This window comes from Ctenopharyngodon idella, chromosome 5 (genome assembly GCF_019924925.1).
Source record: "Ctenopharyngodon idella isolate HZGC_01 chromosome 5, HZGC01, whole genome shotgun sequence".
Taxonomy (NCBI): Eukaryota; Metazoa; Chordata; class Actinopteri; order Cypriniformes; family Xenocyprididae; genus Ctenopharyngodon; species Ctenopharyngodon idella.
Genome location: NC_067224.1, coordinates 4,607,174 through 4,679,262, shown reverse-complemented (window position 1 = coordinate 4,679,262; position 72,089 = coordinate 4,607,174). Strand labels below are relative to the sequence as shown.

Below are 72,089 nucleotides of genomic sequence, written 5' to 3'. Positions count from 1 at the left end.
ATATTAAAGAATATTGTTAGGTCTTCCTTTTAAGTAGCTAGGGTATTAGATGATCTAACATAAAAATAAAAAGGTTGTAATAAAATAATTAAAACAAAAAATGGGTTCAGTTACCAAAAACTTGTGTTGAAATGAATTAAGCAGAGGCAACTATGGGTTTTTGCTTTCTTGTAATAAATCTTAAAGATTCAAGATATATGCCTTAAAGCTGCAGTCCGTAACTTTTTTTGGTTAAGAACTATCCAAAATCAATTATTGATCAAGTACATAACCAGCCAGTGTTCAAAAGTATCTCCTTACCTTAGCCCGATTCACAATGGTAAGATTGTAATAATGTTTTTTAATTTGAGTGGTACTGGTAGGTTTCCACGGGAAATACGAGTTTGCCTTTGCATCATTACATCACGTCTGTATACATAAAGAAGGAGACCTACAACGGTAGACACGGTAAGGGCGACCATCATCATTGACAACTGGTGAATCACCAGTAGTAATAAAGACTTTGGACTGCGGAGTGGCTAACAGCAAAAAAAGGGGAATGTGACAAGGCCTGTGTGAAAACAAGAATAAAAAATATCGGCAGGGGTTTTGAAAGGTGGCGTGAACTCTTTGTTTTGAACTGGTTTAAAACGGACGCAGAGATTGTTTTTTTCTGTTGGACAGGTAATACATTTTAATGGTTTATTGGGTAGATAATGCTAATTAGATAATGCTCATACACAATAAATACACGTAGTCATGCAATGTTGATGTTGTTAACGTTAACAATTTGAGAACAAAGTATAACATTGATGAGCTAACTTTGTGATCGTTAGATTTAATCACCATTAGATTTATTGTAGAACTCTTTTTTTCAGTTGATCAGAACAAAAGTGGCAGATATGTTACTTGTTCAGATGACATTTTCCAGTGAAACTTATTTTGGTCGTAGTTCCAATACGTGGTATCTGTAATTCTGAAGTACAGTATCCACACCAGTGCAGTAACTGACAGCCTACACATACACCTTCGCGCTGAGGAGCAATGCCGATGCAAAACCCACGTAAAATGATAATTCCGCAACTAACTGCAATTGCAGGTTTCAAACAGAGATGGCGACAAAGAGGCAAAACTTATGTACTGCAGCTTTAAAACGTCTTGATTTTTAATGCAAATGATCTTATATGGGTTTTTCAATATTTTTACTGCAAAACAAAACAAAAATAATTAGCAGTATAAACTACTGTAGATAGCCATTTAAACAAACTAGGTTTGTTAGGGTTTGTCATACTCAAACGATCTCTTCCCTTCTTGACCGGACTAAGCTGCAAAGTGGACCAGTCTTTATGAAACTAGATATTGAAACTAGTAATATTGTTGAGACTATATAAGCTATATGAGACTATAGCTTTACCAGTATCAATCCTGCACTATTTAGTATAATCAACCCAGGCACAAAGGAAAAACATGCCTTCTTGCACATTTCGCAACACTTTCAACATGAAGTCAGGGTGTAGAGCTAAAATGCGTGTTTAGTTTTATCCAAACTAGATGAAAGTGACAATGAAAGTGAAATGCAGTTGTGCTCTGCAATTCACCCATTCAAGTGCACACACAAAGTAGTGAACACACAGCCAGAGAACTGGGAAGCCTTTTTTTTTTTTTTTTTCTTGCTGCGGCGCCCGGGGAGTGATTGGGGGTTAGGTGCCTTGCTCAAGGGCACCTCAGTTGTGGATTATGAGAGTGGATGAGAGCGCTGTTCATTCACTCCCCCCACCTACATTTCCTGCTGGTACTGAGACTCAAACCTACGACCTTCAGGTTACAAGTCTGGCCACAACTGCCCTATGAATGTGAATCTGGCAAGTTTTATTACATTGGTTGTTGTACATATCATGGGAATTCAGAAAAGAAATGTCTGGTGAGTGGCGCTAAATGGTTAATGCTTGAAAATAACGTACCACCTACACCAGGGGTGACCAATCCTGTTTCTGGAGATCTACCTACCAGCAGAGTTAAGATCCAACCCTGAACAAACACACCTGTCTGTAATTATCAAGTGCTCCTGGAGATCTTAATTAGCTAGTTCAGTTGTGTTTGATCAGAGTTGGAGCTGAAACTTTGCAGGATGGTCGATCTCCAGGAACAGGATTGGGGGCCCCTGACTTACTCTAAACCCTACCCTAAACCTAACAGATAGTGTTAACAAAAGCAAACATGAGATAAAAACTGAAGCAACCACAACATTTTAGTCTTTGTTTTTTTTTTTTTTTTTAATCACTTATTTCACGGTACTCGCACCTTAGCGCTCCCAAATGCAGTGCTGTACCAGGTAAGCTTCCAAGCTAGTTTACTATGTTAGAAAAGCCATACATATAGAGCTGGTTATGTGACACAAACATCAAAATGTTTATAATTCATGCACAATGGTCAAAGTGTTTTGAGATCATACAAAGTATTGTGCAAGCAACTGTGCGATTGTGTGAAAAGGAATAAAAGTTGTTGATGTTTTACTGACACTAGCATTCACCGGCATTCTGAAGTACAACCCGGAAGTACTGCACTGTGCTTACAACGTGAACAGCGTAGAAGACTGTTACGGAAGAGAAGAAATTGTTGCTATTTTTGCCTTGGTTTTGCGCACAAGTATTCTCGTCGCTTCATAACATTAAGGTTGAACCACTGCAGTAGGAAGTGGTGGTTAAATTGCTGTCTATGGGGGATAAAAAAAAACTCTCGGGTTTCATCAAAAATATCTTAATTTGTGTTCTGGAGATGAATGAAGGTCTTACGGGTTTGGAACAACATTAGGGTGAGTTTTTAATGACAAAAATTTCATTTTTGGGTGAACTAACCATTCAAGCTGGAAACTGCTGTGAATTGTACAAATAGGTATTTTTTTCAGGAGCTTTTTACGTTCATGATGCTGTCTTCCATTTATTCTTTCTCAACAGGTCTCTCATCTCCCTTATGACAACTGTCTTTGTTGCTGGGGGTGGAGAAACAGGCGTCGCACTGGGACAGGAGGGGACGATGATGAGTCACCACACACGTCCCACAAGGCTCAGGTTTAGAAGCACACACACAAAAGGACAGAATCACAGGAAGAAAAACAACCTCAATCAATTATCTTAATATCTCAACTGTTTCCACACAGGTCTGGTCAGAGAACATAGCTTTTGATGTTAGTTACCCAGCATTGATGCTTGTTGACCTGCTGGTTAATCTTGTTAAGAAGCCTAGTGGGGACACCAGCATCCCAGCAGGCAAAACACAACATATCCAGGTCTTTTCAAAGGATCCTCACATTTTCCGTTGGGGATGAACGTCAGCCAAGAGAAACAAGGATCGAGGAATGATTTTGATTCCTTGTATAGGCTGACTAAAGCTGAGCCTTAATCAGAAACTGAAGCTCCTGAAGCTGGTGTGAATTTCATCTTCTCCTTCAGGCTTCCAGAGGCCTGTGAAATTACCAATCACACAAACCTTCTTTAAGAATCCCAATCAGAAGGCTCATTTTCCACTCCGCTGGCTCGTGCTGCTGTCCTCCTCTCTTACTGCTGATCACAGAGCAGAGGTGGAGCGCAATGAAGGAGTTGCCATAGATACATATGGTTGCAGGTGCAGAGGATCTGTTGGCTAGAATACATTTGCTTCTCTCCATGTGTGTGTGAGACAATGTGAGAAAGCAGAGTGACTCATGTTTCCCTACTAAGACTGTGTTGACTACACAGTGTAAACACTACGACCTTGCATATTACTTCAGTAATTGCTTGAAAGCAGCTTGATATATTGAAAACAAATTATTCATTACATATCACTAACATACCTACATATTTTACACAATATAATGTAGATATATCTATCCAGTGGCTATTCAGCTGCAATAAAAGTTGTGTGCTGTATCCAAAGTCTTCTGAGGCCACATGATAACTTTGTGTTTGGTGTGGTAAATTTACATGGGCAAAATCCAATCATATCAATAGGAATCCACAAGATGGACAAAAGATTTCCCTAATGCAGATTTGACTAAGTGACTTAAAGGGATAGTTTGCCCAAAAATGAAAATTGTTCTAATACCATATGCTTTCTTTTTCGGACCACAAAAGGAGAAATAAAAAAAAAAAAAAAAAATGTCCTGCTTGTGCTCGTCCATAAGATGGCAACGAATAGCGACCAGCATCAAGCTTTAAAAAAAAGATGCAAAAGTGTCAGAATGGTCCCATACAACACATGTCATATGTTTCAAGTGTTCTGGGGGTGTACAATAAGGTTTAAGGTTTGGTTGAAAAACAAAGTAAAATTTAATGTTATTTAACGAAAATTCTGACCTTGGCCATTGATCTTCTTTGCATAACTGCTAGTTTCATGAGACTCTATTAGCGCCACAGTTCATTCTGACTTGACCCAGAAAAAGCACACAAGATTAATAAAAACATGACATTACAATGAAAGAACAACACCAGACACTGAACAAGAGAAACACTGGGGTATAAATACACAAGATAAGAGAGGCTAACAAGGAACAGGTGAGGGTAATCAATCACTATGGCAGCAAACAAGGGTAACTATATAGACACAAAGTAAAATGGGAACTAAACAAAGGATGTGAACACTGGAAACAACGGAAACAGAAAACACACTTCAAAATAAAAGTACAAATAGCAAAAACCAAGGAACATGTAACAAATACAATGAATAGGATATGAGCTTCTGCAAGGGAAGCAGGGAGAACCCATAGTAGATCTAGGCAGGTGGTGCTGGGGAATGGCACGCTGCAAATGTTTAATTTCATCAAGCTTTTAAGTTAAGCCGGGTCAGGATGGAAATAAACAGGTTACATTGATTGACTGGTATTTTCAAAGAAAATGTTATTACTTTTTAATTGATGGTTTTTAAATTGAAACTTTTTCTAAATAGCATCAAAGTTTTTCAAACCATTTGAAACCAACATGAACGCAATTATTTCATTTCTAAGAACTTGACTTGTTTTAAACTACATTTTTTTCTTAAGTCATTGACCTGTATAACAACCACAGTTGTGAGGCTGACACTTTATAAAGAGCTTCAAAATTATGAGATATGTTTATACAAATAGATCAACCACTTTCCCAAGAGCACCTGGCTCAGTTTGGCCTCCAACCACTATTATAAGTTAGTAAGTTTATTAATTAGTGGTTTTAAGAGAATATTTTTCTAAGCAGTCAGACCTAGTGTTTGCCTATTGAATGGGCAGATGATTTCACAGACTTACAGTATATTGAAGAGCCATATTTACAGGTTATCTGGGTCATACGTCAGCACCAGAACATCACAGATGAGGGTGTGCTCTTATGATGAAGGCCTATAAGCAACTACCCATACTGGGCTAGAAACTGCGTACCAACACTAGTCTCAACGTCTCATGAATAGATTTCTGTTCAGTGATAAAGCAGCAGATATTAATTGATGTGATTAATTGGATTAATCAGCATATTATCTGAAACTGTTACGGTGTTGGTGCAGTAGAGACGAAGCATATACGAACTTCCACAAAATAGGGTATTTAATATAATGAAGGAGAAGGAATACAACCATACACACATAAACTAACAATAAGAACAGACAGTGCAGGGAGTGAGTCCATTATAAAGGATGTGTAGATGATGAAGTCCAGGTGCAGGTGATGAGTGCTGATGGGGAGATGACGAGGAAGTGAGTGCAGGTGTGGAAACACGAAGGATTATGGGAAATGGAGTCCGGGAACAGAGGGAACTGTGACAGATACATTACAAAAAATGTAGTTTACAGTCAACAGGCCTGAACCTTATACAATGAATACATTTAAATCTCTCTCTCTCTCTCTCTCTCTCTCTCTCTCTCTCCCAGTCTGTGCTATTAAAAAGTATTTAATGAGAGTTTCAGTTTGGCTAATCTGTATTCTGCTCCGTTTATGCGTGTTGAAAGGCATTCAGCTCAATTTGCTGCAATGCCAGACACTTAGAGAGCTGCTGCGAGCTTTCACTAGATTGACCCATGCTAAATGATAGGCCTCCATTTACACACTCACTCTGACACTCTCTCACACTCTATTACACACTCTTACCCTCTGTCTATCGCTTTCTAACTCCATGATAGGGAAGCACACAGGTGCACTGCTCTTTGATGGACAGTTGTTATTTGAACACTCTTTATAGTTGAATTCCTGTTTATTCCTAACCACTGCTAGCAAAGTGTCTCTTTCTCTGACTATAATATTCTTAGTCTAGCTCTGCTATCCGTTGATAATGGCTGGAAAATCACATTTTCTGTTTATTTATTGATCAATGAATGAAACTAATAATCAGAATGATAATAATATTAATTGTGAAAGAGGAGATAATGAGATCTAATGATATATCTCTTCTAGATGTCAACATGACCAGCTGACCAAAACACTGAAACAAACTGCTACTGTTTAACAGCGCATCTAACAGCATTATTATGCCCTATGTTATGCTCCTATACAACCACGTAGGGTCAGGGTCACACACAAATGTTAGATATCACACTCTTCATATAAGATAAACTATATTGGGGAGTAGTACTATGTAGCTTTTCCAGCAACAAAATGTGTGGTAGAGAATGACAAAACATGCCTTACTGTATTTAAAGTCACATTATTGCACACACAACCAAGCAATCTGAGGTAATAATCAAAGTATTGCAAAGTGTGATTTCTATAAAGGGTTCTCAAATTCGAAAAGTTGCCATAGTTGGGTAAACTTCTATAATAAACTACAACAAATATCATTTTTGCATTCCCATTTGCTCCAATAGCAAAAGAAAAATGATAGCATTACTATGATATTCAAAAATACCACTGATTATGGTGAAGAGAAGAGAACGAGACGTCAAATTTGATGTCACTCCCTCATCCAGCCATTGTATTAGAAACACACATAAAGCAGCATTAAACTTGTTTTATGAAATTCAAAGGTAATAAAACACAAAGTATAGCGTTATAAATGTACATGACTTTTGTACATGATTTATGATGTTAATAACTGTGGAAACACGTCATCACAGTCTGTGAAAAGGGTCCATTGTGAAAAAGAAGCGCACTTAATTGTACTGAATGTGCCCCTGTAGTGTACTTTGAAAAACTGTACTTGGATATGTAATAATAATTAAGTAAAAGGCACTGAAGTGTACTTAAAAGAGTACACTTTTATGATCCTAACACGTATAGTAAGTATACTTACTTTTTTAAAAAATGCTCTTTGTAATAATGTATGTTTAAAACTTCATTTTAATTAATTTTTTATATATATTTTGTGCTTTAAGAAGTGCACTTATTTTGATGAGCTGACACTCTAGCCTATGTAAATTACTTGATTATAATTTTATCTAATATTCAACATTACATTTAGTTAAAGGTGTCATATAATGCCACTTTTACAAGATGTAAAATAAGTCCCTAATGTCTCCAGAGTGTGTACGTGAAGTTTTAGCTCAAAATACCCCACAGATCATATTTTATAGCATGTTAAATTTGTCACTTTTTGAGGGTGAGCAAAATGCTCTGTTTTAGTGTGTGTCCCTTTAAATGCAAATGCGCTGCTGATCCCAAGAAGAGGGCGGAGTTTCAAGAGCTCATGTTAGCAGCTCTGATTAGCTCACGCAGAATCACTGAAAATGTCAGAAACTGTTCAGTCTTTTATGTTCAAACAGGACATAAATCAAACAGATGGAAAGACTCAAGAAGAAGTGACAACATGTAGAATGCAACAGGACGTTTCTGAATGGTTAGTTGCTTAATTTATGTAGCAGATGTGGTGTTAACTATCTTAAAGTCATTGATTAGCATATTCTGTCATGATAATCTATAAATCGCTCGTGTGGGAACTGTTGTAAGATCCTACAGAGCCAGAGAATATATGCTGCATGAAGATAGAACAGGTATAGTTTAGTTTACAGTTATAATTTATGTTGTCATCTTGCTTTTATGACTTTATTGCATTTGTGTTACATACTGTATTGCAATAACATGGCCTCGCCCCTTTGTTGCGTGTTCTCGGGGGCAGGGTTTATGTACATTTTAGGGTTAGTGATGTCACTAACCCGGGAAGAAGCTCGTTGAAGTCCCTACCAGGCATTTGTTGTAGTCCTTAAAAAATGATTTCTTTAAAAGAAAATATCTCCCTTTGCATTGAACTTTGTATATTCTTTTAAAGTATAGTTTTCCACAACCACTCTTTTTAAAAGTATAATAAAGTGTACTTATATGTACTTATAGTCTTATATCATTCAGTATAAAACTGTGTGCATGTAAATGCACTCGCAATGTGTTTCGTAACACAGAAGGGCAACTTGAAATAGAAGCCATTGTCTTTGCTGTTGTGGCAGGAGCAAATTAAATTCTAATAAGCGCTCTCGCAAACGAGCAATGCGACGTGATCCGGAACAGCTGCCGATTTAACAGGACATCACTGCGCAGCATGTTGGGTGTTTTACAGATTCTGTTGCTGATAGCCACTAAATCTGAGGCAATGCTTGAGATGATGCACAGAGGAAATGTTAATTGGAAACGGGTGTTTGTTTGGTAAAACTGACAACCAGCACAAAAGTACTTTCCAGTTTATTACTGCTGACTCTAAAATAAATAAATAAATACATACAGTAGTGGCCAAAAATTGATGTCCGGCCTAGGAAAATCTTCATCCTGTATTCAAATATTATTAAAAATGTGTTAAATATTTTTAAAGCATATTGCGTATTTGTGCTTGAAGTCAGTTGTTTGATTTGTGAAAACTGTCACATGCACTCTCTGTTCTGTTTTCACGGACTTTCAGTTTGTTTTCATCAGTCACATGTGTTTCTTCGTCTTAGTTTCCCGCCAGTCATCAGTTGTCATGGACCCTAATCTAATCATCACACCTGTTCGTTATCATTTCATTATCTCTGTGTGTTTAGTTTCTCTGTTTTCAGTCTTTGGTTGTCAGTTGCTGTATATGTTACTGTTAGACATGCTGTTATGCTTTATCGCCTACTTTTGAATTAAACCTTGTATATATTTTGAACTGCCTTCTTCAGTCTTCTCCATCTTGTGACAATAACGCAGTGAAACATGTCAAATTGTGCAGACATAGTCATGCAAAGAAATTATGAACACATGCAAAAACAAGAGAAAACCAATTAAATATTAATAACTGATTATGTTGTAGTCAGTGTATGCTTTTTCCTGTGAGCTTTTTGTTTTTCTATGCTTTTTTTTTTTTTTTTTTTTGCATAGTAAAATAAAAACCTGTAGATTTAGTTTGCCTTTTTTGCCAAATAATTTTGTCAGATAAATACCAAGTTTGGTCTTTTGTTCTTTCCTCATATTTAAAATATATATTTTCATTGAACTTGTAGGGTCATTAAACACAAATATCCCTCGGGTCATCACTTTCTGCGACTACTGTGTATGTATATATATATACACTTTTAAAGGGTTAGTTCACCAAAAAATGATTCTGTCATTAATTACTCATGTCGTTCCACACCCGTAAGACCTTCGTTCATCTTCAGAAAACACAAATGAAGATATTTTTGATGAAATCCGAATATTTTTTTATCTCCCATAGAAAGCAACAAAATTACCACATTCAACGTCCAGAGAAGTAGTAAGACATCGTTAAAATAGTCCAAAATAATAATAAAAAAATCAGGCTGAAGTGCAAATTCACATCTCTACGGTTAAGCCCAAAGTGTACTTCGGTCGTCCGCGTTCGTGCTCCGTCCACATGACGTAATTTTTGTCATCTGGAGAGCTCGTGGACGTCCGCACACCCCATCCAAGTGCAGCCCAAATTTCGAGACCGTGTGGACGGTGTGTGCGCGCGTCCGCGGTTGGGTATACTTTGAAAGATGCGACTGTGCGCGAGACGCGTCCAGGCGCGGAAAGTGAAGTATACCTGGGTCTTTAGTAAAGTGAGATGAAATACATAAAGTATATGTTATTTGTCATATTTTAGTATTTCAGGTTTGCATTTCACTGTTAGTGTGTGTGTGTGTGTGTGTGTGTGTGTGTAAAAGTATGAAGATCGAGTGGAATATGACTTTATATTGTATTGAAAACAAAACTGAATCTCTGAGAGGAGACTGTTTCTTCTGTTCAGAGGTCCGGGGTTTCAATAAATCCCTAAATATGAGCAATAGTGATGCTTCCATTTTAATACTGTCATATTAAGACCAACACCAATTTGCTAAACAGGACTGAATTTATGCTGTCTAGCAAAAAGAAGTTCAAGGTGACCATGTTAACATTTCTCTAATAGAAAGCTGTGAGGCAGTGGCATGCTAAATGCTATAAGACATTTCACCCCCTTCAATAAGTCTTTCATCCTGCCTTTCTTTTACTTTCCCCCATTCCTCCCCTGTCCATTGTCCTCTCTTTAACCTTGTCAGAAATGTGCCCTCCTCCATCTATTTTCCGTTTCACTGGTGTGGGGGGCTGCTGCTGTATTATCAGCTCATTTAAAATTACCTTCATTTTTTAATAAACTGCACACTGCCCTGTGGATCAGATAAAGAGGAGGTGCTCTTAATGATGGAGTAAAAAGGAGAGAAAGAAAAAAAAACAGGAGCTGTGAATGAGAGATAACTCATTATTTCTTGAATCTGACATGGAGTATTTCATCATCTTCTCTTTCTCTTACTCTCCTCTCACAGAACTGTCACCCTTTCCCCTCTACCTCTCACACACAGTGTGGTCTTTTTCATTCAGATGGTCTGCTGGGATCAGTGGTCTTTTTCTTCAGACGGTTCTCCTTAGAAAGGATGAGTTGACTCAAAAATCCACACTTCATTCTACAACATGATGTGCTGGCGTTTATAGCAAAGCTATAGTTTTGATGAGAGAGTGAGAGTTGGGTAATCATATATGACTGGATCATTCTCAGAAAAGAGTCATGCCATACAAATGCCCCTAGCATAGTAATAAACTGTAGTTCGTTGTATTATTTGATAGACTTGATTCTGTTTAATGCAAAATATATTTTGATACAAAATATACATTTGTAACCTTTTTGAAAAAGAAGTACACTTTAGCAAGAGTACCTGTTATGGTCTAATATACTATAAATGAATATTCTTTAGTTCACTTTCAAATGAAAATTATCCCAAGCTTTACTCACCCTCAAGCCATCCTAGGTGTATATTACTTCTTCTTTCTGAACACAATCGGAGATATACTAATAAATATCCTGACGTGTCCGAGCTTTATAATGGCAGTGAACGGGAAACAACGAGTGTAAAGCTGAAGAAAGTGTCTTCATCCACATCCATCCATCATAAACGTACTCCACACAGTGAAGCGATGCATTTGTGTTATAAAAATATCCATATTTAACAAGTTATAAAATAAAATATCTAGCTTCCGCCAGATCGCCTTCCATATTCAACTTACGAAAAAAGCGTAACTGAGGTCGCGTCAGTTTTTCGTAATTTGAATACGGAAGGTGTAGGATGTAGCGTAATCATTTTGAACTGCGAGATTTTGAACTTTTTTAACTTTCTTCGTAAGTTGAATATGGAACAGAGTCCTGCACGCAGGCGGGTACCCAACAGGTGTCCTGCCAAATTTTATGTAACGGGTGGAATAATATTTACGTGTCAGGTGCGGTGCGGGTACGGGTCGGACACGCGGTAGGCACGGGCGGACTGCGGGTTCAATAGCCAAGACTAGGCTGGCCGAGTGAATCTGCTAAAATATTTACTAGCTTTAAGCTTACAGTTAAACAGGCCTACTAAAACATTCTTTGTTCTATTATTTTACTTGTGCTGTTTAATGCAGTGTTTAATTAAATGCAGCGACATATAGAATGCCTAATGTTGTTTTTTTAATCAAAAGTGTTCAGCTCAGTTTCAGCTCTCTTTTGAATAAGCAGTATTCTGCCTGAGCTTGTGGCATTTTTCAGTTAAACAGTTAAAGTGACTCACATGAGAGGTCTTAAAACCCCTTATATATAACTCAACCTTTCAGATATGCTGATTCTTTTCAAGAATTATGCTTGATAATTTTGTACATACATTTTTGTAAAGAACAAAAATGTCTGTTAAAGCTCACTTATAGTAAGGTTACGGAACCATACTCTTTGGTCACTGGCAAGTTTCTGGGAAAAAAATCTTGTTCTTTTCTAAAGTCATTTTAAAATGGCAACTGGTAATGGAGTAGACAGTGGCTTTCAAGTGCTTATTTGTTAGTTGGTGCCTGGTTAAATATGCCATTTACCATGCCTGACATCACAACAACCTCCATTTGGGTCAGTGTGCCAGATTCGCTGTGCTGTTTTACCATGTCTCTATCCATCCTTTGGTGAGGGAGAGATAGAGGCTGTTCACATAGTTTGATAACCGTATTTACAAACAGGTGTACTATAAGAAGAAGGTCTGCAAAGTTTCAAAGCACAAAGTCCTTCCAGCGGGAGTTATTCTCTATATCAGTGTGCACTGTTTCTAAACCCTGAAATGCATCAAATGTAGTCTTGATTTTTCTTCCAAGGAACGAACACATCATCATTTAAATAATTCCCACCCAAGGCATATGCAAAATAAATGGGGCGAGGCCTGATTGTCACAGATGGGTAAACAAATGAAGATGGGTCTATTGCAGTACTTCTTTTAATAAACACAAAACAATGAAGATAATCCACACAAGAGAATATAATCCACACAGTAGTACTCTGGAGAATACGTAACAGAGGTACAATGCAAGACAAAGAACTGAATCAACTGAGGGCTCGAAATACTCAGGGATACTGAAGAACTGAACAAGAGACAGGTGAGACTAATCAATAAACTTAATGGTAACCATAGAAACAAACAATCACTGGGAACTCAGATGAACAGGAACAGAACAAAACAAAACCAAACTATAACGCAAATGAACTAACAGAACTAAACATAACCCTTACACTGGTTGAGTTGTGTGTAAGTATGTTCATAATTCAAAAGATTAAAACATAATTATTTAAAATGTACTGTTTCTATTATTACAAATGTATTATTACACGGTGCACTTTTAAAACGTGTACTTAAGTGTGTTAAAAAACATAGTCAAGAAGGTGTACTTTAAGGTCACTTAAGTGTCCTTTTGCTTCATTAACATTAGATTATCTGCAATTACAGTTTTTATAAATACTTTGAAGATGTGAAGTACACTACGAGTGTCTATTCAATACAATTAAGTGCACTTTTTCTTTGTTAACATTAGTTAATAAAAATGCAACTGTTCATTGTTAGTTCATGTTAACTCAGGTTCATTAAATAATATTAACTGAAATTAACATAAATACATGCTTTAGAAGTATTTTTAGAAGTATTTTCTGTCAGTTCATGGTAACTAATGTAGTTAAGTAAATTTCCAATTCTTTATTTTTGTGTTTTACAAAAAAAGATAGCATCATATGGGCTTCAGAGAACAACCTAAAAAAAAAAAAAATTGTTAACACATTCATTAAATAAGGACAGAATTCATTTTGAGTGAACTATCTCTTTAAAGAATATTTGCATTTGGCACAGAATTTGAAAGGCTAATCATGCCGTAAAACAGCGAGAAAATGGTGGGGAATAAGAGAATTGAAAACAACAGGAGAAATAGATGAAGAATGGAAGGAGTGATAATTAGAATGTGGGAAGGTAGAGATGGCTTGACAGGGTCAGATCTCTGAAATGAACCAGAAATGAAGGGATGAGTGGGATAGGGGGCCGGGGCGAGCGACAGCGATGTGAGAGGAGAGGAGGGGTACGAGGGATTGAGCCAGTGAGGAGAGAGGTTAATGGAATTGAAGAATAGTGTGGGGGGTGGGGGTTTAAAATGGCACACTAACTGAAAATGGCTTTTTTTTTTTTTTTTTTTCCAGCCATTACTGAATCAATGCATCCAGTGCCTAAACTGAAAGCCTATCACTGCACAGTGTGTGTGGATGTGTGCAGGTCGAGGTGGGGCTTGAGAAGTTGAGAGGCTTGGGACATCACTAAAAGTAGGCTAAGTTCCCTGGTTTTCCTCTCTCTCTCTCTCTCTCTCAGGACACATGATATCTGAAACATTGCCATAGCATCTGTCCTCCCAGCATGCCGGCCTCCTGCACATCTGAACACTCACTCAACTTCACCTTAAAGTCAACATGAGATCAAAATTGACCTTTCCGTGTTTACATTCTTAAAGGGATAATGCTCCCAAGAATGAAAATTGTGTCATTTACTCGTCTGTATGTAATTTAAACCTAAATTAAAACCCCTTCTTTTCCTTTTAAATATAATATATAAAAAAAGTATATATATATTCTAAAAGATTTTTTTTTTTTACTTCCACAATGGAAGTCAATGGTAACTAAAACTGTTTTGGTTACTAACATTCGTCATAATATTTTATTTGCATTTGTATTTCACAGAAGTAAGAAAGTCACACAGAATTGGAATGGCATGAGGGTGAGTAAAGATGACACAATTTTCATTTTCAACTATCCCTTTAATACATATTCCTAGACTATTATGCATGATTCATCAGTAAATATTATTTTTTGGTAAACTTTATTTTAAGGTGTCTGTGTTGCAGTGTTATACATATAAGTACTGAGTAATAATAATGAACTACTTGTACTTACTATTGTCACGATCACCTGCAGCACTACATCACCCAGAATCCATCCTGGTCTACCACCTGAACTCGTTCTTCAATCACTACCAGCTGTCTTCTATCACCTCATCACCCCAGCACCAGAAATATGTTCCTCTGTTTCATTCTCTGTTTGTCGGGTATTGTCTGTGTATATCGGTTGTGTTTTCCTACCAGTCCCTATCTGGATTACCTGTGAATTATTAAAGACAGCTTGAACTTTCATCTTCCTCGTCGTTCATGTGTTTCTCTCTACCGAGTTGTGACAACTATATTGTTAAGGTTAGGATTAGGGTTTGGTTTAGGGTTAGTTGCATGTGATTGCATAGTTTATAGTTATTACTACAGTAACTACCTGTAACAAGGACATAAAGTGTTACCTTATTGTATTTTTTAAATCATCTTTCATCAAACAGAAAGGTTCAAAGAAGTCACCTATAAGAAAATAGTGAAATCCAAAATGTTAATATTATGAAAAAAATGTTAATTTCCTGTATTACCCAATTGCCAAATAACAGTATTTAAGCATTTTTTAGGCTACTTGCCAGCAGTTAACACAGTAATTTACCCCTGTATATGAAGTAATAGTCAGGGGAAAAAAATCAATTTTTTGAAATGGAAGAGTTTATTGAACCTTTAGGCAAAATATTAAAGAAACAAACAAACAAACAAACAAACAAAAAATACTGTATGTGTTTTTTTGAGTTTCTATATTTGATACATCAGGCTTTTATGGCTCATAGAGTATGATATAGGAGAATATGGAGCTCATATTAGAGGAGGAAAAAACATCTCAATTTTATTTAGAGACCCAAACTGTGCAGTTGCTAATATTTACACTGTCAAAAAGTAAGAAGAAACTCTAGCTTGTAATGTAAATCAACGAGATCTTTATAATAGTATAGCAGGCTACTTACATAAATTCATATAAATATCAGTTGTCACTTTATATCTGCCAATAATATGTCGTAGTAAGCTTAGTTTTATGATCAAAGCTCTGTAGTTTTTATTTTGGGGGCAAAACAATGCAATTCAGTACAATGATGATTGAGAGATGAACAAATAAACGTTCCTCAAAAGCCTGATACTTAAAGGATTAGTTCACTTTAAAATGAAAATTACTCCATGATTTACTCACCCTCAAGCCATCCTATATGACTTTCTTCTTTCAGACGAACACAATCGGCGTTATATTAATAATCACCCTGATGCTCCCAAGCTTATAATGGCAGTGCATGGAAACCACCTGTTTGAAGCTCAAGAAAGTGCATCCATCCATCATAAACATACTCCACACGGCTCCGGGGGGTTAATAAAGGCCTTCTGAAGCAAAGCAATGAGTTTATATAAGAATTATAAAGTAAAATAACTTCCGCCAGACTGCCTTCCGTATTCAACTTACGAAGACAGTGTAATGCCTCTCGCAGTTCAAAATGCTTATGCTACGTCCTACGCCTTCCCTATTCAACTTACGAAAAAAGCGTAACTGACGCAATGCAAGAATTCAACTTTTTTCAGTTTTTTTGATAAGTTGAATATGGAAGGCAGTCTGGTGGAAGCTATTTTACTTGAACGCACTCTGACAACAGAAGTGATGTCTCGCACTCATTGAAGTATGAGCGCGAGACATCACTTCCGTCATCAGAACGCGTTTTCAGACCTCACCAACTGGATGTGCAAGGCAGTTTGACATAGTGGTGTTTTAGAGGTGAAAAATGATATAAATACTATTCGGTTTCTCACACAAACCGACTCTTTTGTGTCTTAGGACATCAATGTGTCGTCACGAGCCGCAGGGTTTAATTTGGATTTGTCTGTGCATGTCTTTTTGACTCTTATAGATGGAGTTACCATTGACAAGCATTATACGACTGACAGACCGCAACGGTTGGAGTTAAAAATCATCATTTGTGTCCTACTGAAGAAACAAAGTCACCTACATCTTGAATGCCCTGGGGGTAAGCAGATAAACATCAAATTTTCATTTTTGGGTCAACTATCCCTTTAATGTTAAAGATGAGGAATTTTTTTTTTTTTTTTTTTTTTTTGCAACTTTTTCTCCAATTTAAAGAGTAAGGAGTGAGAATACATTCGTCTTAAGATACTTTCCTATTACTTATAAATATTGCTTGTGAGGGCTGGTGTTGTAAATTAGAGCTCTAAATGTGTTGTTGCTATATGGATGTGGGCTGAATGGACAGGGTTAATTATTGCTTGTTGGTTCTGGCATTCATTGGTCTTTCGCTGTTGATTGGGTTGACACTTGTGTAGTTTGGTTCACTAATCACTAATGTTTTCCCAGCACAAGTTTGTATTCATTTTATTTTAATTAGTTTTAATGAGACCAGAATAAACATCCATATATATTTGTCTGTGAAGGAATTTTGAGTCCAAACGTTTCCATTTCAATCTTATTAGTGTGTTCCCTGAGATGCTGGGATGGGCTGGGACCCTATAGGACAAATGGTTTGGAAAATGAATGAATGGATAGTGGTGCTTGCAAGCATCCCTGTTACTTTTACTGCAATCAATTATATTGATTTGAACGAAGGCTTGGACCTAAATATTAAATGTTGGCCACTAACTCATCACACATCATTATACTATGGACATGAATGATACCTCATATCGTGCAGCTTGTTGAGGTGAGGAGTGCAGTTACTTTTATAAACTCAGAATGGTGATGATAAAATGGCCATACACTGAAAGACAGACCCAAGCCATATATCTATAGATACCTTGAATATCACTGAGGCTTGGCCACTTTTGCTAGTACCCAGCAGCATTGGCAACCACCAAAATCTGCATATAGCAGATTAGAGCTGGGCGATAACATATTTTACATTTTGCAACAACATAAGCAATCGAGCAGTTGATATATAGTATATATCGGCTTACGTGAGTATATAAGCGGATTAAGTTGGACATACTTATGAATCCAACTTTATATATAGATATGTGCAATAATACAGTTTATATTTTGCAACGATATAAACAATCACGCAGCCAAGATGTGTATGCATGCGGGTTAAGTTGTATGCACTATATATCCAACTTTTAATATATCACTGGGCGATAATATAGTTTACATTTTTCAATGATATAACATTCAAGTAGTTGAGATTTGCTATATAGTACATATTGACGTGAGAGTAGTGTTTTTAATCGGGTAAGTTTGGCTATACTTATAGTAGTTGTATCATTTGTTATTAATTCATTAATTAATTTGGGTTATTAATGTGTTATGTGGTGATATGAGAATTATGAAACATGGGGTTTTGTACTATTTATAACAATTTGATGTAGTGACAAGCCTAATTACCAGTGTTGGGAAGGTTACTTTGGAAATATATCATAGGTTACAGATTACAAGTTACCCTATTTAAAATGTAATTTTTACTTTATTAAAGTAATGTAACTGATTACATTTGATTACTTTTCTAAATTTCTAATGAATGTTTTCAACTGTTAATCATTTCTAGATCATTATACAGTAAAAAAAAACCATGTTTTTCTTATTACTGATATAAAAAAAAAAATAGTAAACATCTGCATATTCTTTTTACCACTATATGTGTGTGAAGGGAAAACATTATACCATATAAGGCCTAATATTGATTTTTTACCAAAAGAAGCAAGAATAGATTCTAGTTTCATACTCACTGGCAACCCAAACAGACGGATCCATGTTATGACAGTGTATCTGTCATAACATGCATGGTATTTTTTTTGTTGTTGTTGTTGTTTTTTAAATAGTTATAATCCACCTAAAATATTGTTTAGGTATGTGAATGACAGGGTAAAAATTTTGATCATATCGCTGACCCACCCCAAAGCAGTTTAACTGAGGAGTTAATTGAAAGTCATGGCATAATATTTACACATTACACATTGTACATAGCACATAATATCTTTAGTCCACTTTCCACAGAGTTTATAAACTGCCCAGCCAAAAAAAAAAGTCGCTGTTTGGATATAAATAGGCAAATGCTTAAGAGTCTATGACTGGATCGTGATTGCAGTGATTATTATGTAACATCACAACATTTATTTCTATCAAGAGGTGCATCATTTTTTGGTCAAGATCTTGTATTGACAATGCAAGAGGTGAGCACTCTGTAAAGTCTACTCCAGCACATCCCAAAGACTTTAATTTGAAAATTAAAGGTCCCAGTCCCTACCCAGTCTCTAAGGTCTTAATGAATTTAATGTCTGGACTCAGAGGTGCCAATTAATGTGTGAAAATGATTCTTCATGCTCCCTCCCAACCATTCTTTTACAATTTGAGCCTGACGAATCTTGACATTGTCATCCTGAACATTGCCATGATGTGTCTTCCTACACGGTTGTTTAAGAAATGAAAAGCTACACACTCCATTCATTAGAGTTAAAAGAACTGTTGCCAAACATATAACATGCTAGAAACATAATAATCACTGCAATAATGATCCAGTCATAAACTCTTAAGCATTTGCTTATTTAAATTTAAATTTAAATTGTCCGGGCAGTGTATTATAACCAGCAAGGCTTATGTTTAAGGATGCTTTGTATTGCAATGATCCTTCAAAATAGCTAATGAACTAAAAAACAAAGAAAATAATTACTTATTATATTGAAAATTAGACTATAGACTTAAAAACTGAAGGCAATCCCGGGAGAATCCATTCACTTTAAAGATGAAATTGACCAGGAAATCTTCTACACATAAAGACTTCACAAAGGGAATCTGAAAGGTCAGAAAATTTCAGCAGAAGATGTGAAAATCTAACCCGAAACCTCCCAGTGTGGCAGTTTTGTGGCAGACGCTCAATGTTTTACAATCCTCAACTGGCGAATAAATAAATGAAGGCTTCTTTTGTTCAAACTTAAATGATTTTTATGACCATATGACTGTCAGATAAGCTGTACAGTGTGTGTGTGTGTGTGTGTACATTGTAGCGAGTTTGATGTCTCAGATGCACTCCCAGATGTTGACTATTGCAATATTAAAGTATCTTGTGTAAATGTCACTGAGTGCAGTAAGTGAGCATGAGAAGAGAGAAGGGGGTGTGTGAGCGAGAGGAAGATGGAGCCAGGTGAGACAGATTGACTATGTTAGGAATAGAATACTAATGTACTGCTGACTGCATACTGCACAGTATGCTATCCACTGCCTATTTAGTAGAAATAGTATAGTAAGTTTGCAGCTAGAATTTTACATTCCCTGATGTGGGTGATTTCTAGGGTGTTCTTTGTGGTTGCTTACTGGCCCAAAAGAGCCATAGATTGCAGTGAAGTCCACCCTTCACTCTTAAAAATAAAGGGGGTTTTTGCAGCAAGCCATATAGAAGAACCATTTTGGGTTCCCTAAAGAAACCTTTCTGTGGACAGTTCTTAAAAGAACCATTTTTTTCTGACGCTCTTAAAAATAAAGAGGGTTCAAAAAGGTTTTTTTTTTCGCAGTGATGCCATAAAGAACCATTTTTGGTCCCCCAAAGAACCTTTCAGTGATCTGTTCTAAAGAGAACCATTTTTTTTCTTAGTGTAAAAAACACTGTAATAATAATCTGAAGAAACTTTTTAGACTATGAAGAACCTTTTGTGCAATGAAAAGTTTCCGTGGATGTTATAGGTTCTTAATGTATCCATAGATGCCAATTAAAAACTTCATTTTTAGGAGTGTCCAATGTAAATCTATAAGATTGTTTGAAAATAGAAAATTCTGTCAAAATTTACTATATATGACCCTGGACCAAGAAACCAGTCAGTTTTTTGAAATTGAGATTTATACATCAAAGCTGAATAAATAAGCCTTCCATTGATGTATGGTTTGTTAGGATAGGACAATATTTGTCCGAGATATAACTATTTGAAAATCTGGAATCTGAAGGTGCAAAAAAAAAATGAAAATATTGAGAAAATCGCCTTTAAAGTTGTCCAAATGAAGTCCTTAGCAATGCATATCCACTCACAAAAATAAATTTTTGATATATTTACGGTAGAAAATTTACAAAATATCTTCATGGAACATGATCTTTACTTAATATCCTAATGATTTTCGGCATAAAAGAAAAATTGATAACTTTGACCCATACAATGTAGTTGGCTATTGCTACAAATATACCCGTGCGACATATGACTAGTTTTGTGGTCCAGGGTCACAAATGACCCTGTCATTCCAAATCTGTTTCAATCCTTTCTTTGTGGAGCACAAAAGAAGATATTTTGAAGAACCTTTGGACCCCAATGACTGTCTGAGAGTTTTCAGAATATCTTCTTTTGTGCTCCATGAAAGACATAGATGCATACAGGTTTGGAACGACATAAATGATTGTTTTCAGTTTTGGAAAGACAAATGATTGTTTTCAGTTTTGGGTTAATTATCCCATTAACTTTATCATCATAAACGAAGAATCTACTATAAATACTGTCTGTTCTATATTTTCTTTACTTTTCTACATTTTCTACTTCTGTACTACTGGCTTACTCTTTAAGATCTGCATTTCAATACTGCGTTCATCCTTTTGCTTAAGGGAGCCCATTATCACTGTAAACAATCAGACAATATCCGCAGTGGACAAGTTCACTACCTGGGGAGCACCCTTTCATGTAACGTGCATATCGATGATGAAACAGTCGTCAGAGTAGCCAAGGCCAGCGCTGCCTTTGGCAGACTTCGTCCATCAGTGTGGGAATGAAAAGGGATCAGCCTGACCACTAAGCTGAATATCTATAGAGCCGTAGTCCTGTCTGCCCTCCTTTACGCCTCTGAAACCTGGACAGTTTATCAGCGACACGCCAAGTATCTGTACTACTTCCACCTCTGCTGTCTCCGCAAACTGTTGAAAGTGAAGTGGCAGGATAAAGTCCCAGATACAGAAATACTCGAATGGACAAGAATGCCCAGCATCTTTACAATACTGCAAAAATCTCAGCTCCGCTGGGCCGGACATATTGTGAGAATGTCCAACGAATGCCTACCAAAACGCATCCTGTATGGAGAGCTGAAAATCGGCGCACGTTCTCAAGGCAGACAGAAAAAGAGGTCTAAAGACACTTTAAAAGCCTCAATGAAAGACTTTGGCATAGACCCCTCTTCATGGGAAGACCTTGCCCTAAAACGCTCAGCAAAGCCCGAGCATGCAACAGTCAAATGGCAGAGAGCACTCCAGCTCACCTGATCTGCCCACATTGCCAGAGACACTTTCGGGCTCAAATTGGCCTTACCAGCCACCTGCGAACCCATGTTTCCCATCCCTAGACGACATTGGATGAAGTTGGTCGTCTTCTTAATGGAAGGACGAACACTAAGGATGCTTAAAGCATCTGCTAAATAACTAAATATACATATAAATGTATACTGCAGCTTTTGGCTCATGGTAGGTAGGTCATATGTATCTTTAGCATATGAGAATTTGGAACTGCATACTAGCATACTACTCTTACTATTCCTGCCATAGAAAGATATGGTAAAAAATAGTAAGAGCAGTATGCTAGTACGTGGTTGAAGTTTGAAAGTACTACATCCGCCACATGTTGCCCCGTTTCCACCGCAGGAACTTTCTCCAGGAACTAGGGACTTTGGGGTGGTGCTCGGTGTGTTTCGACCACAGGAACAAGGGTCTAAATAAAGTTCCAGGTAAAAATTACCCCCTCATACCCCTTTTCCACCAAGGCAGTTTGAGTGCTGGTTCGGAGCCAGAGCCTAGTTTCAAATCAGCTCTTTGTCTTTCAACACCCAAAGCACCAGCTCTGAACCAGGAAAAGTGGTTCGTAAATAGCACCAAAACATTGCTGGTCTAGAAGTAAGAACCGCTTGCGTCAGGGGCTGGGGGCGGGGTTACCGTGACCAACAAGAAACTTGTGACTGCCATTTTTGAAATAGCAGCTAATCGAGCTAATAGCAGCTCGATTGTAATCTCTGTCTATATACAAATTACGGCGAGCCGTGTTTGGATGCCGATGTAGGTTCGCAAAGCCATGAGCATCAATAGTACCGAAACGTAACAAAACGCTTTTGGATCACTCTCACAGTGCTTTGATGTCATGCGCAGATCGCTCTGCAAGAAGCCGATGCATCTCGAACTAGCTTGGTGTGTTTGGCACTGCCGCGCTAGCGTTACTGTGAAAGACGTATACAGTAACATAAGACCTGGCTCTGTGCTGGCTATCTAGCCCATTGAAAAGGCAAACCGGTTCTTAGAAGGCTCGTCAGTTGAACCAACTCCGAACTGGAAATAGCACTAGCTCTGAACTAGCACCCGGTTCGCGCTGGTGGAAAAGGGGTATCAGAAAGTCCCTGCTCACAAGGTATTACTTTTTCAAACTTCAGGAACTCTCGGGGGTGGGACTTAGGCGCTGAACATGCTGATTGGTTGACTCCACTCAGCATTTTATTTCAACCACCATTTTGAAAAGTCCGTTGCGGTGTGTGCAGTAAGAGTTGTTTGCTATTTGAATCAACAATGGAGTTTAAAAAATAGGACCAATGGACAATTACATGCGGAGGACGAAATCAAGTGGGAACTGGAAAGTCGCGCGCAGTCCTGCGTCACCGGACTCTTTTTCACGGTACTTTAGACAGCGATGGAAACACAGACAGCAACAGTTCTGGGGGGGGGGAAGTTCCTGGGACAAATTGTTCCGGATAATTTTGGTATTGTCAAGTGACCTACAGCGTCAGTTGCGTTGCTTCACCCCCATTCACAAATCGTCTCCTGTGGCCTCATGTGGGATAGTAAAAGTGTCCATCGAATCTCGACGGAAGTAGTAGGTCATCTGGCGTACTTTTAGCCTACTGTTTTATGAATACTATGAATTCACATACTGTTTTTCGCATACTACGTAGTATGGAAGTAGGCATATTCGGATGCAGTATTGGGTCTCTAATGAGCTGATGTCCTGAATCAGGTGTGTTTGATTATGGAGACAATACAAAATTACTTGTATAGAGTACGGGAACTTTTACATACTTTTGCATTTTTATAGTACTTTAAAGTCTACCTGGAAGCATTAGACAGACCCATACCTTCCCCAGGGCTCTGTCTTGAAAAGGAGAATGTTGTTAAAGTAGTGAGGTGTCACTGTAAGCAACAATCAAGCACTTTCACTCTGCGTGCTGCGTGGCCCATAGTGCTGTACTCATATTTGGCTTTTTAATAATGAAACACTTTTTTGGAAAGGCAAAATGAAAAATTCATGCAGAAATCTGAAGATATGCCATGAAATCAAGCTCAACGCTCTTACTGACACCGGTGGGGTCACACTCACTCTCCACGAGCTCAATAATTCAGCAGCGAGAGAAGATATACTATAGTAAACCTAAAAGTGTGAGACACTTTTAACTTACTACAGGTCAGACTGAAATGTAGCAGGCTTTCATTCATTTTTGGCACTGATGTGAAGACATTTGTGTGCGCGCACATGTGCTTGTATGTCTGCCTCATTGTAAGAAGCTTCTGAAATAATAAGCGTGTTAGCAGTTACCACTAGACCTTGGGTCACAGCCAGAAGGGGCCAATTATAATTGATGGAATCTCTTTGATTTACTGTTCCATTCATATCCATTTGTGTCATGCTCCATATATCACAATTTCCTATGCAAATGATCCGCTTACACATCACTTTGATTAATGACGCGTTGACAGTCGCATTAGGGCCGTTTTTACGCGATGCTTTCAATGTACAGTATCCTGGTGAGAGGCAGTAGGAGTCGCACTGACATCTGGTGTGCTTTACTAGACACTGCAGGAGAAAAATAAGGTGTTGCTCTGGAGCATTACGTCATGGCACATCGTTAAGATTGTTTTATAGCCTACCATACTGTAACTTCGATCCGCTTCTCCTCATCTTTGTTCATGTTTAGCAGTCTCACATCACAGCAGGAGAGTTTCTAGCCTTTCATCAGTACAGGCCCCCGTCAAAAAAAGTGACCCTATATACTCTTTTTTGATATTGTTTAGGATATAAATTATCTCTACCTGCTGTATAGGCTGTGTTGCTCGCTTGACACGATATAGGACATTTGCAAGTTTTGTTTCATAATATAGTACAAAGGACTGCAGGTTAATATCATTTCATCTAGCGCTATTTTTGTTTTCTGTCTTGTAAAATACCTCGTTATGGTGTAAGAAAAAACCGCTGCAAACAATTCGGTGCGAAACTGAACTGTTCAAATGAATCAAACTGAATCGCGAACCGTTTCAGTTCCGTTTGACCTATTAGATCAACAGTGATTCATTCGCGAGTCGTTAGTTTTACATAGAACAGGTAGAAAACACGACAGAAAACACACGATTTCTAATAATTTGCAGATTCTTTTGACAACTACCCTGGTGAAAAAAACAGCTAAAACCAGCCTAAGCTGGTTTAAACTGGATGTAGCTGGTTTAAGATGGTCAAGCTGTGTTCAGCTGGTTTTAGCTGGTTAGTCAGCTGGTCTACCAGCTTGACCATCTAAAGAAATGGCCAAAACCCCTATAAAACCAGCCTGCTAAACCAGCTATGACCAGGCCGAAATACAAGCTCTATATAGTCTTTGGCTAAGTCCAGCCAACCATCTCTGGTTTTAGCGTTTTTGTTGTTGTTGTTGTTGAGTGTGTGTGTGTGTTAATCTTTTCAAAATGTCACGTTCCTTTGACCCTTCACAGGACAAGCGGTTTGGAGAATGGATAGATTGATGGACTTTCATGATCGAAAGTCTAGGTCGAGAACAACAATACAACAATAAAACCTGCCAGTCTATGATAGCCACAGTTTAAAAAGTAATAAATAACCTAATATTTATGACGATTATGTAAAAAAGAGGGAAATAATCATAAAACCATCTCAATTTTTCAAAAACTGTTGCAGGGCAGCATAATTTCTACCACACTCAACAATTTTGCCCCTAATAAAGTGTCTTTTGTGTAACAAGTAGACAACATTGTCAGTAAGAGTATATACCCGAGATTAAACAGATTTAAAATCAGGATAAATAGCACTTGTGCATATTTTTGTGAATATTGTCATTTACTATATCAAGCTGTAATTGTCAAATGATGTAAATAAAATAATTCACTGTATTTTGAACAGTTGCTAGCTATGAAATTAGCATTACAAAGACTTAGTCAGCCAATTTTATTCCAAAAATATTTAAAAAAGTCTTTTCCACCACAGCTCAAACAATTCAAGATGTGGTTGAAATGACATTTGCTGGTACATGCTGAAAAAGAATTATCCTGTGATGTACATTGCAACATTTAGAGCTAGCCTCAGTCTTGCCCTCACCACGTTTGGACCAAAGATGGATTATGGACCCGCAAGGCCCTGTGGCGACACGCTCTTTGAAAGACTGCTCTGGTCACACGCACTCTCAAAACTGCAATAAGGTGTTCAGAATAAAGGATTAGCACTGTGGAGATGCCTGGAACGAATAACATTTCTCGTTTCCACATTTATTTCACACTCTGCCAACAGTCACTGGCACACTTTCAAGAGTTGTTTGTCTCTCTCGGGCCAATGCAGGACATTAGTACTGCTCTTACACGTTTTGATTTTTACTGTATCTTCTTTAAGACAGCACTCATATATATTGTAATAGATCTGAAGAATCAGATGGCATCATAGCAAAGAAATATGTAAAAAAAAAAAAAAAAAAAAAAAAAGGCTTAAGACAGAATTTTTTTTTAGAGAGAGGAGTATATTTTTATATTTTATGCTTTGGATTGTTCTTAATGCACAATGCATCTCATTTATTCTTATAACAGTGTATTTCATTTCCGCTCTACAATTCTTTTTTTATTACAAAACATTTTTTTTTTTTTTTTTTTGGCAGAGACAGAACATTTAAGTTATCAAGAAACATTTTTTAAAAAACAAAACAAAACATGCAAATCAGAACTGTAACATAACATACACAGACCAAACTCAAGCCATAAAAGACAAACACAGCAAGCTCACCCTTTATACATCAAATCATATCTATTAAAATTTTGCTATCAAAAATGTACATTTCTGTAACTAACAGTGCACATGATCTTATAAGAGCAGATGACTTGTTCTTACTGACAAATTAAACAACAAAAATCTAAACTACATTAAGCAGAAAGCCATTAACACTGTGAATAAAGATATAGAGAACAAGTAAAAAGAAATAAATTAAAAAAATTACTGTTTTAAAGCCCAAAACACAATGACATGACAAATTTGTGCGACCGAACAAATCAAAATTCAAATTTACCTAAAACAATAGTGTAAAATCAGTGTGTTCATAATCCTTTAAAAGACAAATTCATATTCATAATACGGTGTGACATAACTCTGCTGATTACATCTGAAAGATGCTTTGATTACAGATGCTGAGCAAAGTCATGCATTTGAACCCCTTGGAGATACTGATCAGAATGTACTGAATTTGTTCCACTCTTTGCACCGTTTCCATCAATGAAAAGCTGATAGATGCATCGCATTTTAAGAAAAACAAAGGCATTAAACCCCCCGACTAGTGCGTCTCGTGTGCAAAACTGTATTACAGACAATATTATCCTCCATTAACTGATTATTTTGGCACAAACAAAAGACGAATATGATATTTCAATAAAAACAGTGCCAAACAATCAATTTGACTGTTAAATTGTTCATACCTGCCAGCTTCACACCTCTAAAAAACAAAAGCGTAGTTTATATAACAATGTTGGAGGTGTTTTACTGGGACTTGACACCTGTTTGCATCTTAATAAAACTGTCAGCTCAACACGCAGTCTGAATCCTAAATGTTTGGTCGATTTATACAGTGCATACAGCAGAAAGACTCAACACTAAAATGAATGCTTGTACATCAAACTACAAGTTAAAAATATTGCAAGACTAATGGCTGTGAAGATGGTTAATAACAAAGAGAAATAGGAAGAGATGCCACTGCCATCTTCTCTCACACTTGTCAGTGTGAGAGGGTCACTCGTGTGATTGTGAAAGCCCTTAAGAATGTGAGGGATTGATTGCTGTCTTGTGAACCTCAGCCCTTTCAGTCGATAGATAGAGTTGAACAGGCAGTGGATGTTCGGATCCCTCAGCTCAGTAGAAGAGACAAGAGTGTGCGCACTATTAAAGAAGCACAACATTTCAAGTACACTGATAAAGATGACGGCAATCTCATTTTGAAAGCCACCAGTTCACATATAAAACTTTTTAAAATCAGTCGGGGTTCAGACTACACAATATCAGCCTGATTTTGCTACTATGCGTTTGACGTAGGGTGTCGTGGGGATTCGTAAACGAGAAGATTTTCTGTTAAAATAGGAAGTTTCACCTATTCTTTAGGCAATCTAACTTATGGTGTACCTCAGGGTTCTGTTCTAGGACCTGTTCTTTTCTCTCTTTATCTGCTTCCCCTGGGTTCCATTTTTAGGAAACATGGCGTATCCTTTCACTGTTAGGCCGATGATATGCAAATTTATTTGCCTGTAACTAGGAAAAATAAGTGTGCTCTTAATACTCTTGATGACGTCTTTGCAAAAATTTCCTTTCTGTACACAGATAAAATGGAAGTCATTGTCTTTGGCCCCTCTGACTCCAGGGTATGAAATCAACTTGACCTTGAGTCTTTCAATTAATTAATCTTTCTCCAAGGGCTGAATTTGGGTGTGGAATTTGACAACTGTCTGAAATTCGACAAACAAATCAGTACTGTCGTAGGTTCAAGAGCTTCATTCTCTCTCTAGAGGTTGCAATCCAACGTCTCGGCTGGATTATTGCAACTCCCTCTATTATGGCATATCTAAGACCCAAATCTTCCACCTACAAGTAGTTCAAAATGCAGCAGGTAGATTTCTGATGGGATGTAAAAAAATTTGATTACGTGACGCCCCTTCTGAGATCCCTATGCTGGCTGCCGATTCATTATAGAATCGAGTTTAAAATCTTACTACTCGTCTACAAATCAAATAATCTAGCACCTTCTTATTTGATAAACCTACTCCACCCCTACACACCCGCGAGAGGACTAAGATCAGAGGGCAAATTCCTCCTTCAGATCCCCAGAACCCGCCTGAAGACAAGGGGAAATAGAGCCTTTGAAGTGGCTGGCCCCACTCTTTGGAATAACCTACCAAATCACATTAGAACGGCTTCCACTTTATCGGAGTTCAAATCATGTCTTAAAACTCATAATTTTTCATCGGATTTTAGTATGTAGTTCTGTCTGGTACTTTGTTGTTTTTAACTGTTTGTTGTTTATTTACTGTGTACTCTTATTTTTTATTGTACAGCACTTTGGTTGGCCTGCGGCCATTTTTAAATGTGCTTTAGAAATAAACCGAACTTGATCTTGACAATGGGCATCAGGACACAAGAATCGATCCTTTTATCTAGGATAGTGTGTAATAGTGGACGACAACCGACGATGCTGCGTCTGCAATGTTTTACAATGTCACGACAGAAAGACTAGCATGTTTAATTCATTTTTTCCGTCACATCTGTGACGCTGACCAATAGGAGCACAGAAGCTCTTCCGTACACAGCTTTCAAACATGGCAAAACGAAAGAGAGACGATGGTATTGGTGCTGCTAGGTGGAATTATGCAATGGAGAAAGGTTCATGGAGATATGGAAAAAATACTGCTGCCTTTATGATGTTTTCTCGAGGGACTGCCATGACAGAGTGAAAAAATATAAATGCTGGCGAAAGACAGCAAAGGCGCTTCAGCAACCCGGTGAGTACTGGAAATAGCATTGAGCTAAAACGCCGCTTTGGTAGCCAATGTTTCTTTACGCTCTTGTTTCCTGAAGATGTGTAATCGGACATGTTTCTTTTCCATGACACAAGGATTTAGGAGTCAAAAATTGCATCATCTGACAGTGACTATCGTAACAGAAAATATTGTGTAGTCTGAACCCGGCATAAGTTAGTGATGGTATATAAAGTGATCTCTATAAACTTCACATGATAACTAGCAATAAAAAACACACAAGGCAGAAAAAGGTGAATCTCACAGAAACTGTCAAGAAACATCAGGCTATATTTCACATCAAACAAGCCCCATCAAGACACAAAAGAAAAATTATTTTGCATTAAGAAATAGAAAACAATTTATAGTACTTTTTTCATTACCAATGGCAAAATTAATATATGAGCAATCTAAGTTTCATAATTTTTTCACATGAGTACAATTTTAACTACACATGGTTGCATTTGTAGACAATTTAATTGTGCTGATTTTAATTTTAAAAAAAAACTGTGGACAATGATTTTCATTACTGTATTGAAGTAAAGAGAATTTTTTTCACAATTTGGGAGGGATGACTAGGTTAACTATCGTTAATAATTGTTACACATTTAATGATCCTTAAAATGAATAATATAATTTTGTTTTTTGATTGATGAGAAATACAACTGACATTTCTTTGTGAGATTCACCCAAAAGTGTGTATAGGAGGAAATATCATCATCAATTTCCTTGACAAGACCTATTGTAACTGGTGATTCAGTGAATTTGTGTGGTCTGACTTCATAGGTTTCTAAAAATGTAAAACGTTTAAAATACTATACCATGCAAACATCGAGAAAACTTCTTGAAGTAGTGATATGTAAAAGGCCTGTACAAGATTCACATAAAGCTTTGCTCGTGGATCATTAAAATACATTAAAATACACGTCCACTCTAATTCTCACATATGGCTTTGCTCTCTTGTCCACTATTCTCTAACATTTCAGCTTTCCCTGATCTCAGTTTCACGTGTTTCGATCGTCTTTACGGTTAAAGATCTCTCTAAATGCAAGTGGATACCCATCACATGACATTTTTACATTCATTAAAATGTCTACAGTCTCAAATGATGAAAAAAATTGCAAAGGAAATGCCATCTGAGTCTCTTTTATAAATGTAGATCATTTCCTTGGCATCGTGTTTTCAGAGAGCCACCATGATTAAAAATCTTCTTTTCCTCCAAATGACTTGAAAAAGTTGATCTTGCCAGCCAGTTTTACTCCTGAAGAGACTTTGATAAATGTTGAATTTGTTGACATATCAAGGTTATATTATTTCGCTTAGTCTTTTATATAGGTCTTTTTCATCCTGCAAAGGCCTTTGCAACACATTCTCTCACCACATCAAAGCAACGGGAGATGTCACAGTTTAGGGTCCTCGTGGGGATTCAGAGATTGGCAATTCTGCGTCTTGGAATGGGAAGCGGATGAGGAAGAGGAGGAAGTTGAGGAGGAGGATGAGCTGCGCCTTGTCTCCACACCAGTACTGGTCATTTTCATCTTCCGACGTTTTGCTAGCGGCGCATTGTCGACACTTTTAAGGAAAAAACCCTCACGCTTCCCCCGGTTAAATGCCTGTGGGAACAAAGAAATATGATGCTAAGCATTGATATGAGTTTTGTGCTGGAACCCATTTTATACAACAAAGTATCTTAAAAAACAGACTATTTGGTCAATGATTGTCAGTTTTTTAGTGAGTGACTAAACAGGAGTGTCAAGAAAATTCCAATACCGCGGTACTTCCGCCTACGTCACGCGTGACCTTTCCAACGTGATTATGTAATGTGTGGTGCATCGCAGAGCAGTGCAAGACAAGCATTTGTGGTTAAAAAGTATATACTTTTTTTTTTTTTTTTTTTTTTTTTTAGAAAATGACAGATCATTTAGCTAGATAAGACCCTTATTCCTTAGCTGGGATCATGTAGAGCCCTTTGAAGCTGCACTGAAACTGACATTTGGACCTTCAACCCATTGTACCCCGGTGAAGTCCACTATATGGAGAAAAATCCTGGAAGTTTTCCTCAAAACCCTGAATTTCTTTTCGACTGATGAAAGAAAGACATAAACATCTTGGATGACATGGGGGTGAGTAAATTATCAGGAAATTTTAATTCTGAAGTGAACTAATCCTTGTACATCGCTTCCTATTTCAAACCTATGTAGGTTTGTAACACATTTGCATAATGCCAGCCTACGGTCTTCATTGGACCCTCAAACACTGTAATGGTAGCTGAGGTCTTGAGTTTGGTGTGTGTTGTCGAGAAGACGCTGTTTTCTGTGCTGCGAAAGCAAATTCACTTCGCATACACTTCAAATAGACGAGGACTCGCACTGGAATTGATACGGTAAAACCAACACCATCATTACTGTTCATATTACTGTGTATCAAGGGCTGAGGAAGACTCCGGAGCTGAAATTCAGGTAATGGGCATTTAGTTTCTGACACGTGCTGTAATTGGTCATCCAATCACAACAGACTGGGCCATCTGGCCAATCAGAGCAGAGTAGGCTCTCAGAAAGAAGGGTTTTAGAGAGACTGGATCCTTGATCAAGCCATTTCAGACACTGTGAGAAGAGGTGATGCTGCAATGTATGTTATGTTTTTTGACCTTGGATGCATTTAAAGTGCCCCTATTATGGATTTTTGAAAATTACCTTTCATGTAGTGTGTAACATAGCTCAAAGTGAATGTTACTCAAAGTGAAAGTTATTGTCTCTCAAAAGTAAGAGTCGACTCTGAGTCAATTAAATGAGTCGTTTGTAAAATGAATCCCAAACCGTTTCGTTGTGACGTCAAAACGAAACATTAGCATATTGCCCGCCCACTTATTGCACGTTCAGACACCAGGGAAAATTAATTTCTTTTGTTGTGTTCCAGTCATTTTACTGACGACTGTTTCTCAAACCTCGGGGAGATTAACGCAGGATTCACAAAACGCTTGGTCTTAAAATATGGATCAATGCCCAGTTTATTCAGACCAGCTTGCTCCTCTGAATCTCAACCTGTAAGTATAATTAATAACTGATGTTTATATTTTCTAGCGATCGTTCAAAATTCGTAGTTTTGTATGTTATGTTGTGTAACGTACACCCTTGTTTGTATGTCTCCTGCTAACCGGCTAACTCACGTTTCTGTAGTTCTGCTATTCAGATGTGGGTCCAATATTGTCTAAAAATGTGTCGATTAATGCAGCTTGTCTGTCTTATTACTTGGAGTAATGATCAAGGATGGAGCACGACTTTTGTTTACAAAAAGTGTAATGCATTATCAGCTATTCACATTTGTGCTCGGCTAACGTGGGAGTTTACAACATAGCTGTGGGCCCGGTACGCTTACATAACTGTCAAACAAACAGTTTTTTCCTCTGCGTTTTTGTTATTACAGAGCTATTATGGAGCTCTATCTGTATTGTAATAGGATGTTAAGATGCTAGTCCACGCTAACTAGTTGAAGTATTCTCTTTGTAAACAGTAAACACCCATTGTAATGTCAAGCAATGATATAGCCATTTTTCTTTGTTAATAGTTATGGTGAAAAAGTTTGTGTATACATCTGGCCTAAATGTTTATCTTATGTTTAGAGGTTTTCAGCTTCGCTTGGCATTCTGATACAGCACTGACATAAAGTATAACAGTGACGCTACTATCACGTCTTATAAATAACACAAACAAAGGTGACATTTACCATAGAGAAATGTCCTACACCAGTCGTGATTGCGAATCAGTTTCTGGTTGATCGACTACTGACATTTCATCGTCAGGCTCGAATTGATACGGTAAAATCAATGCCATCTTTTCTGTCCATACATTGTATTCGTCTTGCGAATTGATAGCTGTCATTCAGTTATGGCAATGGGCATTTCGTTTCCGGGATGCGGTACGCACAGTAGACCAATCACAAAGGATTGGGCCATATGACCAATCAAGAGCAGCTCACGGAAAGGAGGGGTTTAGAGAGACTGATTCTTCAAACTGCTTCTAACGAATCGCTTACGCATCATTGAGAACTGGGGTGAAATTAAATGTATATTTTGACCTTGCATGCACGTAAACCTGTTGTAGGAGACTCCCAAAACAATATTAAGAACCTTAAAAAAGGCATAATAGGGGCACTTTAAACTTATTGTAAGAGATGGCCAAAACAAAATTAGAAACCTTTAATATAGCATAATAGGGGCCCTTTAAAAATATTATTTGTGTTTCAAAGACAAACAGGTCTTGTCATCAGTGTATTTTGTATTGTTTGTTGGTAAGATGTAGATAAACTGGTTAATCTCCCTTATGCTGGGAAAGATGTACCGACATCCACAATCATTAAACCAAACATTATTATTTTTGTTATTCTATTTGGTACTGCTAGTAACTATACGTAATATATAACATTCCTCATGACTTTTCCTCAAGAATTTACATCACTACTCAATACATCAGAAAAAAAAAATGCAGATACTTGACCTTGTAGGTGGCATTGACATAGGTTCGGACGGTCGGGCCGGTGGACTCCAGAACATCAGGGGTGCAGAGAGGGGTGGAGGACATGACGCCACCTCCCTGAAGCCAGGCGTTCTCTTTCAGAGCCGAGAGCTTCAGCCGTCGCTCAGGATCTACCGTTAACAAACCTGTGAAGATGAAGAGGGAGATAAAACTTGAGATGGAAGCTAATTTAGGGGCTGCCAATATAAGGATCCTTCAGCCACTAAACCACCATCCTCAGGGACCACCACACTCTTTCCTTCCACCAGGGCACTGAACCTCATCCATCTCAATCTAGATGATCAGATGACAGCTATAATAACAAGCACTTGTGCTGAAATTGGACTGAAATGCGTTCGAGTGCCTGCGGGTCCCTGATGGCTGGGTCAGGAATCACTCATCAAAAGCTTTGGAGTGGTATTAAAGCGTATTTTGCAGCTATTTCAGGTCGTAATCAATAGAGATTCCAAGTATTGGGTGAACGCAAGTAAATTTCACATGTCTCCGTGCTCTAAACCCATAAAGATTGCAATTCAGTAACTATGGATGACCACCAGCAATTTCACAGAAGACTTCATAAACTAGTAGATCCTGTAGCAAGGGCTTTTCCGAGTGAATCCTCAATTGGACCCTAATCTTAAACCTGATTTAAATGACACACATTCAGGTTATCCAAATGGATTTTCTGTATATGGAAGGATAATATCCCATCTCAGAAACTGCCTACTGATTTTGGAGCACTGGGACAAAACAGGCTACAGACCTGAAAAAAATAAAAAGGAATCTATAGCCATATTCAGACAGTAATTGTTTCTCATGGGAACATGAGGTAATTTCCAAATTTACAGGGGCTTGTCAGTGATTATATTGCCGTCTGAATCCAGAATGTCAGTGTTTTTCTCCCACCACCCGCGGACTGTTTTTTTTTTTTGTTTTTTTTGTTTGTTTTTTTAAACACCAAGGTCATGTGGTAATTTAATTGCCGTCTGAATTCAAATCTCAGAGTTTACAAGCAGGGGCCAATCCAAAAGTCATTTTGTTAATCCTTTTTGACCACCGTACAGTAACTGCTGCTTTTCGTGGTAATGTGCACGCATTTATTACTGTAATTCTGGAAACCGTTTACAAGAATAATAAATACATTTAAAAAACTTTTAAAATAGGCTATTATTATGGCATGCAATCATTTTTTTTTAAATTTGGGCTTGCACAACTAATCATTTTACTAGTTGAACAAGCAGTTGGGTCAAATATTTACCTTTTGTAAAGGTTAATTTCCACATTTTTAAAATGACATCTTTTTGAGATAACAAGACAGAAAACCATTTAAACTACAGCTTGTCAATTTTCCTATTTTTAAATAGAATATTTAAATGTATTCAAATGATAAATAGGATATTTTCCTATTGTTAAATTAAATATGAATTTATTCATATTAATTAAATAAGTGTACCTGTACTCTTGGGGTCAGAACAAACTACATTTGTGTCATCAAAATGGAATCTGTTTACTTCTGTTGCTAAGTAACAACAATGCAGGAGAAGGCGGCAAAATGGATCATGTTGTGTGCCTCACTGTTGTGCTTTAGTTTTGTTTCCAAAGTGTCAACACAGAATGGCACTTGCATCTATCTTCTGCAAATGTACTACAAAGGTTTATCTCTCCGCTTGCAGTGTGTCAGTCCAGCTTGTCAGGAAAGTGAGTGAGCACACACACACACACACACACACGTTGGGTTTTCATGTTTTATGGGGACTTTCCAAAGACAAAATATAAAGGAGGGAGGGGAGATATCCAAAGCACATCAACTGGTCACCGGGGTTCCTCAGGGATCAGTTCTTGGACCTCTCCTCTTCTCCATATACACTACATTGCTGGGACCCATTATACAGGCACATGGTTTGTCCTATCATTTCTATGCTGATGACACACAGCACTACTTTTCTGTTTAATGTATACTGTACAAACTGTATTTTCCTCCAACCCTAAACCTACCACAGAAAACTTTTTACATTTTCAAAAAACATCATTCTGTAAGATTTGTCATTCTGTAAGTTTAGCCGTTTTCCTCACGGGGACCTAAAAATTGTTTGTGTGGTCCTGCTAAACCCTACATTATGGGAACAAAATGTCCCCACAATGTAGGGTTTAGCAGGACCACACATTTAGTTTGACTAAACCATATGTCATATAAAGCGGTTTATTTCAAATCGCATTCATATCAGAGGCGAACCGTAACGGAGATCACATGGACCGTACCTCAGACCACCTTTTTATGCAGACTCGGTTACGGTTTGTGAATGTGTCCCCGGGTTTGGAAAATAGGACTCACATCATCCAAACAAACCAAACTCAAATTAACCCAGGTGTGCAATTTTAATTATATCAACAATAGGGCTGGGCGATATGGCTGAAAACTGTATCACGATATCAGTGTTTCATATCGGTCGATATCGATAATTATTGATATTTTTTCTGACCCATTTAAAATAAGGACCAGGAGAAAAATACATTACATTTAAACATTTTTATTTTAAACTTAACCTTCCTCTGATCATAATCCCCTCAGTTATTAAGACAGAAATGCCAACAACCATGGAAAACTCAAATAATTAAAATGTTGTGCGGTGTTGCAGCTACAGATGTTGTTGGTTGAATACGGCTGTGCTCCAAAGGGTGAGCGTGGCTAAGGTGGTACATCAAGTTTGTGGTATTACCAGTCTTGGCGGGGACGACGGTCTTGCATAACTTGCAGACGACATTGGTCTGACTACGGTCAGATTTATAATATCCAAAAAACTGCCATACTGGCGAGCTGACTTTTCCTCTTTTATTTACAATTTCCTCGCTCGCTGCGGCACTCATTTTCTGCTTATCAGTTGCCGGTTACTGAAGAGGAATCCAGCAGACCAGCACGAGACAACGATATGGCGCAACCAAACTTGATACTGTTACATGAGTGGCTGTTAGTGTGTCACTCCCTACGTTGCTAGGTTACCAGAGAGCGAGTGCCTTTGTTAATGCAACCAAACTTGCTTCGCAACCTCTGTTTTCTTCCGACGAAGAATAAAAAAAAATATCGAACGTTTTATCGAACACATTTTTTATTGATATTGATCACGTGTCTATCGCGATACATATCGTTATCGTTTTATCGCCCAGCCCTAATCAACAATAATAATAAAGTCATCCTTTAGCAAAATTTTTTTTTACCACCCAAGTTTTGATTCTTTCACTTTTAGTACCTCTCACTAGATCTTTGGCCTCGTCAGACACACCCTTCCAGGCTTCTCCATCCAATGAGAAATCTCCTTCTTTGATCTTGTGCATGATGTCAGCTGCATGCGATGATGTCATGCCTTTTTTCTCACTCTGGAATGGAACTTGGCCAGAGAGCATGGTGTACTGACAAAAAACAATATTAACAATATCAGCATATTACTTAACATTTTTTAACAAACTTTCAAATTAAACTGCGATTTTTTTTTTTTTTTTTACTTTTAGTAGAAGTAAAATTTACTTTTGGAATTTATCAAAATACCAGTTACATTTTCAAATGAGTAATGTGTTACTTTTTCTATTTATTCAATTTAATGTAACATAACTTTTAAATGTAACATTATCCAATACTGAAGTTTCCCCTGACTAAAACAATACATATGGCAGAACAGTCTAGCATAGTACTTCATTCATACACATATAAACACTCACACCTACCAAGATCACCCCCAGGCTCCAGAGGTCGCACGCCTGGTCATATCCCGAGCTGTGGAAGAGCTCAGGCGCGGCATACTGCAGGGTAAAGCAGGGGGTCTGCAGGGGGGCACTGCCGCTCCCCGCTGGAAACAACCTCGCAAAACCAAAATCAATCACCTTCAAGACGGAGTCATCCGACTCATCAGCAAACAGCACGTTCTGTCAGTGGAGGTGAAAAAAAGAGAGACAATACGTGACATACTAATATGTACTGACAATAACCACAAGAGGTTCTGTGTTAGTCATTTGACTTCATGTGCACGTTTTGGCACTGTTGATCCAATTATGATGCATCGTGATGTATTGAAACATGCAATGCGTATTGTATTCTAAAGTGATGGCTGAAAGATCTCGTTTAGGAAAAAATCCCACTGATGAAGATTAATGCCGACAGTCGTCAGATGTGGACGGCACATTAAAATTCCACAGCACGTAGACGAAATCAGCACATGGATAGCTGAACACAGAGTGAATGCTGAATACATAATATCACAGAAGTGAAATCAAGCAAACTATGAATGATGATCACACAGCTGACGGGAGATCTGAATGAGAGAACGAGAAACTGAGTAGAGCATGGCCAGTTAGTACCGCAACAGATGGGAGCATAATGCTTTTCTCAATGCATGACAGCATCCTTTTATACATTTAGAGAGAGAATTGATTAAAAAGGCACTACGGCTGCTCATTTCTTCATTCTATGTAAATTGATCTATTGAAGTATTCAAATATCAGGATGTCCATCCTTGTGTTCATTTATCGGTTCTATTGTTCAAACCTCAACAAACCTACACATTTGTTGATACATATCGATTCTCAATAATCAAAACAGTTTCAATATTCATTTTTTACTCATTTATCAATACACTGATACCAGCTGAGCTTTTTCTCTCTCTCTTCTCTCTCACAGAGAGTTGAGACACACCGCAGTGTGTGTTTTAATTAAAAAGAGTGTGTGCAGCTCATGATCTGGTGTTTGCAGCTCGGTTCACAGTAAATGCAGCTAATCCCATTTTCTGTATATGCTGTGAGTTTAATATGCATTTTGTAGACATGCACCAGTAACGATTTATTTTTATTTATTTTTTTTCACATTTTCATAATCTCCAACATTTTTGTGGACAGATGATTACGGCATTTCACTAGATTTGTAATGGGAAGGTATTGTAACGAAGTTATAAATTTGAGTATCATGACACATTAGAATTTGTGATGCACTGAAATTTTCGCAAGTAAAAATATTCAGCAAAAATGAAAATAGTTTTGGAGGGTCAAAAGCATTGACTGACATGATGTTTAATTAGTTACTTTTGACACGAAACAAAGCCTCAGCTTTCAAAGTAAATTTTTTTTATAATACATGTCATTTTGATGCCCTTTAATTAGTCGTGACAGAGCGCTGTTGCTACTCAGTTCAAGCGGCACGTGAACTGAGCATCTCTTCCTCGTTATAGCACGAAATAAACGTGAATGAACATCAGAAGGTATGGTGAAAGAAACAGTACAACTTACTAAAATGTGTCATGTCTCATGTAATCATTCAATCAGTGTTTCAACTGGAGAAAGACATTGTAAACAATGTCACGTAACATTACATTTACCTCAGAAAAACCATTTAATTAATTTAAGAGCAACATATGTGCAACGTTACATATTAATTATATTATACTTAACCTGTTGTCTTCATTATTTAATGTATGTTTGAATAAATCTGCCCTGAATAATGTCACTGATATAAAAACTGCCATATGTGCAATTTAAATGTTTATATACAGCTCAATTTGATATACAACTAAATTTGTTTACCTAATTGATTATTAAATAAACGTTATTTTTGGCTTTCAGCTAAATCAAAACTAATTACGATTTTGGTGTTCCAGTAAAAAAAGCAGTCCTTTCCTCTTTGTAAAATCTAGGTAGATTATGATGGATAGATGGAAGAAGAAGAAGAAAGAAGAAAATGTGAGTGGCCTGTGCAAACATCACTGACACAATGATACGAGTTGTTTTTTCGAGTGGTTACTAGGGTGTTGCTAGTTAGGGCTAATTACCTTTGCCCTAATAAAAAATCTAGTAAATCTGTAATTCTTTCTCTCTGTATCTCTCTACCTCTGGTTTGAGGTCTCGATGTACGACTCCAGCCTCATGCATGTAGCTGACCGCCGACACTAGGCTCTTCATCAGCTGACTGGCCTCCCATTCTGCAAACACCTTCTTTTTCCTTATTCGCTCCAACAGCTCTCCACCACGCAACAGCTCCATGACCAGATATGTATGATACTGGGAGAGACGGAATGCAGAAAATGGGAATGAAAAATAAAAGCAGTAGCATAAAGGGCATTAAAAAAAGCAATACAAGAGAACTAAGTGTGTATTATATATCAGGTGATCAGGTATAAAAGATCCATAGTTTTTTTTTAATAAAAAAAAACCTCAAATGTATTTTAGTCTGAAGTCATTTTAATTAGCTTAAAAACAGCAGAATTTCGATAGCTAGGTGTATGTTGTGGTGCAAAGGCATACCTGATCGGTATAGACCTCATGGAGTGTGACGATGTTCGGGTGAGATTCACATTGGCGTAGTGCTGCGACCTCTCTCTGAGTCATGGCCTCCATCCTACAAAGGAAGAAAGACTGTGAGTAGGGAATCGTCAACGATATTATCTTAATTGTTGATTTAACGACATGACATTATCAAGTATATCATTCACTTTACAAAAACATGCCTTAAGAGCGCAAACTTTCACTGCATGATGCAGCATTTTAGAATGCAGTTAAAATGCCAACTGAAATTCTTTTGCGCATCTCAGATCAACAAACAGCAGTGTTTCATTACTGAATTAATCTGCTTTTTTTTATTATTTAGCTGAATGATTCAATAACCCATTCATAAAGACACTTGTTTAGTTTCTGAATGAATAAGCCGTTTTGAACAAATCATTTGAATGAATGATTCAATGGCTCAATCATTAACACAGGGACTTTCTGCCAACTACTGGTGGTTTTAGTTTCATACTTAAAAACGTTTTTCAATATTCAAAATTTTATTTTTTAAATTTAAAACTTACGCAATTGTAATTGCAGTGAAAATATGTTTATGCCACCTCTGAGCCTATATTAAATTCCTGTTTACACCTGGTCACTTCATGCGTTTTCTCTGATCGAATAGCTATCCGATCGTGAAAAGACCAGGTGTAAATGCCCTCCGAAACGCATTTGAGACTGATATAAATCCGATCGCTCAAACCACTTGGTCTGGGACGCATTCCAGTCAAAACTGAACAAGTCAAAACTGAACAAGTCTAAAACTGAACAAGTCTGGTTGTTGAAACAACATATGTAAATTTAACTCCTCCCAAAAATGCTAAAAAATAAACTTTTGAGAGCATGTTATAGGCTAAATAACATGTTATAGCCAGATATGACAGCACTACTGCATCACACATCACCGCAGATGAGCAGCTGAGTATCTCTTCAGCAAGCCGATGTGCAAACTGCCGCAAATCAAACTGAAAGTAAGTCGCAGGCGCTCAAAACACAATCATCTTCATTAAAAGTAATGAGACTAAATGATCTTACCAGTGCTGTTGCCGCGCTCTCTCCTATTACGGTCTTTGATTTTGAAATTAGCTGATGGTCAATAAAATGCAGCTCATATTTGTTGCTTTCGGTGACGTGAACTCCATGAAATCTGCATATAGCGCGGGAATTGAAGATCGGATTTTTATCCATTTTGCGGAGACACATTTATGTGGCCAAGTGTAAATGGAATCATTTTGATAAATCAGATAGCGATCAGATCAGTAAAAACGCATGAAGTGTCCAGGTGTAAACAGGCCCAAAATGCCACTTCAGATGCAGCTTCTGTGCCACCTCTGTAGTGCAAAAAATGCCTTTGTTGATAATGATTTTATTGGATTGGTAACAGCCCTATAATGTTGTAATTATTATTGTAACTGAATTTATTGATTAAATGTAAAAAATTGACAAAATATGATCGAAACATCATAAGTTTAGAAACATTTTCCACAGCAGGCCTAAATCAGCCAAAGTAACAGCACAGAAACTCACACAAAATATTATTTGATTATCGTTATTTACAAAATCCCAGAAAATATAGAGATATAATTTTTTATAAAATATAGATATTTTTTATATAATATCAAACACCCCTCATGCTAAAATCGTATAGATATTGTTTTACATTAAAAAGGGATTAAATTATTTTTTTCAGTAGTCTTGAATGACTTTATTACTATAAAGAACTATAATTATATATTTATTACTATAAAGAACATTATGGGTTTTTTTTTTCTCCTAATGCTTACCTTCATAAGAAACCTCAAACAATGACTGTAAAACCTCAAGTGATGACAGTATGTCATACAGTATGTGATTTTTAATGTGGTTTGGCAATAAATAAATCTGGTTTAATGTCACTACCTTCGGCTGATGATTTTTACAGCATATTCCTGGCCACTCTGCCTGTGTCTACACTTCCTGCAGACAGAAAAACTACCCTCACCCAGTGGCGTCCCCTGCAGGCACAGCTCATAGTGCTGAAAGAACTGAGAGTCCTGAAAAAGACAGAAGAAACAATGATGTTTTACCTTTTTTCCCCAACCAAAAAAAAAAAAAAAAAAAAACTCTTTCAAAGTTTTTCTTTTTAAAAGGTGCAGCTGTGTACCTTTAGCATAGAACTGCGCTGGACTGTAGCAGAACCAGGCCGGTCAACATTCACATGAGCATCCAGAACATCCGCCATAACCACATTCTTATTGAACAAGATAGAAGGAGCCACAAAAGAGTAGCCCTAAGAGAAAGAGGAGACTGAATCACTACAGAGATTAATTTGGCAACAGTAAAATCAAAAACTATGGAAGATTGTTTCCGCCACTAAATAAAAAAATAAAAAAGGTACAGTGCTCAGCGTAAATGAGTACACCCCTTTGAAAAGTAACATTTTAAACAATATCTCAAGTTTAATATAGCATCTGTTTAACTTATAACATGAAAGTAAATTTAATAATATAACTTAGATTACGCATTTTTCAGTTTTACTAAAATTAGGGTGATGCAAAAATGAGTACACCCCACAACAAAAACTACTACATCTACTACTTTGTATGGCCTCCATGATTTTTTTACTTTTCAAAGGGGGTGTACTCATTTACGCTGAGCACTGTAATTGCGACTTTTTATCTCATAATTCTAACTTTTTTTCCCTCAGAATTGCGAATTATAAAGTCAGAATTGCGTGTTATAATGTCAGTAAAAGTCGCAATTCTGACTTTTTCCCCTCGCAATTGCACGTTTTTATCATGCAATTCTGACTTTATATCTCACAATTCAGATTTTTTTGAGTTTATATTTTGCAATTCTTTTTTTCTCAGAATTGCGAGCACATAACACGCAATTGCGAGTTTATATCTTAAAATTCTGACTTTATATCACGCAATTCTGACTTTATAACTCGCAATTCTGATTTTATAACTTGCACAATTCTGACTTCATAACTCGCAATTCTGACTTCATAACTCGCAATTCTGACTTCATAACTCGCAATTCTGACTTTATAACTCGCAATTCTGACTTCATAACTCGCAATTCTGACTTTATATCATGCAATTCTGATTTTATATCATGCAATTCTGACTTTATATCATGCAATTCTGATTTTATAACTTGCACAATTCTGACTTCATAACTCGCAATTCTGACTTCATAACTCGCAATTCTGACTTCATAACTCGCAATTCTGACTTTATATCATGCAATTCTGACTTTATATCATGCAATTCTGATTTTATAACTTGCACAATTCTGACTTCATAACGCGCAATTCTGACTTTATAACTCGCAATTCTGACTTCATAACTCGCAATTCTGACTTTATAACTCGCAATTCTGACTTCATAACTCGCAATTCTGACTTCATAACTCGCAATTCTGACTTTATATCATGCAATTCTGACTTTATATCATGCAATTCTGATTTTATAACTTGCACAATTCTGACTTCATAACGCGCAATTCTGACTTTATAACTCGCAATTCTGACTTCATAACTCGCAATTCTGACTTTATATCATGCAATTCTGATTTTATAACTTGCACAATTCTGACTTTATAACTCGCAATTCTGACTTTATATCATGCAATTCTGACTTTATAACTCGCAATTCTGACTTCATAACTCGCAATTCTGACTTCATAACGCGCAATTCTGACTTCATAACGCGCAATTCTGACTTTATATCATGCAATTCTGATTTTATAACTCGCAATTCTGACTTTATATCATGCAATTCTGATTTTATAACTTGCAATTCTGACTTTATATCATGCAATTCTGATTTTATAACTCGCAATTCTGACTTCATAACGCGCAATTCTGACTTCATAACGCGCAATTCTGACTTTATATCATGCAATTCTGACTTCATAACGCGCAATTCTGACTTCATAACGCGCAATTCTGACTTTATATCATGCAATTCTGATTTTATAACTTGCACAATTCTGACTTTATATCATGCAATTCTGATTTTATAACTTGCACAATTCTGACTTTATATCATGCAATTCTGATTTTATAACTTGCACAATTCTGACTTCATAACGCGCAATTCTGACTTTATAACTCGCAATTCTGACTTCATAACTCGCAATTCTGACTTCATAACTCGCAATTCTGACTTTATATCATGCAATTCTGATTTTATAACTTGCACAATTCTGACTTTATAACTCGCAATTCTGACTTTATATCATGCAATTCTGACTTTATAACTCGCAATTCTGACTTCATAACTCGCAATTCTGACTTCATAACTCGCAATTCTGACTTTATATCATGCAATTCTGATTTTATAACTTGCACAATTCTGACTTCATAACTCGCAATTCTGACTTTATATCATGCAATTCTGATTTTATAACTTGCACAATTCTGACTTTATAACTCGCAATTCTGACTTTATATCATGCAATTCTGACTTCATAACTCGCAATTCTGACTTCATAACGCGCAATTCTGACTTCATAACTCGCAATTCTGACTTTATATCATGCAATTCTGATTTTATAACTTGCAATTCTGACTTTATATCATGCAATTCTGATTTTATAACTCGCAATTCTGACTTCATAACGCGCAATTCTGACTTCATAACGCGCAATTCTGACTTTATATCATGCAATTCTGACTTCATAACGCGCAATTCTGACTTCATAACGCGCAATTCTGACTTTATATCATGCAATTCTGATTTTATAACTTGCACAATTCTGACTTTATAACTCGCAATTCTGACTTCATAACTCGCAATTCTGACTTCATAACTCGCAATTCTGACTTTATATCATGCAATTCTGATTTTATAACTCGCAATTCTGACTTTATATCATGCAATTCTGATTTTATAACTTGCACAATTCTGACTTTATAACTCGCAATTCTGACTTCATAACTCGCAATTCTGACTTCATAACTCGCAATTCTGACTTCATAACTCGCAATTCTGACTTTATATCATGCAATTCTGATTTTATAACTCGCAATTCTGACTTTATATCATGCAATTCTGATTTTATAACTTGCAATTCTGACTTTATAACTCGCAATTCTGACTTTATAACTCGCAATTCTGACTTAACTCGCAATTGTGAGTTTATGTCACAATTCTGACTTTTTTTCTCAGAATTGTGAGATAAAAGTCACAATTACCTTTTTTATTTTTTAATTCATGGCGGAAACAAGCTTCCATAAAAAACAGCTTGAACCAGCCTAAATGGCTTGCTGGTTTTAGCTATTCTGATGGAATATTCTATTCTTTAAAAAAGTTCCACAAAAGAACATTTAGAATGAAGAAGTTGAGCAAGAACAGAATTTTCATTTTTGGGTGATTTATTTCTATAAACTGGTCTAGCTGGTCTCCAGCCTGGTAAAGCTGGTGTTTAGCTGGTTAGACTGGTCTGGTTTGGCCAGCTGAGGTTGGTTTAAGCTGTATGTTTCAGCAGGGGGGAGTTAAAGCTGAATAATAGAACATCATGGAACAGGGTATACATGACAGAGGAGGTGTTAAAAAGTGTGTCTTGTGACTTGATCAAGGAGACTTGGTATTAAGTTACTGTACTGTAATTGTGAATGTATGTGTACAGTTACTCTATCTGTTGCTATTAATAATGGAGGGCTGTGGCAGGAAGTAAGATTTAATGTATTGTATGCATGTTTTTGTCTCCATGAAAGGGACACAGGGACAGGTGTGTTTGTGCGTGTGAATACCTGAAACAGACGGTCCGTACTAGGTGGTGTGCTGGCAGGGGAATAGACCGGATCCATTCCTGTAAACTCCTCAGCAAAGTTACCCACATCCAATTCATTACGTAGTTCTGGTCGGAAAGGGCTCTGAACCTTTTTCTCTGCCAAGTCCGACCAGTTTAACCCCTAGAGAGACCAACCAGTTGAGCTGTGTGACAATCTACAGTGACATCAAAAAGTATGTGGACACTTAAGCCACTTAAATATGTATGAAGGTCACTGTATTAGATAACGAAGTATCAAGTGCCATTTGTTTGTTTGTTTGTTTGTTTAAAGAAAAAAGATTCTAAAAAAAAAAAAAAAGATTTTCTGGTTAAATATTTCATATAAAAAGTATGAAACAATAGATATGCTGTTCAAAATGAATACTAAATATTTGGACACTTTCTGATTTGTGAAACTAAAATCACTTTGGGCTTAAATTGGTCATAAAAGAGAAAATCTAATTTTTCTAGACTTGAAAATAAGAGTTTGATGTACATTAAAAACACATTGTAACTTCCTCAGTCCAAAAAAAGGCATTTACTGAAAATAAGCTTAAAATAAATTGTTACACAAATCTCTGATTTTACTTTTAGTTAATTAACACAAATAACCAAGGTTGACAAGAAGTGGAAGTTGCAACTGACTTTACTTCCATATTGTGACATTTTCGAGAGAAACAGCGAACTGAATGAGGAAAAAAATATATAAGACAGGACTTAATTTTATCCATCAATTGGTGACTGGATTGTAAAAAAGTAAGAGTAGCATACCAGAATGAGGCAGATATGAATTCTGGATAAATTAAGAATCACCATTATTTTGTTTCAAATAGAAATCACAATTCTCCCACGATTCTGAACATACAAAATAACATGTAATTTACTGGAGGTTCTGACAAAATGTTAGTTGCTGCAGTCTAATTTAATTAATTTCAGTGAATTATTTAAAAAAAAAAAAATCAGTTTGAATAAATGATTTAATGACTCATATGCTTGACTTGTTTCATTACTGGATGAATCAGCGTTTTTGAACGAATCTCTTGACTGAATGATTCAATGACAAATACATTTTTTAACAGTCACTTGTCGCCACCTACTGGTGTAAACATGTAATTGATATAATCGTTATTTGAAGCACCGAGTTACTTTTAAAAGGTGATTTGCTCTATTTTGATCACTTCCGCAGAATTAAGCGTTTATATCCGAACTATAAACTTTTATCTCAATACTTAAAACTTTACTCAGTGCTGCAATAATTTAAATATTTGTAACAGAAATAATGATACCTACACACAACAACTGCTTTCTCTGGTCAGGGGCAATGCAATTAGCTTAACTGCCATACATGCTTGCATACGTCAGCAGAGAAAAGTCATATCACAAGGAAGAGCAAGTTGACATTTTGATTAAAGATTACTTTAAGTGTGGGTTGTATTGTGAAAGTCAGGCTTTCCAAAAAAAAAAAAAAAAAACTTTTTTAAAAGGATGGAGCAACAGAACAGAAACGATATTGAAAGATATTATTGAACTACTCAAAACCAATTAACAAGCAGTGCAATTTCATACTGTTAGTAAAAAGGTTATCCAATCATAACAGTAGGCATTAACATGCCATTTGTTCATCAGAGAAAGGACAAAGCAATGTAAAACTAAATTATGACAGTTTTTGGTGCAAAAATCTTGATAATTTAAGTGGGCCTCAGGCAACAAGTAAAAAATGACCCCTTTAAAGTTGTATATATATATTTTTTTTTAATCTTTTAATGTTTACCTTTTTAATCATTAATCAAAATACAATAACTTGCCCTGTCTCTGAAATTACTTTTCTTTTCAAACATCACCAACCATCTGCAAACATCTACAACCATCTGTCCTATAACTACTATTCACAATCTAATCAATTCCCGATTAATAAAATCAAGCCAGTCCAACATTTTTCCCCACTTAAAAAAGGTCACAAAGAAGTAAAATGGGTTGCAAATACAACTTCTATAGAGAAATAGAGAAAAGATGAGACAAGGATGGAGAAATGATTGAGAGTAGTGATGCACCAAAGTAATTAAAAATACAGAAACCGAAATTAAAGTTTTAATTTAGCTGAATACCCAAACTAAAGTTTAATTAATAATCAATTAATTAAATGTATTTAATAATCAATGCTGAGTTGTATATAAACTTTCCAATTGTGCAAAATACAGTTTTAAATTAACTGTTTATTGATATAATTGAGTTTCCACTCCAATTCATTGTTAAAACATAAACATTTAAACAGGGGCTGTAATAACTTGTTTTCATGATAAATGTATTCAAATTCATTCAAACATACATTAAATAATGAAGACAACGGGTAAAGCAAAAATATAATGAATATGTAATATATTGTGGTAAATATATATTAATTTTTTAGCCGACTAATGAATATGGACATTAAATGGTTTTTGTATAACGTTACTTGACATCGGTTTATTGACGTCTTTCCGTGGTTGAAACACTGAGCAATTACATTAGACATGAATTTATTAAGTTTTACTGTCTTATTTTTTCAACATACCTTCTGATGTTCATTCATATTTATTTTGCGCTATAACTAGTAGTAAAGAGGAAGAGATGATCGGTTCACATCCCATACCCAAAAGATTTTGGTTCATCAAAATGAAGTCAGTTAAAAATGAGAAATCGATATTGTCAACCCAGCCCAGAATCCACAAAACTGACATTTAACTTTAGAAGCTTATCCACATTTTGTGCATTAAATAGACACGAACAGAGTCAAAATGCACCATCGGAGAAGCGCTAAATAAACGTCACTGTTTCGGTCAATGATTTGGGCCCTCCAAAACTCTTTCGCTCAAAATCAAACATTTATTTCCTAACTTTTGGTGCATCACTAATTAAGATATTACAGTTGCATGAGATAAACAGAGATAAAATGTGAGGAAGTAAAAACAGTTGAAAAGCAAAAAAACTGAATGAAGGGATGGCTGAAAGAACCTTGAAGAAAGGATGACATTTGATCTCCTCGGCTCCTCGGGGACCAGAGCCCAATCTCTTATGAGGGTCTTTCACAAGTAACTTTCGCAGGAGGTCCTGAGCCAAGGGCCCAATGATGGAGGGGAATGGAGGCTCACAGCGCAGGATGCGTCTGCCAGGGACAGAAAGCAACTTTAATTCTGGGAAATATGAGATGTATTCATAACAGTTGTTGGAAGTTTAAACACTGTGGGAGTACTCTGTGAGTATCTGGACGTGTGGAGAAAATCATTGAAGGTTTGCCTGTGTGCGGGCGAAACTCACTTGGACACCTCACTCTGGGAATTCCGCTCTCCTTCCAGAGTGAACGGAGATGCTCCCGTCAACAGCTCAAACATCAGAATCCCCAAACTCCACCAATCCACTGCCTACAGACAGGAAAGGAAGGAATTATTACCACTATTATACATGTCATCAATCATAATTTGGAGAATCTCTCGGAAGCCTGTAAATAAGACGGTAAATGTTTCTAATGGGTACGTAAGGTCAATACAACATTTACAGGGGCTAGTCGGTGAATTAATTGCCGTCTGAATCCAGATTTTCTGTGTTTTTCCTTACACCATCCACGTAAAAATTCCCGGCCGAATTACTTAATGTTTTTGACAAACAAAGGTTGTGTGGTAATTTTGCCATCTGAATCCACATCTGAGTTTACAAGAAGGGATCAATCCATAAAGCACTCTACGGTAACTGCTGCGTTTTGTGGTAATGTGCACATATTTTAAATATGGACACTTATTACTGAAATGCTGGAAACTGTTTACAAGAATAATATGATGTCACTGACCCACTACAGTTAGTGGGAGCTTTTAGAAAGAAAAGAGAACAAAAATCCCTTTACAAACTTTAAAATTATTATAGTATCCGATATTTTGGTAACACTTTATTTTGATGGTCCCCTTTAGACATTCTGTTGACTATAAGTAACGTTGAACCTTCACGTCAACTAGTTCCCATTAGAGTATTAGTAGACTGTCTGCTTAATATCTGATAACACTTTATTTTGATGCTCCACCAACATTCTACTGACTATAATTAACTTTGCAAGTACGTCAAATACAGTGCAGTAATACTCAACTAATACTCAACTGAGAGTTTGTTGCCATGTAGGTGCAACATAATATCAAAATAATGTGTAACCAATCATTTTTTAAATAGTTATTATATACATTTATATAATTTAGGGATTGCACAACTAATCATTTCACTAGTCGAAAAAGTAGCAAAAATAGTTGGGCAAATGTTTACAGTGAAATAAGAGATTGCATTAACTTATTTCTGCTAATTTCCACATTTTTAAAATGACAAATGCAAATTTTTACAGACATTCCCATGAGAAACAAAAAAACATGCCATATTTTTGTCATATTCTTGACCAAAATCAAAATTATAAATGTATATTTTGCATTTTGCAAAAAATGTAAGACCATTAAGACATACATTATTTATATAAAAAAAAAAAAAAAAACTTGTTTTCATGGTTGTAATATAAAAAGAGAGAGAAATTATTTAAAAGTTAATGTGTATATTTTTATAATTTAACAATAAAAATACATTCTTCTATCACAGCTTAATGTGTAGATGCAAAATATAATTAAGACATTTGCAGGTAACTTTCAGTAATGAGAATCATATTTGTATGATAACCCAATAACGCCAATAACCCAGAAAGTGACCATTTTATTCTCTTGAACACATGGAATGGAAACGGTTCTTTATTTGCAAATGTTTTGCAAACATAATGAATGAGAAATACAACTCAAAAAGCCAAAAACAAACTGGTTACATTACTAATATTTTATTTAGAAAAGTGCTTAATTATCAAGAAATTTAATTTCACCAAACAAAACACAAAAATTTTCGGTAACCCATTTTAGGGTCATTTAACTAGTTGCTTATTAGCATGCATATTACTAGAATATTGGCTGTTTATTAGTACTTATTAAGCACATATTAATGCCTTATTCTGCATGACCTTATTCTACATTCTAAATCCTATCCAATACCTAAACTTAACAACTACCTTACTAACTATTAAGAAGCAGTAAATTAGGAGTTCATTAAGGGAAAAGGCATGGTTAATAGTTTATATGTGTTCCCTATACTAAAGTGTTACCAAATTTTCTTTGTGCAATTATTTCTCTTTTTTCCTTTCCATTCGAAATATGAAATGCTTCTGTGAGATTAGTCAAATAATTTTCTCTCCTCTCACCTTTCCATGGCCAGCTTTCCCTCTGATAATCTCTGGTGCCATGTACTCTATAGTGCCACAGAATGAGTACGTCCTCTCTTTCTACATGAACAAAGCATATCATCATGACAATGGTGCACTGGATTACAATACAACATTGATACAACAAGAGAAAAATATCAACTATAGTTATTATTTATTAGTTTTTATTTTCCCACCTCCTCTTCCAGAAACTCCTTACTCAGCCCAAAGTCTGTCAGAACCACATGACCATCACTGTCCAATAATATGTTCTCCAGCTTAATGTCCCGGTACACAATGCCAAGCTGGAAGCACAAAACCAAATAAGGAACTTAGAAAACACTGGTAATCCGTTGAGTGTTTTAAAAAAAAAAAAAAAAAAAAAAAAAAAAACACAAATCTCACCATAATCTCTTTTTTTATAGCTAAAACAATTAATTTCAAAGTTGGATCTTAATCTTTGATCTCAGTTTGATACAAAAAAAAAAAAAAAAAGATAATAAAATAGTATTGATAATTATAATTAATTACGTTCCTCTCAAACAATGATTAACAAATTACTTTTCTATCTGGGTTTTTTTTACAAATACAAACAAATTAAACAGTATTAATCATATTTAATTAGTTGCATAAGTGAATTTAATTTCACTAACTTACATATCTGTAAGAGTGTATCTACTATTTATCAATGAAAAGTTAGCAGACGATACTACAGTAGTTAATAGTACCTTGTGCAGGTGCTCCAGGGCCAGAATAATTTCCCCCACGTAGATCCTCACCTCATCCTCGGAGAAATGATCTCTCTGATACAGGTGCGTGAACATCTCTCCTCCACTCACATAGTCTTCCGAAACAAACACACACTCACAAAATTTTCCAAAAAACATCAAAAACATTTACAAAAGGACAAATAGCTAGAAACTAGAGGTGGGTGGTATGACCAGTGTCTTACATCACTGGGGATGAGTAATTTTACATCACAGTAACAGTATATATAACAACACAGTTATTATTGCTGAAAACTCATTTTATATTATACCCAATTACGTAGTAATGCCTATTTTTGGATAATAATGTAAGTTAAATAACTGACATTTGATTAGTTTTTCTTGGCGTTTTCACACTGGGCACGTTTGCTGCGGTCCGATTCTGAGTGCGATTGTTCCTGGTGGGTCAATATATTGTTTTTTTATTAATTTGGTGCTATTATGTGCAGCAAAATAAACAACATTTGGGTTTACCGTATATGCGTCGCATGAAGGCGGCTTTCTGCTGCTTGCAAACGGAATCTTTAGAGAAGTTGCACATGTTATGCACGAATACACTGCAGGCTCACTCTCGCTCGTATCCAAGGTAAATCGTCAACACTATCATCCCTTACACATGTTTTATTGAACTAAATACATCATAATCGGCTAAAACGCATGCGCAGGTTACTTTACTTCCTGAACAAGCGCGCACCCGAGTTTATGTTGCTTTCATATTCACGCGAATTGTGGCACAGATCGAGGGCGTGTTCACACTCGAGTCCTTTTTAAAAGAACCGAACTCCTTTAAGTGGACCAAGAGGTGAGCCAAGTGAAAAAGAACCCAGTACTCTTTACGTTCACAGTCCCTGTCCTTGAAAGAGGACTCAGATCCTTTTTTGGTCCACTTAAGTAGGAATGTGGTTTCAGACCTCTCTGTGTTCATACTGTTGCTTTTTGGATCTAGTCCAGTTCAGTGTTTGATGGCTGACCCTATGGCCTTCAAAATTTAATCCCATTCACTTACATTGTATGTTACTCACTAACCAAGATATTTATTTGTAAAGATTATCATTATTATTAATTATTATTTCTATTATGTTGTAAAAACGACATTGTTACAAATGCTGTTGAATGAGCTTAACTCTAAGTTTATCTTTTGCACAAAAATATACATTTTGTTGCAATACTACATTCATACTCTTGTACTATATCACACATCCAGCTTTGTAAATAACATTTATTTCGAATTGTTTTCCTTGAATCATGTATTTTATTGCAGAAGGCAATGCTAACATCAGCATATAAAAAAAAACAATAGGACAAATATAATGAAAGATGCAAATGAAATAAACTGCTCTAAATTTTCCAGGTACAGTAGGTATACCTAAAAGCAGCTTTCAAGTAAGAAATGGAATAATCAAATGAAAAAACTGCATATTCTTCACTGTATGAATAAAACACATACTTGTTTCTACTGATTCTTATATTAGGCTGCTGTCACTTTAAGAACTACAGTAATGCACGGATCCAATATACTGATACACATACACAATTTCTTTCATTTACTTAAGACAAAATCAACTGTTTATGTGAACCTTGTGTGTTTTAAACATTTTAAATGCAATAACACGCTAAAGATAATTTAGTTTAGTACACGCGCTGTAACAGCTGGTTTTCTGTGTACGCGCTTTAGCTGTGTGCGCTCGTAAAAGCATTTCAAACTGGCAAGGTGTGCAGCTGCGTCACAGTTTGAAAGCGGCTGAAATTACAATAAACAAGTGTAAGTTGTGAATGAAAAAGATCTGCCAGAAGAAGCAGCCATGATGAACAGCCGATTTGTAAGGCATCTGATGACCAAACTACATTGGAATTTGCAAATGGAAAAATCAAGAGAGCCTGGACTAATTTGAGAACATTTTTAGCGAACCATACCGTTAGCAGAAAGCGAACCGTACCCAGACAACCTCCTGAGATGGTCTTGGTTCGGTTCGCTTTAAAGGGGTCTGAGATCGTTTGGAGTGTTCACATGTGGGCCAAAAATCACGCAAACCGCGCTCAGACCCCTGAAAAGGACCAAGTGTGAAAACACCCCGAGTGCAACCGTATTCAGACCACCTCCTTTAGGTAGTCTCGAGTTCGGTACCCTGGCATGCACCCGGGTCCACATTACCAATTTTTCATGCGAACCGTGCCCCGTTCAAAACTAAACTGCCAGTGTGAAAACGCCCTAAGATGATTCATAAAATGTGAACAATAAATCTAGTATCAGTGGAAACACACCTTCAAATTTTATAAGACCTGGAACTGGATGAGTTACATTTAAAGTAGTGCTACTAAATCGATTAATCGTGATTAATCGCATCTAACAAACATATTACTGGGGTACGTTTTACAAAAAAATATTAATTCAGTCTTTCTACTTCAAAATTTCACCATGTTTAATTCAATGCTACTTGCAGTTTCAAGTTTTTCAAGATTGCATATTAATGTGGGCTAACACGTTATTTCGATAGCACACTCCTGTGCTTACCTAGTATAAGATGCAGTTTGGTTTGCGTCTGAAAGGCGTAATGGAGGGTGACCAGAAAGGGTGACTGACGAATGTGTTCCAGCACCTGTCGCTCTGTTCTAGTGTGCTCAGCAGTCTTTGCCTTCTGAACAATGGCTGCTTTCTTCAGAACCTACAGGGGGAAAGATCAGAAAATAATTTCATAATAAGAATGAGACGAATAACATTTGAACCAGTGTTATTATTTGAGGGGCCGTTTACACGACACCGTTTTCAACTAAAAACGTAAAACTTAAATTTTTGAAAACGAGTTTCAAAGTGCAAGTTTTTGAAAATGATGTTATTGTGTCAATGTAAACTACAAAAACGTGAATTTGTAAAAACTGTGATGTCATGCACATGCATATTACGTCTTCAGTCTATAGGAGCGTAGTGTTTTTTTACAAAGTGACATCGCCATCTACTGGCCTGGCAGCAGAATACAGCGTTATTAATAGTTTCCTCTGATCCGTGTGATCGGGGATCATTTTGACAACGTTGTCATCTGTGCGCAAAAAGTTCAAAGAAAAACTTTTCTGTTTTTAGTACATTGTTGTTGTCTAAACGTACCCTTAATATAATTTATATAGTATTATATTTTTTGCTAATATTTTTAATTAGATTTTAATTTTAGTTATATTTTGTTGGTTTTGTCATTTTTATTAGTTTTTGGGTTTTTTTAAGTTTAGTTGTTAGTTAGTTATTTTGGTACTTCAACTTAAACAAAAATGAGAAATGTTACCTATGCAACTATTAACAAATTAAGTAATAAATTCAAGTAGTGAAGTAATAATAAATACGTTTTTTTTTTATAATTTATTTCATTTCAGTTCATGTTTATTTCAAACAATAAAATGTTTTTTGCATGGTTTTAGTTTTAGTTAATGATAATAACCCTGTGAAAAAAACCCCCTGAAAAATAGTTATTTCATCAAAATCTGCTGTGACAGTCGACAGGTGAGAGCTGTATAATCTAACATAATGGCCAACTATGTTCTAGCAGAGTATTTATTTCTATGATATGTTTGAATTATTTTTTAAAAAGAATGCCCCTTAATAAAAAATATAATTCCTAAACTTATTGAGAACATTATAACTCTGAATGCATATTTTTGTTTGTTTTTACTAACTGAAGGACAAGCAAAAAGTCATGTGTGATAATAGAGAGTACAAACCTTCATGGCGTAGAGTTTGTCTTTATCATGGCCACTGATTTTTCTGACAAGGAACACTTTCCCGTATGCTGATAAAGAGAAGGAAAAGCAGAGATGTAGCTATTTAAAGGGATATCTCAACCACTGTGTATTAAACAAAACCTATGCTTTTGAGTAATTTCTGCACTCAGACCACTCAAACAAACATTTGAAATGCCTCAAAGAGCCACAGTGTTTACACTTCATGCCAATCTGATTTAATTACAGTTGCATCTGCCAATTAGACTGCGATAGAAAAATATATTACGAATTATACAAATACTACTTAAATGCTTCCTGTAACTCATGTTGTTAATAAGCCAGCAGATGCACAAGGTGTTTGGGCGTATGCTAGGTCTGATTACGGGTCTGGAGTCTCTAGTTGATTATTACCCTGAATGACTGGAAAGAAGCATTTGGTTCATTTGCAGTAAAAAAATAAAAGTGGGAGATAAAAGACTGAATTTTAACAAATATTTTATGTATAAAATGTGTTAGATCTACTCCATAATTATAATCTCATGGCCTTCATTCATATGACAACTTTCTTTCATAATCACTTAAAACAATTTTGTCTGAGTATAAACATTCCCAATGACCTTTACGGGATGGACAAATCAGTTACGGGATGAGACAGTACAGTGCAGCACTCTCACCTCCGGTGCCAAGCACTTTGAGAAGTTCAAAGTTCTCCATGCCAACTTTCTCAGTGTATCCTGTGAGGTTTGCTGGGAAGAGACAAACAGCTAATTTACACAACAAATCTTGCTCAACCCTTTAAATCCCCCCACACACATATCAAACACATGTGAATAAACAAGTTATACAATGCATGTACATGCAGTGATATCGACATTTGACTGATTCCAAAAGTGATATTTACTTATGGCCGATAACCATGACTGAAAAAATAAAACTGCTTTTACAAGGTTTTTCATAAAAAAAACAAAAAAAAAACAAACAAAAAAACAGAGCTCGAATAGAGTGCAACAGTTGGGTTCCAGAAGTAAAAACTCCATTCATTTTCTCCATAGGGAAACTGATTTTTAACAATAACTTAAAAACCTTTAAAGACAGCTTTACTGCGAGCTACGAGGCTGTTAATTGATAGTATTTGCTTCGATTGAAGCCGTCAACCTGCATTATTTCAACTTAGTTTTAAAATAATCGTGTTTCATAGTGGAATTCATGGTGAAAAACTACATTACCCATGATGCTGTACAGAAAATTCCACCAATCAGAGTTAAAACAAGAAAAAACATGTCAAAATATCTTTTTAGCCCCACCCACTTCCATGCAACACATATATATATATATATATATTATATATATATATATATATTATATATATTATATATATATATATATATAATATATATATATATATATATACACAACATTTTTAAATGCGTAGTTTCATATTTCTCCATCATTTTTAATCTGATTATGCTTTTCTCAATGCTTCATGGGACTGTAGTTTTGTCCGATTTTCAAAAACTTTTTTGCTTCCAATCAAAGTTAGAATTTGTTATGATTCATCGTATCTGGTTGGTTTGGTTCATGACTTATAACGTTTTAACAAAGACTATTTTGAAATCCCTATGGGAGGAATGAATGGAAAAAATACTTCCGGAACCAACACAATGAAAAAGTGGGCGGGCACTGTTGCACTCTATTGCAAGGAAATAAGGAAAATCAGGCAATAAAATGTCCAAAATCCAACATTAGTGACATTAGAAAAGATGGGCAACACTTTAATATTTTACTTTAAAAACTGGCACAGAAAAAGAGAACAGTCAGAACTGGAAAAAAATAATCTGACACTGATAATTAAAAACAGTACTGACCTATGCAAAACAATTATAATGCCACTTAAAGGGTTAGTTCACCCAAAAATGAAAATTCTGTCATTAATTACTCACCCTCATGTCGTTCCACACCCGTAAGACTTTTGTTAATCTTCGGAACACAAATTAATATCTTTTTAATGAAATCTGAGAGCTTTCTGTCCCTCCATTGACAGACAATGCAACTACCACATTCAATCCCCAGAAAGGTAGTAAAGACATCATTAAAGTAATCCATGTGGTTTAACCTCAATTTTATGTAGCGACGCGAGTGCTTTGTTCGCACAAAAAAAACAATTTACCACTTCATTTACAAAATATTAATCTCCAACACACATTCACGTAACAACGTCTTCTCTTGCGTCAACAACACGCATGCGTCGTGGTGCTCTCATGAACGTGTGTTGGAGGTTAATATTTTGTAAATAAAGTGGTAAATTATTGTGTCGCTTCATAAAATTGAGGTTGAACCACTGGAGTCACGTGGATTACTTTAATGATGTCCTTACTACCGTTCTGGGGCTCGGAAGTGGTAGCTGCGTCAATGAATGGACAGAAAGCTCTCAGACTTCATTAAAAAGATCTTCATTTGTGTTCTGAAGATGATCGAAGGTCTTACGGGTGTGAGTAATAAATGACAGAGTTTTCATTTTTGGGTGAACTAACCCTTTAGCACAACATCAGTTTTTACACCCATTACGGTTTTACACTGATTAAATTGTATCCAAAATTACAATGTTTCTGAAGTACCATGTAAATTCCATGGTACTTCAATATGGTATTGATTCAATGCCAAGATATTACCATTTCCCCACCACAATTCTTATATAAATATAAAAAAAACACAGTACACTATTTTAGGGTAATAAATACAGAAAAATAATAGGCTCACACACACAGTAGTTTTTAAAAATGCTTATTATATTAAATGGAATTCCTTGGAGGTTCATGTAAATATCATGGCATATGAATAAGGTTTTCATTAAATACCATGGTACACATCAAAATATCGTGGTATTAGCATCACCATGCTACCACCACTTTTTGTAAAGGAATCAAAACACAGCAGGTTAAATCTGTTAAGTCTCATGAGTGAGGATGCAGTCACCTACCATTAGTGATCTCGAGCTTAACAGTGCAAACTTTACGGGTTTCTCGGTCGGAGTCCTCGCCACTGCCACTGCTATCCCCTGACATGATGGCTCTGACTTCTACAGTATTTGATCAGTAAAGTGACTTTGACAGCCCGCTCTTCCAATGCACAAACATCTATATTATTTACAGCAAAAGTCGACGGATTTCTGTTATAAAGCGAAACTTGGCAATTTATGACAGGGTGAATGACATGTTTTTGTTTTTGTTATTATCTCAGCTCACAAATCCCTTTGACATCCTGCCGTGAACACTAATCTTCATGCACGACCTAAATATTAATCTCCACTTTTGATAGGCGCGCGCACAGCCATATACATTTCAAAACAATGCGACGATACACGGTATTTACAACACTTGAGCTGCAGTTAATTGATTATTTTGTGGGCCATAAATGGCTGTTATTTCCGTATTTCCAACTTCGACACAACTGTCGTGAGGTCGTCTGCAACCGCAGTGAAGATCGCAGTCCATCAAGTGCGAGTGTTCACATTTCAGCTCGTTCTCATTATCTCTGTTTTACCTTAAACACACATCAAACAAGCGATATTTGCTCCGTTAACGAGTTATACCCTGATAGCGTACGTGCTAACTATCAGACTACCATGACAGATCACGTTAAAATGTCCTTAACAGCGGATTCGGCAAGGCTGAACGGGCGGATTTAAGTCCTTTGCACCTTCCTTCCGGGTGTAGTTATGCCTGACTCGCGTTAAAATAAGCGTTTGTTGTGGAAAGATAAAATTAATTGAACGATAAATGCATGGAAGAAAGTGTAGTAAGGATCATTTCAGCTACGGAAGCCGAAGTAGTGCTGTCCGATTCGCGAACCAATTGTTGTATTGATCCGGTTCTTTTTATTGATTTGCTCGAACCGATTCACCTCTTAAATCACTCGAATTGTGAACCTGACCGTGTTCATTTCGTTTAAAAATGTGTGAGGTGAGGGTGGAAACATCAAAAGAGATCTGCTACATTTATTTCGTTACAAAACATGGCGTAAACGCAAAGGGAACACTTCTGAGCTATGACTCGAACGAATTGATTAATCACTTTCTGAACTGGTTCATTTAATTGAACCGTTCGAACGAACCGATTCGCTGAAATGATTCTGACTTTTCGACTGCAAGTGCCGCTATTGGAATCGGTTTCAAAGATGTGGTTGGGTGGGTTGGTTCTCTGTGTAGGTGGCGAAAGAGAAAAGCTGGTGCAATCCAACTTGCCAACTCCCGTGCTAAAGGACAGCCTCTCCCATTAACGACAACAGGGCTTTTATCTTGCACACCCTTTTTTGGTTCTCAAATGTTTAATTCTTGCCATGTCATGTGTAAGGTCGATTTTGAGTTGTTATCATTTAGATTACATTTAGTTTAGATTAAGCTTGTTATTGCTGACAGACGAGAGAGGTTTACAAAAATGCTTAATACTTAACACTAGCCTAGCAAGGTATATTGACACACTATATGAGGTAAGTTGACACAAAGGAAACTTGACTACTTCAAAACTATCTAAAACTATCTAAACAATTCTTTAAATATATTATAAGCTATTTGAAAAACATTATCACATGAATAAAGTACATTTTAAAATATATCAAACTGTAATAGCTAATACTTCACAATATTAAACTGTATTTTGAACAAATGCTTGCAGCCAGTGTTGGGTAAGGTACTCTAAAAAAATAATTAATTACTAGCTACTATTTACATGTTCAGTAGTGTAATTAGATTACAGTACTAATTATCTGCAATACTAATTACTTTCTAAATCCCATATCAACGTCGACCAGTTGAACAATACAAGGACAGACACAAAACTGTACTTTTGATTCTTTCAAATAAACAATATATAATTGCATAAATTATTCTAGAACTGACCAAAGTGTGTAAAAGGAGAAGGTTACATTAAAAACATACATTGTAACATTAAAATGTGATGTTAAATCTACTATTTTTTTATATAGAATTGTTCTATAGTCTATACAGTATTAAATGCAATTACATCAGAAGTAACTGTAATTAAAGGGGTAGTTCACCCAAAAATGAAAAGTTATCCCATGATTTACTCACCCTCAAGCCATTCTAGGCGTATATGACACAATTGGAGATATATTTAAAAATATCCTGGCTCTTCCAAGCTTTCTAATAGTGAATAGTGAAGTAGTGAATGGGGTTCAAGATTTTGAAGCCCAAAAAAATGCATCCATCCATCATAAAAGTAATCCATACAACTCCAGTGGGTTAATAAAGGCCTTCTGCAGTGAAACGAAGGGTTTTTGTGAGAAAAATATGGCCTCTTATATGAGACTCTTTTAAAAAACATTAAAAAAATCTTAATTATTCCAAACTTGTAGCCATATACAAGTTCTAGACTACAAGTATAATTTTATATATATATATATATATATATATATATATATATATATACACACACACACACTTGTATATAGTATACTATTAGTTGTAGTTGAGCATTTCACATGAATGAATGAATGAATGACATGACATAAACAAAAAATCTTAATTATTCCAAACTTGTAGTTATATACACCGTTCGGGCATAACATTATGACCACCTTCCTAATATTGTGTTGGTCCCCCTTTTGCTGCCAAAACAACACTGACCCGTCGAGGCATGGACTCCATAGACCCCTGAAGGTGTGCTGTGGTATCTTGTTTGTTCAGCACATCCCACAGATGCTCAACTGGATTGAGATCTGGGGAATTTAGAGGCCAAATCAACACCTCAAACTCGTTGTTGTGCTCCTCAAACCATTCCTGAACCACTTTTGCTTTGTGGCAGGGCACATTATCCTGCTGAAAGAGGCCACAGCCACCTGGGAATACCGGTTCCATGAAAGGGTGTACATGGTCTAGAACAATGCTTAGGTAGGTGGTACGTGTCAAAGTAACATCCACATGGATGGCAGGACCCAAGGTTTCCCAGCAGAACATTGCCCAAAGCATCACACTGCCTCCGCCGGCTTGCCTTCTTCCCATAGTGCATCCTGGTGCCATGTGTTCCCCAGGTAAGCGACGCACCCGGCCATCCACATGATGTAAAAGAAAACGTGATTCATCAGACCAGGCCACCTTCTTCTATTTCTCTGTGGTCCAACTCTGATGCTCATGTGCCCACTGTTGGCACTTTCAGCGGTGGACAGGGGTCAGCATGGGCACCCTGACTGGTCTGCGGCTATGCAGCCCCATACGCAACAAACTGTGATGCTCTGTGTATTCTGACACCTTTCTATCAGAACCAGCATTAACTTCTTGAGCAATTTGAGCTACAGTAGCTCGTCTGTTGGACCACGTGGGCCAGCCTTCGCTCCCCACGTGCATCAGTGAGCCTTGGCCGCCCATGACCCTGTCGCCGGTCCACTTTTAATAGATACTGACCACTGCAGACCGGGAATACCCCACAAGAGCTGCAGTTTTGGAGATGCTCTGACCCAGTCGTCTAGCTATCACAATTTGGCCCTTGTCAAACTCACTCAAATCCTTACGCTTGCCCATTTTTCCTGCTTCTAACACATCAACTTTGAGGACAAAATGTTCACTTGCTGCCTAATATATCCCACCCATTAACGGGTGCCGTGATGAAGAGATAATCAGTGTCATTCACTCACTTGTCAGTGGTCATATAAATATAGTATACTACAAGCTGTAGTTGAGTATGAATGGATGAATGACATGAATAAAAAATCTTAATTATTCCAAACTATATATATATGTATAGTAGTATATAAGTTGTAGTAGAGCATTTGACATGAATTTGGACACTCATCTTCCCTCCTGCTGTTAGTTATAATCGGATGCAATGCGTGTGAGTGCTGGTGCAGCAGTTTGTGTATTAACAGATTAGGGCAGGTTAAAGGATAAAGGACGCAGACGCAGACACACTGGGCTTTCACTGTATATGCTGCCATCAACCATCATCCTTCATTATCCTGTCCTGCCTCTGACATACTTATGCACATGAGAAAGTGGGTGCAAATCTACATGGCTCATGTGATCGTGCAGATCTTCCATGTGCGTAAATGTGCACCTGTATGTTAATGTGTAGATGTGAAAGTTTGAAAGAAAGAATCAATAAAAAGACAGGATCATGGGGTATGCATCTATTTCAACAAAATATCACTAAACAGCAAATCAGTTCAAAATGTCAGATTTTATTAGAGCTGACAGATTTCTGTAGAGTTCTGCGAGTGCAGTACAGTGTTTCATAGCAGAGCATTGAGCATCATCTACACCATCTTTAACACTTACAATGCATTTAATTCCATGCTGAATGTAAAACCAAAAAATTACTTAATGACAATTAAGTATGTATGTTTACAACATGCAGTTAACACTGAATGAAAAGAAAATATAAAATTGTGGCTTCAGATTTTTAATAACTTATTTCACATGTGATTAAATATATTTTTTTTTAATTAATCATTTCCAGCATCAAATAATTTGCTTATCCACATTGCAAGCGAAAATACCACGCAATCTAAATCAGAACATATTGATTAATCAGCAATGTGGAGATTTTCAAGTGGTGCTCACTGCAGAGCCAAATGACGTCCAGCTCCTCCTCTCTGAACGTAATGGGTGGGTGGAGTTATGTTTAGCAATAAGATTATGGGTGTGATCTAGCTCCACCCATTGGCTCTGCAGTGAGCATCCTCTCAAGATTTTAGGCCAATGAGATTTTACTGTGGGCGGGGCTAACCAGTGTGAAGCCAAAGAAATGGAAACCAAGTAACAATGTGTTCTATCGTTTATCAAGGTTGTGGCTTTGTTTTGGAAGAGAAAACTTTATCATGTTGTGGGTAGTATACAGTGTAAGATTATTAGAAGGAGTTTACCCTTGTGAAAAAGAAGTACTTTTAGCATATTTTTACTTATCAATGAAATAATATAAGAATTTACTTAAGTGCAAGTTGAATTTAATGTTTTCATATATTTAATTTCATGTTATTTACAATGAAATGAAAATGTATTTTAGTTTAATTTTATATTAAATGTGATTAGTTGAACTTAAGAGTGCTTTTTCACCCACTTAAGTAGGACTTAAGTACATATTTATATGTAATTTAAAAATGACTTCTGTTGTGCTGTCGAAAGTAAATTAAAATATTTCTTTTGAAATGTGTGTCATGTATTTAGATATATTTGTAATTACACATTTGTAATGAAGTTGCAATTTAGTACATTTAAAAATATTAAATTTAAATGTAATATCGAATAACACTACAGTTAAATTTATAAAAAAGTACTTTACATGTGCTCTAGTATGTTAGTCAACACATCAAAATAAATGTACTTCTTTAAAGCACAAAAAAACTTTAAAGTAACATTTTAATTTGTCAAATATAAGTGTACTGACCTTTTATTTCATTCATATTATATTACCTGCAAGTACAGTTTTTTAGAAGTGCACATTTACTGCAATTAAGCACATTTCTTTTTCACAAGGGCAGTTTGCATGTTTCTGTTATTCCAATTTACAATCATTTACAAATGTGGTAGCAGTAGTATTACAAAATAGGATATGTTAGTGAATCAGCCTCTTTTAGGTGTATGACTCTGTAAACGGGAAGTAAATGTAATAGAACTTTCAGTTATGACAACTGCTCGGTCACTCTTAAATATTCAACCATTCATGGTGGAAATTTAAGCACATTGCTAGTCATTTCCCAGGCATAGCTGCACCAGGTTTCTCCTGACAGGAATGAACAGACGTTTACTCACCCCAAGGCTAGCAATATGATATATTTGCCATAAAACATAGGGGTAGAGTGCTGCAGAATTGACAGTGGAATCACTCATCATTCAAAAGACTTCTCACCAAATTGGGTCAAATTTTAATACTGTTCATTTATTTTTAAAGTAACCATTTTAGAGTATTAATGAAGTATACAATGCTTTGAGATATGCGATTAGGTCATTAAAATGGATATATATATAAAAATACCAAAAAATAATTTCATTGATTAGTTGTCAGCACTCTCAGCCTCCAACTGGAAAGATTTCAGTGGTCAGATGAATCTGACTCTTTAGCTGGTGGCGGTCGTACCAGCGGCCCCTGCTTCGGCTGCAGGAGGGGCTACCTCGTTCAGCCACAGGAGATTCAGCACAGGACCTACATACTCCATGATGGTCTCCTTCACTCCTTTCTCAAGCAAGTAGCCCTCAGTTTCGATCTCCACATTCTCCTGTCCAGCAACGGCCTCCATAGCCGTCTGCAGGAGGCGCACACTGGCCAACACTGAGCTCTGTAGACAAGATGTGATTGATATGGAAAAATGGGTAGAAATGGCTTATTAGTACAGGTATAGTAGAAGTAAATACACAGGCCTAAGCCAAAATACAAGCAAATATGTCTAAAGTAATTTATGCCTAAATTATAAACTGAAAAAAACACATTTATTAACAAGAATTTCTGGGTGTTTATTTGTCATATTGTATGTTTAATTTAAAATTATATATATTAAAGGGTTAGTTCACCCAAAAATAAAAATTCTGTCATTAATTACTCACCCTCATGTCGTTCCACACCTGTAACTCATCTTCAGGACGCAAATGAAGATCTTTTTAAAGAAATCTGAGAACTTTCTGTCCCTCCACTGACAGTCCACGCAACTACCACTTTCAAGCCCCAGAAAGATAGTAAAGACATCATTAAACTACTCCATGTGACTCCAGTGGTTTAATCTCAGTTTTATAAAGTGAAGCGAGTGTTTTGTTTGTGCAAAAACATAAGTTACCACTTTATTTACAAATTATGAATCTCCAATGCTTGTTCATGAGAGCACCACAACTCATGCGTGTTGTTTTGATGTGAGAGCAGACACTGCGCGAGTGCATGTTGGAGATTAATATTTGGTACTTTTTTTTTTTTTTTTTTTTTTTTCGCAAACAAAGCACTCACACTCATGTCTCTTCAAAAAATTGAGGTTGAACCACTGGAGTCACATGGAGTATTTTAATGATGTCTTTACTACCTTTCTGGGGCTTGAAAGTGGTCTGAAGATGAACGAAAGTCTTATGGGTGTGGAATGACATGAGGGTCAGTGATTAATGACAGAATTTTCATTTTTGGGTGAGCTAAACCCTTTAACCTTCCCTATAAGACAAAATTTATTATTTGCTATATGTATTGATTTTTGCCAACACTTATCACAAATGCATTTCAGTTACTGTAATGAATGCACTGCAATGAATTACTCTAAATCTGTAAAGTTCTGTAAGACAGAACTTTTTCATATCAACTGAGGTGATGTATGAATTTATGGTAACACTTTACAATAAGGTCCCATTGGTTAATAAAACTACTGCTGTTCATTGTTAGGTGATCTCAATTCCATTAAATAATATTAACAGATAAGTTTTTAATAATGCATTTGTAATTATTGAAATTAGCATTAACTAAGATGAACAAATGCTTTAAGACGTATTTTTCATTGTTAGTTTATGTTAACTTGTGTAGTTAAAAAATGTTAACAAACAGAACCTTACTGTAAAGTGTTCCCAAATCTACCTTTTGTAGCATATCATAGACTACATGGTACAAGGAATTCAAGTTAACTAAACTTTGAAATGAAAATGGCTAAACCTTGTTGTCCACAAACCAACTGATCTTAGTTAGGGTAGACAGCATATTTGATTTGATGTGAATGAAAACAAAGTAGTGATCTGTTCAATGCCCATGCAGTGTGTTACTGTACTTTGTACTTGACACAACACCACAGTCAATTGAATTCATTGGCATGTAACAAACTTGTCATTTGATTAGTTGGATTCTACAGGATTTGCAGGAGACGTGTGTGTTGCATTTTTTAAAGGTCCACCTGGAAACAAACCCATCATGACGTCAAACCCCCTCATGGAAGAAGAAAGCTGCCGTGTTTACAACTGTACAATCAGAGCTTACCATGATCAACTAAACACTGGATTTTCAAAAGTGTGAAGTTCACGGCATAGACTTGGCATATATGTCCAAGAGTTTTACACACTGGTCTGTTATTGTAGGGACATAGACTTTACATTTTTGTGCCCCTAAACATGATGCTGAACAAAACAAATTGTGATTGCTTGTTTTACATGTCAGTCAGATGGCCTCTGAAAGCTGCTTTGGAGACCAGACCTTCTGCCGTCAGTCTGAAGGTATGGCTATGTGCGACTAATACCTCTCATTTTAATTCATATTTAAATAAATATGGTGTCTACCCTGACTAAGGTCCATTGCGTACATTTAAACCTGTGACAATTTACCTGAATCAGAAAGACAGACAGAACTACAGCTCCAATAGTGTTCATCAGACCCATGTAATAGTTGACCAGGGCTTCTCTGCAACCACGAATGAAGATGTTGAGTTCTTCGGTCTCATGCTCGTAGTTGTAGTGGGCAGTGTTGTTGGTGATTTTGTATTGGATACAGGGTCTGGGAGAACTAGGGTTACAGCAACTGAAGGGCACGCCGTCAACCAAATAGCGGCCATCCACATTGCTCCTAATGCGGCTGGAGGATTGAAGATGAAGAAAATGGAAGAAAAGATTATTGCAAACTGTTACGGCAGGTCATATGAGATAGCTCTAAATCTCTGCTCATAAAGTTACCAATATTTCCCAAAAATACCTTAACTAACCCAGACAACAACATAGTGTTGGCCCAGATCTGGCCCACATCTGGTACATGTGAATTCCACGTGGCCCAGATGTGGGCCGGATCTGGGCCAACACTATGTTGCTGTCTGGGATAATTTTCCTCAGTTGTACTTAATGCTTTTAATTTAATTGTACTTGCACAAAATATTGTTGTATTTATAAAGTGTGGACACATTTAGCGTTTTCACAGGTGGAAAGCAGTCATTTTGATAGTAATACATGCAATTGGGAATCTCCCACACAGATTTCGCAGTTCAAGTTGGTCACATGTACTCACCACATTGACTAATAGAAAGCTGCTTGGTTTGAAAGTGACTTCTGTGTGAGCTACATCGCTACACTATTGATGATAGACAATGGCCCTTTTTGGCCCAGAAATTTTGCTAATGTGACTGTACATTTACTAACAGACACATGCATGTCAGAGTCCATGTTTGCACCTTAGTCTTGATAACAAGCAAACAGCAGAGACAGATTGCTGTTTACACCAGGTATTAACATACATCTGAAATGCATTGATAGTGACCATTTGTGGTCGGATTTCAAGTAGATGATCCTGATTTTGTAACTACATAAAGTTTAGATGCTTCTGGACACTTTTGAAAACAATTCTGAATGCCACTGCATTAGAAACAAGATATCAAGCCAAGTGGCATCTGCAAATGAAAGATGAAAGAATTATTCAGAACTAATTTCACATTTCTTAGCCATTTTGGTCATTTTGAAGTCATCAGCCATTTTGAAGCCTGAAGTTCTCCTCAAGTTCACATAGGTGTCCTAAGCAGAGTAAGCACAGGTGTTACAGGGATAGTTTACCCAAATATGAAAATTCTGTCATCCTTTGCTTACCTCCATTTCATTCTAAACCTGTATGCAACTCTTATTCTATGAAACACAAAGGAAGATTCTTGGATAACACAGTGAACTGAGGTGCAGTTTTGTTTCGGACACCACTGACTTTCATTATATGGACAAACAAAGTTTATAATATTTTTCAAAATATGTTCTTTTGTGTTCTGCAGAAGAAAGAAAGTCATACAGATTTGGAACAACATGAAGGTGTGTAAGTGATGACAGAACTTTCATTTTTGGGTGAACTACTGTATCCCTTTAATTGACATTTCCTTTGAACTCACTCCTTAACTTCCTTAGAGCTGAAATCCAGGTAACGGTTGCTGATCCACTGCACCTCAAACCAATCCTTGTAGTCGCTGTTACCACAGCACTGGAACTCCATCTGAAGGCGATCAATGGTCTGCTTCTGGAAGCAGCGGCCAGGGGTATCGGTGTCCTTGTAGAAGCGGATACCGTTCTTCAAGCCGACTTTCAGCGAGGACTCCAGGCTGCCCTTCATGGCGTAACTCAAGATGACTGAAATCAGCATGAGGGTGGTGAAGAATATCGAGCATCCAAAATAGGGCTTCAGGAAGGTCTTCCATCGTGGGAAACGCCCAGCATCTAGGGCGTCCTGGCAGATTCGACTGGCAAAGTAATTGATGCCCATTGAAGCCAGACCCACAATCATCAAGGTGTTGGGCACACAGTGGATGTCTGTGTTGTCCATTACCTAAAGGACAGGAGGATGTTGATGTCAGTCCATTTTGAGCTCAGATTTCATTGTGCTCATTGTATACATTGAGTTTACTTAATCTATGGAGAGTGAGCAATTTTTAAGAGTAGATCAGTGGTCTCAAACTCAATTCCTGGAAGGCCACAGCCCTGCAAAGTTTACATCCAACCCTAGCTAATCAAGGCTTTCAGGATCACTAGAAACCTCCAAATAGGTGCGTTGGAGCTAAACTCTGCAGGGCTGTGGCCTTCCAGGAGCTGAGTTTGAGACCACTGGGGTAGATATTTTGTAACAGAGTAAAATAACCCCTAAAAAGTATTTTCAATACGTTGAGAATAAGGGAAAGTTTTCTGTTGACACATTAAAAGCAAATTGTTGCTTTTCCATTGGGACTGATGTAAACCAACTAGTAACTCCCTAAGCTTCACCAAAGGATTTTTCCTTGGATTTTTTTTTTTTTTCATTGGAAATATATATATATATATATATATATTTAAATCAGAATTTAATTTCTATTACACATAATATTATCATTCTCATTTTTGGAGTAGTTATTTACTTAATATATAATGAAGAACATGCAAAAAATTCTTTTTAGTAACCAGACAGTTGACGGTAGCCATTGACTTCCATAGTAAGAAAAAAAATACTATGGAAAATCACTTTTGGGTGAACTATCCCTTTAAGACAGATGTCACTCTTTATCAGCAGGTTGATTATGACCCATCTAGACAGGTGAAGAGCTCATTTGTAAAGGACAGCACCTTAAGCCTATTATGACTGGCTTAGATAATATTTATATTCACTTAGGTTAATCCATGCCAGATATTTCTGAAACGTTTGAGCCCTTAACATAGTTATTTATTTGTTTATTCTTTAAGAAGTTTGTCAATATAGAGTATATTTTAGTAATGGCCTTGATTTAGTTTATAAAAGTTTATAGAATAACTTCCATAAACTAAATCAAGGCCATTACTAAAAAACGCCTTTGCACAAAAAGTTCATTATTTGCTAAACACTGAATGCATCAATGGGAATTTTGAAATTCAAAATGAATCATTGCATAATGCATGGAATTGGTAGCAAAAAACATCAAGCAAATGAAAATATGAGGGTTATATGGATACCTCTCCCCTCCTTCGAAGCTCAGTCTTTAGGAAGCATCCTAAAGTGAAGGTAACCGCTCCACCCAGAGTTGCCATCCATGAGAGCAGCCACAAACCCTGGGCCAACTTCACCCTTTTCTGAAAAGTGAACTTCATCTTTCCCACAACCATTGTGAAAGAGTATTATGATGTAAACTTGAGAAAAAGGGAAGACTAGAAGAGTGTGAAAAAAAGTGTGCTCAAAATGTGAACTCTTTGAAAGAAGTCCTGAGAATCAGGTTGGAACTGCTGGAGGTTCAAATGTTACGTGAAAGAAAAAAAACAGATAGCTTTGTGCAATCCGTTACTCTTCGTTTGTTAGAATATAAGATCAATTCGATTTCTTCCAAACAACGCAGCCGATACTCTGTATGTCGGTGTCACTTAATCCGTTAGCAAGTGTCAGTCCAGATTTTTGTGTGGTGATCCCCCCGTTGCGATGCTAAAATGAGCCAGATGCCCACTCAGTGGTGAGAGTGGTGCCCTTGCACCTCCATGCCCATGCTTGGGTGAGACACACTGGATTTGGCCAAAGTTAGAGGTCTTGGGCGTCTTACCTGTAATCCATAAACTATCCTATTACAATGGCCCTCTCCAATGGGAAACAAGGCCACTGTCTGCTCAGCAAAGCAAGCCGTGCATCGCTGCATTGCGTCACATGTGTAGAGGATAAAGATGATGAACAACGACAAGGAAGAGATTGGAAGGGCTATGATTGCCAGCCAGAAAGAAAGATGGCAGCCATTGTGTTTAAAGCTGTCTTTAAAGTTGATAGTTGTTAGATTTAGACTGCATGCAGTGCTGCATTTTGTAGACTTTAGAAATTATTAGGACCAAAGTTCAGACTAGTTCTAGAATGTCTAGTGTAAATGAAAGGGCAGATCCTGTTCTTGTGCCCAAAGGATTAGTTCACTTCATTAAAATTTCCTGATAATTTACTCACCCCCATGTCATCCCAGATGTTTATGTCTTTTTTTCGTCACGAAGAAAAGAAATTAAGGTTTTTGAGGAAAACATTCCAGGATTTTTCTCCATATAGTGGGGTTCAACAGGTTGAAGGTCCAAATTGCGGTTTCAGTGCAGCTTCAAAGGGCTCTACATGATTCCAGACAAGGAATAAGGGTCTTATCTAGTGAAATGTTCGGTCATTTTCTGAAAAAAATTAAAAATGTATATACTTTTTAATCAAAATTGCTCATCTTGCACTAGCTCTGCGATGCACCATGCATTACGTAATCACGTTGGAAAGGTCACACAGGCGGAAGTACCGAGCAAGTGTTTACAAAAGGGAACGTGCAAAGACTAAGTCAAACGCTCTTTACAAAGAAAAGGTAAAACAACAATGTCAGGCGATTTTGAAGTTGGAGGAGAAAATGAGAGAGTTTTTCACCCTACCACTTCCACCTACGTCATGCGTGACCTTACCAACGTGATTATGTAATGGTGGCGCATCGCAGAGCAGTGCAAGACGAGCATTTGTGGTTAAAAAGTAAATAATTTTTATTTTTTTTAGAAAATGACTGATCGTTTTGCTTGATAAGACCCTTATTCCTTGTCTGGTATCATATAGAGCCCTTTGAAGTTGCACTGAAACTGCAATTTGGACATAATTCACACATTAAAGTTCTTCATTGATTTTCTGCTTTCCTAACGCATGTGTGGGAAGGATGGCAGGATGTCATGCATCAATGAACTTAATTTCCCTTTAAAAAATAAAAATAAAGGATTCAAAAACTTTTATGAGAACCTTAGGAACTTCTTTTACAATAAAAATATTTAAATCATGACAACTCTAGGAACAGTTTTAACTTGTTATTGGATAGCCTATGGCAGTGTTAATGTAATCGGTCTTGGCAGAATAGATCTGCTATGCTGCGGTTGATTATTGTTGCTGCTGCTGCAGAGCAAGTATGGACTTGCTACTGATAACAGATACACAGACATGCTGCTGTGAGCATATAAGATATTCTGCTGCTGGATAAATAGACATACACAAATTTTATAGCAGATCTAGACAGGTGGAGCTGGGGGAGGTGGAGGGTTTCAGAGAAACCCTGATGCTTACAGCAAACAATGAACCAGACTATTTAAATGTTAAGCAAGCAATCTCACAGGCTGCAGGATCA

At 36.7% G+C, this 72,089-nt stretch overlaps 2 protein-coding genes across 2 annotated transcripts; both read right to left on the bottom strand.

Annotated features, from left to right (window-relative positions):
* Window positions 1–29,784: 29,784 nt before the first annotated feature.
* Window positions 29,785–59,419, bottom strand: rps6ka4 (ribosomal protein S6 kinase, polypeptide 4). Its single transcript, XM_051893916.1, has 18 exons — window positions 58,552–59,419; window positions 56,249–56,320; window positions 55,575–55,642; window positions 54,382–54,532; window positions 51,831–51,946; window positions 51,300–51,407; window positions 51,103–51,183; window positions 49,152–49,255; window positions 48,849–48,999; window positions 45,838–45,999; window positions 42,238–42,363; window positions 41,994–42,127; window positions 40,074–40,167; window positions 39,660–39,830; window positions 37,512–37,709; window positions 37,040–37,199; window positions 33,777–33,940; window positions 29,785–30,896 (listed from the first exon to the last, which is right to left on the bottom strand). The coding sequence occupies exons 1-18, from the start codon at window positions 58,634–58,636 to the stop codon at window positions 30,684–30,686; spliced, it is 2,358 nt and encodes a 785-aa protein (XP_051749876.1). The 5' UTR covers window positions 58,637–59,419; the 3' UTR covers window positions 29,785–30,683.
* Window positions 59,420–62,742: 3,323 nt separating this feature from the next.
* rom1a (retinal outer segment membrane protein 1a) lies at window positions 62,743–70,125 on the bottom strand. Its single transcript, XM_051895671.1, has 4 exons — window positions 69,946–70,125; window positions 68,385–68,815; window positions 66,856–67,102; window positions 62,743–64,856 (listed from the first exon to the last, which is right to left on the bottom strand). The coding sequence occupies exons 1-4, from the start codon at window positions 70,093–70,095 to the stop codon at window positions 64,638–64,640; spliced, it is 1,047 nt and encodes a 348-aa protein (XP_051751631.1). The 5' UTR covers window positions 70,096–70,125; the 3' UTR covers window positions 62,743–64,637.
* Window positions 70,126–72,089: the final 1,964 nt, after the last annotated feature.

Bases quoted from the DNA above. Each gene is read 5' to 3' on its own strand.
- rps6ka4 (XM_051893916.1), bottom strand. From the start codon at position 58,636: ATGTCAGGGGATAGCAGTGGCAGTGGCGAGGACTCCGACCGAGAAACC. The intron at 42,364-45,837 runs GTATTCACACGC...TCTTTCTCTTAG, and splicing joins GTACGGACCGTCTGTTTCAG to GGCTACTCTTTTGTGGCTCC. The intron at 40,168-41,993 runs GTAGTGACATTA...CTTCCTTTGTAG, and splicing joins GTAAAAATCATCAGCCGAAG to GATGGAGGCCATGACTCAGA.
- rom1a (XM_051895671.1), bottom strand. From the start codon at position 70,095: ATGGTTGTGGGAAAGATGAAGTTCACTTTTCAGAAAAGGGTGAAGTTG. The intron at 68,816-69,945 runs GTATCCATATAA...CCTGTCCTTTAG, and splicing joins AGCTTCGAAGGAGGGGAGAG to GTAATGGACAACACAGACAT. The intron at 67,103-68,384 runs GTGAGTTCAAAG...TCAATCCTCCAG, and splicing joins AGCTCTAAGGAAGTTAAGGA to CCGCATTAGGAGCAATGTGG.